This window comes from Leptopilina heterotoma, unplaced genomic scaffold (genome assembly GCF_015476425.1).
Source record: "Leptopilina heterotoma isolate Lh14 unplaced genomic scaffold, ASM1547642v1 Lhet_91, whole genome shotgun sequence".
Taxonomy (NCBI): domain Eukaryota; kingdom Metazoa; phylum Arthropoda; class Insecta; order Hymenoptera; family Figitidae; genus Leptopilina; species Leptopilina heterotoma.
Genome location: NW_025111197.1, coordinates 484,597 through 543,578, shown reverse-complemented (window position 1 = coordinate 543,578; position 58,982 = coordinate 484,597). Strand labels below are relative to the sequence as shown.

At 28.4% G+C, this 58,982-nt stretch overlaps 1 protein-coding gene and 1 long non-coding RNA gene across 2 annotated transcripts; one reads left to right on the top strand and one right to left on the bottom strand.

Annotated features, from left to right (window-relative positions):
- The first annotated feature begins 4,223 nt into the window (after positions 1-4,223).
- LOC122511937 lies at positions 4,224-5,559 on the top strand. The gene is made up of 3 exons (XR_006302568.1): positions 4,224-4,842; positions 5,152-5,237; positions 5,341-5,559. It is a non-coding gene; the product is annotated as an uncharacterized LOC122511937 (long non-coding RNA).
- A 142-nt stretch (positions 5,560-5,701) lies between these two features.
- LOC122511936 (MFS-type transporter SLC18B1-like) lies at positions 5,702-14,994 on the bottom strand. Its single transcript, XM_043627508.1, has 8 exons — positions 14,667-14,994; positions 13,589-13,684; positions 11,826-12,116; positions 11,425-11,545; positions 10,729-10,952; positions 9,984-10,159; positions 9,343-9,511; positions 5,702-6,152 (listed from the first exon to the last, which is right to left on the bottom strand). Exons 1-8 carry the CDS (start codon positions 14,775-14,777, stop codon positions 5,844-5,846), a joined length of 1,497 nt encoding a protein of 498 aa, XP_043483443.1. The 5' UTR covers positions 14,778-14,994; the 3' UTR covers positions 5,702-5,843.
- Between the last annotated feature and the right edge of the window lie 43,988 nt (positions 14,995-58,982).

Below are 58,982 nucleotides of genomic sequence, written 5' to 3'. Positions count from 1 at the left end.
AGACACAGGAATATATATATATATATATATATATATATATATATATATATATATATATATATATATATATATATATATATATATATATATATATATATATAATAATGTATATAAATACATTTTTTTAAAATAAAAAATATGAGTTTTACTGCATAAAAATTGAAAAACATTTGTTGAAAAGTGGTAAAAATTGAGTATTTCAACGTTCGAAGAAACATTGAAAATCTCAAAAACTGAAACTTTTATTGTGATAATCTGGGCCTCGGCGCGTGGAACGCCATTTGGAAAGCCCTGCCAGTGAAGTGGTTAATTTTGCTGTAAATCGAGCATTTTATGTTATAGCTGCGCGCATTGCCCTAAAATATTAATAAATTAGGTCTAATCCACGGTGAAAAAATTATATTTCTAAATAGTTTCCAATACCTAATAAAATATAAAACGAGTTTCAATTGTAAAAACAATTAACATTTTATTTTAACTTTGTTAATTTTGCTGTAAATCGAGCATTTTATGTTATAGCTGCGCGCATTGCCCTATAATAATAATTAATTCGGTCTAGTCCACGGTGAAAAATTATTTTTTCTAAATAGTTTTTAATGCTTAATAACATATAAAACGAGTTTAAATTGTAAAAACAATTAACATTTTATTTTAACTTTGTTAATTTTGAAATAAATTGAGCATTTTATGTTATAGCAGCGCGCGTTGCTCTAAAATATTAATAAATTAGGTCTAATCCACGGTGAAAAATTTATTTTTCTTAATAGTTTCTAATACCTAATAATATATGAACCAAGATCCAATTGTAAAAAGAATTAACATTTTATTTTAACTTTGTTAATTTTGCCATAAATTGAGCATTTTATGTTATAGCAGCGCGCTTTGCTCTAAAATATTAATAAATTAGGTCTAATTCACGGTAAAAACTTATTTTTCTTAATAGTTCCCAATACCTAATAACATGTGGGTCCCAACTGAAAAAGTCCGTCTGGATTTTCCACATGGAAATTTACGCAGAAATCCATGCGGAGATTTGAAATAATTCACATGGAAATCCACATGGAAATTTTCTATTTCTTCTATTTTTAAATATTTTCAAAAATAAACATCAAATTCGAATTCTGAGACCCCGAAGGGGTCTCACTCACTACTTTCTGCATTTTTAGAGAGGTTTTCGTTCATATTTTGAGTTTATTAAGAATATAAAAAAATCCATGCGGAAATCCACATGGCAATCCATGCGGATTTCATGTGTATAGTTTCAAATCTCCATATGTATTTCTACCTGAAAAGTCCATGGGAAAATCCAGACGATTTTTTTCAGCTGGGGTGATTTTCACGTAACTGTGCAATTTCAAGATCAGTTTTAAAAGAAAAAAAATTTTGTTTTTTTAATGATAAATATGACTTTTCCTCATCATTAGGGCATAATATAGTTGTAATTTGAACGATTTTACTACAGCTATAATTATAAAAAAATTATAACAAATTTTCGAAAATTGGCTGCCACGGAGCTGACCACCCTATATATATATGCATTGAATAATACTGCCGTCAACTGGGGCTACTTTATGTAAGCGAGGTATTTAATATATAAAATTATTAAAAAGAACTTCTTTGTCAAAAAACCAAAAATATGTTAATTAAAATCCTTAAAACGATTAAAACTTCAACCGGTAAGCAACATAACGACAAAAAATTAACTTTAATTAATATTTATAAGTTTTTGAAATTAGTTTTAAAACTATTTCTCTCGTTTCTCTAATAACTTGAAAAGTGTATTAGATATTAAATTGTTATTCATTTAACCTTAAAATATTAATTTCAAGTTTTTGAAAAATATCATATTCAAAACGTTTAAAAAAGCTCCTATTGAAATGATGAGATTCAAAGTTATTTACATGTGTTTAAATGATAGTATTATAATGATTATAATGTATTATTGTAAAATGTATATTTAAAAAGAAAAAGTGTTATTTATTTTCTGAGTAATATAAAAGAGAAAAGGTTGTTAATTTTTAATAAATCATAATTTTAGCAAAATCTTAATGTTTTATTTTACATTTTGTTGTATAATATTTACAAAATTTTTGTTTAATATCTTATTCTTTTTTAATTTACTCTGAAATATCTACACAAAAGATTTAATGAATAAGAAAGGATCAAAAAAATGTTTACGTAACATTATAAAAACAGAAAGATCAATGCACAAAGTAGCCCCATCCTGGGGTCTATCAGAGGATTTTATTTTCATAACATTATGAAATTAGCGCATAAAACTAATTTCAGAAAAGTATTCACAAATAAAAGCGTTACGATCTTCATGGTTGACATAAAGACATTTTAAATTAAGCACAAAAAGTAAAGGCGTGTTTTTTCGAATAATAAGGTGTTTTTTAATAAGTCAACGGTTGCCGAAGCACTGAAATATAAAAGGACACAACTATGTTTGTCCTCTTCTATAATATGTGTTATTGTAGCAAATGTTGATCCATGAATTTGCACCTTCACACTGTACGCCACAGGCGCCACGGAGCTGATATTTTATGTGACACCACGGAGCTGAAACTTGACATTTAAACTAACCTAACTCCGACAATTCTGCAAAATAATTCTATTCTTTGGGCAGATAATTTGTTTTTATTGTAATCTTCAAAAAAATCGTAATAATTACAACAGAGAGTGTTTAGATTAAAAGAATAGTAATACCACGGTACTGATCACTTTTTTTGTGACCTTCACATTTTTACAAAAAAAATTGTTTATGAGTGTAGAACTTCCAATTTTTGAACCTTTTTTTTACTGATATTTGTTGCTAATGGATCTTATTTTAGATTGTAATTCTTAGATAACATTAAAATGTGCCATAAACAGTTAAATTATAGGGGAAAAAATCTTATTACAAAATTGAAAAAATTTGTGGACAAAACTATTTTACATTTTATAATTTTATAAGAATAGTATTAGAAGATGCATTATATGTACAAATTGTTCACCTATATACACAATTCATATTACAAAAATTTTCGTTTCCAGTTTCGGCGTTTTCAATAAAATTTCTGAATTTTAACTTAAAATTTTTAAAAAACGGACACGCCACGGAGCTGAAATTTTGGAGGGAATTCCGCAATTTATCAAAAATTATAATATCTATTTGTACATATTTGTGGTTGCGAATAGGTTTTATATATACCTGTGAAATGTATCCATACCCAAACAAAAATTTTTTATTTTGAATGTGTTTTCTGTGACGCCGCCAAATATTAGTTACGTGCAAATCACCTATATAAAACGAATTTCAAATATAAAAACAATTATTATTTTCTTACTTCCTCATAGAGGAAGTATTGTAATACCGAAATTTTTCGAGTTCGATTTTTTGACATATCTTTATGTTATTTGACCTCAGGAGTTCAAAAATGACATTTTTAAAAAATGTCATTCCGTGTGTGTGTGTGTGTGTGTAAACATCACATTTTCATAAATATCTCGAAATCATCAAGAGCTTTTGGGTTGAATTTTTTTTAAGTTGTAGATCTCACCTGCGGACATAAAATGAGAGTACTTTCTGATAGATTAATAAAGTTTAAATAAATTTTTTTTTTAATTTTAATTTTGCAAAAAAACGTTTTTTGCCCATAACTTTAAAAAAATGTTAGGACACCTATAAATGTTTTTCCATAATTTTGTAGAGTTTTTTTAGACGCATCTTTTGAGCCCTAATTGAACATTTTTCGTCCATATTAACCGGAGTTATTAAACTTTAAAAAATCAAAAATTTTGGAAAATGAGACTTTTTTGAAAATTTTGTTAAAAAACGTAGAAGTAACTTTAATATTATCGTTATCAACTTGTAGAGCATTAAAAAACGCTTCGATTGACCTATTTTTGAACCTAATTTGATAATAAATTTTTAAATTATTGGTATTTTAAAAACCAAAAATTGTGAAAATAGTTATTTTCTTAACTTTTTTGTTTAAAAATTTTTGTTTAACTATTAAATTATTGTAATTATCTTGTAGGGTATTTAAAAGTAAATTGATTGACCCAAAATTCAATCACTTTTACCATATTTATGAAAAGTTATTCATATATTTCTATTATTTTTATCTCTATGAAGAAGTAAAGTGTTCATGAAATGAGCACCAAAATTATACAAAAAAATATACAACTTGGCAGCGGTTTTTTAACTTTGTGAAATGTGATGTAGAGTGTGCATTAAACGCTACATCTGCGCGAGTTGACCGAAATTGTTAAGATAAATTTTGTAATCGATAGTTGAAATTAATTTTTTTAAATAGTTTTTATTTGTCTACGTCGTTTTGTACAAATTTTTGTTCAATTAAACTATATTTTTTTGTTTTTTGCATATTTGTTTGGTCTACCCTATATCTGTGGCGGCACCTATGCACAACCGCTACAGGTATGATTGTGTGTATAGCCTTCTGTCTCGCGAGACGTCTCGTACTTCAACTACATAGGTCGAGTTTAATAAAAAGAATGGTAAACTGTTTGCTAAATTTTTACCACCACCATACACAGCTGATGCAAGTACAGTTCTGGAGCATTGTTAAAGCAAGTCTTCAACCAATGGATTCCTGGAATTCTTATAACAATAAATTAATAGGACAATCCCGTATGTTTCTTTTTTATGAGGCGCATAAATAGGCCCTAAAAGTCATTTGTTAAAATTTTCAGTTGTTACAATTTTATTAGGAATAATCACCTTTTAGCCGAATCTCAATTAGACAGAGGTTATATTTAATAAAATTAAAATTTAATTTCTATTTAATCGAATTGGGATCGTTCACAAATGATGCCACGCAATTACCCTTAAAAAAGGTAAGGACATTGTCGAGAGAAAAAGGATTGCCTACTGTTAACTCTATCACGTCTGATCTAGGATTAAATTTGCCATTCAATGATATTGTTAAATTTACTGAATTTAATACCAAATTGAAAGATAAAAAACTTCGATAACATTTTGTAATCTTAAACAGAAAAATGAACTATTATCTAAAGTTATAAATGTTTAATTAACTTTTTATAAATGTAATTCAATTTTCAGATAACTTTATTACATTTCCTACTAGATACAGGAGGCAATATAAGCAAAAGTGTAATAAATATATTGAAAAAATTCTTTTCCAGGGACTTCGCCTGCAAATTTACCAACATTAAGCAGATGTCGAAAAAGTACACGCTTAATAAATTCAAGATACACCAATGTATTAAAGGTAAAACAAGTAATCTTTATTTTTAAATAACTTTCTTTTTTCCTAAAAATAAATTCTATAAAGTGTATTATAAACTCAAAATTAATATTTCGATTTTTTGTAGATGCTATAATGAGAACTCAAAATGTGAATGGATCTGCAATTGCCAATTAAAAAAATATTGTTGACGCAATTGGAAATGTTCTTGCAGGAATGCGAGATTGGGCCCAATTAGATTTTCCAAATTGGGAATAAGTTGGTTTTATAGTTTCAAGCCAAGTCATATCCCAAACTGGGATAAGATGGGCTTCCCAATTGGGCCCAACCTTGAACTTTTCCACACGGGCCTTAATAATATAAATTTTTTTTATTTTTCTGGGCAAGCTTCTTTGCGGGCATAAAAGCATGTTTTTATTTTATTATTTGTCAAGCATATACTATTGACAAAGCAATTAAGAAATAATCTTAAAGAAAACGTCACTGTATCCACAAAGTTAATTTTATTTACGAAATACAATAAAAAGAATTTTATTCAGTAGTTTACATTTTTTAAACAAAACACTTAAGCAAACATAACATTTTTATTTTCGAATGGATTTAAATTAGTTATTCCATATTCGTTCAAAGTCAAGTAGTTCGATCTAAGTAACGTATCGATTCAACGGAGCCGTAATTAAATGAATTTCGTCCGTTATATGATGCTCGAGACCAAGCTTCTGCTCTATTGGAGTAACTGTTACATGCAAATAGTGAATTCATTCCACTCGGTCTATCCAGTAGTATAGTTTTTCCTCCTCTTGCACCCAAAGGAAGACTCATGCTGTGTGATCTTCCGCTATCTGTTATTGAGGCTCTTAAATCATCTGCAGTAGTAATCTCTGTATATGGTTTGGTTTCAGACACACAGCAAGTTAAGAAAATGGCAGCAGCTATACCCTACAATACAATTCAAACATAAATATTCATTTAATATATACGTTTATTGGATGCTCATGTTATAGCATGGAAATACAACCAATAACCCACTATAGACCTATTATACTCAGTAAAAACCCAAATTGCCTTTGTATTTAATGTCAAGACACATTTTAAATAGTTCTTTAAATATTTGTAAAATCTTCCTCCATGCATACAATTTTTCATATATATAGGTATCTTGGTTACAAAACTCACTCTAACTTCCAAAAAAATTGACCGTCGTAAACATTCTCAAAATCGGGATGGTGTATGACCCCCTTACATTGTTCAGTCAACACATCAATTATTAATTAATCAAAAATGAGCAAAATTTGATTTCTATTCTCCCATACCTGACCCATGTTTTTGCCAAATATCAAAAAAGACTGATGCATGAAACGTTCAAGATCCTCGATAATTAAATAGATTTGGACTCGAATTAAAGGTTAAATTTGTAACGAGAAACCTTTACGAGCAGAAAAATGGAGAGGAACTTAGTAACGTTGCATCTTCTTGAGACGATACACTGGCTATTTATTTATTCCTGCGTATACTACCTTTCTCTTCTACTTTAACACTTAAACAACCACCTATTCTGTCGCCTTTTGTTTATTCACGACTTTTGACTGGTAAATATACTTTTCGAGTTCGGATAATTAGATTATATTACATACTAGCTGTCGTACCCGTCTTCGACGGGTTGTAGTTTCTGATAATGCACTTAACAGTGTATCTACCAACCTAGAAAACCAGAAAATAGCCGGGAATTTGATTTGACAGGGAAAAAATAATAATTAGTTACTATTGTCTATTTCATTAGGAAAATAATACCATTTGAAACAGTGACCGACTTTTTATTATCAAATTAATTATTTTTAACTAATTCAAATGCAGAAAACAATATTTCTCAATTTGTAGTACTTCAATCAATATAATGTATTAAAATCAATCTAAAATTTCCTTCAGTTTTTTGAGTTATAGTACAGTCTAATTCGAACTAATTGTATAGCAAGTAGATCCAGTTTTTCTCGGTTACATTAAATTCCCTGATATTTTACGTCTTTTCTGGTTGGTAGACACCCTGTTAAATGTATTATTAAAAAAAACCCGTCGAATAAACCAGGAAAAATTTGGACATAGCCGGAAATTGTTTTAAACCAAAATAAACACCGTGTTTAACTTTTGTCTTTACATTGATCAAGATATCTCTAAAAGTTAAATCAGAGAGCCCACAAATACTACTGAATTAAGCTTCATAACAATTGGTATCAATTATAATTTTTTCGGTTTTTTCATATTCAAAACATTTTTATACTTACATCTTCTTTATAAGATAGTATTTTTGAAAAATTATGCTAAAATGTGACTAAATAACATGTAATATTCAATTATATAAAGTTTAAAAGCTATCCATTAAAAAATGTAAAATTTAGAAATTTTCGATTTTTTAAAAATATTTTTATATTTCCATTTTAGCTATAAAGTATTATTTTTTGCAAAATTATGCTAAAATGTTAATAAATAACATGTAATACTCAACTATAGAAAGTTTAGAAGCAATCCATGAAAAAATATAAAATTTAGAAATTATTTGTGTTAAATAAATTCATTTATTAGAGTCAAGTATTTATTTAATTAATCCAATTAAGATTTATTTGATTCAACTAAATAAAATTATTTAAACGAAATAAATTCTTATTAGATCGAAATAAAAACTTTTTAAATAAGATATTATTTTTCAAATAATTATAATTACTTGAATCATATAACTTTTTTTAGTGTAGCTATAGTAAATCAGTATGTAAAGTAAGAAATTTGCTACATTAAACAATAATAATTAAGCTAAATGCCATAAAAAAGAAGGAAAAATGTTGAATTTTAAGAAATTCGGTTTTTTGAATTTTTGCTAATTTTCCATAATTTTAGATTTTTTACCGAAGGGTGGAGACTATTAAATATAAGTAAAGTATTTTTGAAGAGTACAAAAATAATGAAGCTTAATGATATAAAAGAGAAGAAAAAAATGTTAAATTTTAAGAAATTCGGTTTCTCGAATTTTTGATAATTTTTTATTTTTTTGCTAAAGGGTGGAGACTATTCAAATAGTATAATTATACTACCGAAATAGCTAATGGTAACTAATTATTAATTTTCCGATGAAATTAAATTCCCGGGTATTTTTGATTTTCCAGATTGGTAGAAACATTGTTAAATGTATTGGTAGAAACTAAAACCCGTCGAAGACGAGTACGACAGCTAGTGCTATATATTTTCAAAATTTTTAAAATTCAAAATTAATCTTTTGAAATAATTATTGTCATCAATTTTACTTAAATTTGATACAGGGTTAATTTTAGTATTTTTTATTACAATTTAGTCATCAGAATGAAATATGAGTTTTTCATTTTTTGATCATTAATTAATATAATAGAATAGCAATTTTGAATTCTGTGCAATATACTGACAAAAGTCTCATATTAATTATATAGATATTGTTAATATTCTGACCTAATAGAATTCTTTTAAGAAAGTAAACTTATGATTTCAACAACAAATTTTTATTGTTGACCTAAGAAATAAAACCGTATAAAAATTAATTACAAAAAAATTTCAATTTTTAAACTTTTAATTTTTTAATTTTTCAATATTTAAATCTAACACTTTTTATTTGTTATTCAAAATTTTATTATTCTGACGATTAAATCTTAATAAGAAACACTAAAATTAACCCTGTACCAAGTTTAAGTACAATTCACTAAAGTATATGAAAAAACTAAAAATTTCGAATTTTCGAATTTTTGAAAAAATGGCATAACTTTCGTCCATATTAATATTTTTTAATCTACTATCGCTAGGATTTTAAGTTAGGCTAATGCCTAAAAGACTGCCAAGTTTCACTTCAAACGATCGAACCGTTTTTCCGTGATACGCGGTCGAAAATTTGCTGACATACATACACACATACACACATACACACATAATTTTCTTAATAGTATTTTCGCATTCGTTAGAGTGTAAAAAGAAGGAATATAATAGAAATTTTGAATTTTATGCAATGTACAGACAAAAGTCTGATTTTATTAATAAGGATTGACTTGTTAGTTAACTGTAAATTTAGATCAATCTTTAAACTAATCTTAACTAAAAGTTATCGGTATAAATTACTCACTACTATCAGATGCAGGACCACAATAAACATTGACGCATTTTGAAAACCTATATAGTCTAATAAAATTCCAGCTACACTAGGTCCAATGAACGCTCCAAGAGCAAAAGAACTTGTCCAAAGGCCACTTATTAAACCATAAGTTTCTAAGCTGTTTGGAAATCCATGTGATCTGCAAATGAACATAAAATTAAATAGTGTCTATAAGAAGCTTATACGATAGGAGCCAATATATAATGGGGAAATTACATTTTCAAAGCTTAAAATAAAAAAAGTCTTTTAGATATCTTAAAGAAATCTAATGGCCAAGCCATAGAAACATTTTAGTACGTCTACTGTCAAAGTCCAAAAGACATCCGCAAAAATGTATCCTTAGGACTTTGTTTGAACAAGTGTACCCACTGGGGACTGATCGTTAATATCAAAATTTTATTCATAACAAACTAAATATTGTGGATCAGTGCTATTTGTAAGAATGTAACGCTAATTTGCAGTATTAATTATAGATAAAAATTGAACCTAATTATTTAATACTAAAGTTTTATTAATTATTAGAAAAGTATGAAAACTTCATTGATGTGAAAATTCTCACGTCTAATGAGTTTCAGACTGCCTCCAACCTTACCTTTCTCAATTGAACTTACATTGATGTTCTTAATGCATCTGTAAAGCTAGCAACTAACTGAGCAGCCAGTCCTAATCCATGACATACTAAACCGACGGCAGTCATCCAAAATGTTTTTGGAAATGGTATTAATGGTGATGGTCCAATTAAACAAAATCCAACCATAACTAAAGCACATCCAACTATTGTAGCAATCTAGAATTGATTATTGAAATTTTGTTAATTTAGTATTTGCACATTCATATATTTATGGTTTAAGTTTCGTCAATAGCAATATAAAATATTATTACACTACCGTCCAAAAGTATCAGGACGATTACATTCGACTCGTCACAGTTGAATTTCAATGCACCAATCGGTCGAAACACGGCTTCACATTTTTAATGATATATCGAAGACGGATTAACCCTTTCTAATTTTCAAAGGCTTATTTTAAAGCTGAAATTCTAACGAAGAATTCTGTGTTTTTAAAAAAATTTTATCTAAATTTTTCTATATTTTGGAAAAAGTTGAAGTCAAGAGACAAAAATGAGAAAATTTGATAATTTTTTTTATTTCTTTCTCACTCTACAACTTAAAAAATAATTAACGAAATGACTTCAAAGACGGCTTATTTTATGCAGAATTTAATCAGCTTTCTAACCGTATTTAAGTTTTTTTTGTACCCCCTTTTATTTCCGAGATATTATTGAAAAAGTGATGGCATGTTTTTTCATAGAGTCAAATGTAATCGTCCTGATACTTTTGGACGGTAGTGTACATACCTTAGGATCAAGATGTTTGTCACAGAACCAACCCCAAGCTGGTGCAGTAATAGCGTATGTACCGCCATTAACAACAAACATTAGTCCTACAACAACAGGCCCTAAATTAAACTCTCTCAAATGTGGTTCAAGAGTGGCCTGTAAAAATCCAATGCTCATACTTGTAGCGACGATAGAAGCTGTAGACACTATTACGCCTGGAATCTTCAGAACTGCAGAAAATCCTGCAAAAATGTCTTTGCTTAGTTTTTATTATTTTATTATTATCTATTATTTCAGAATAGAAAGTACGAATCCTGTATTCATTCTATTTATACGAAATTATGTTTAAAATTTTTATTATTCTGATTAATAGGATGATGCACTTAGTCTATCTTACAAAATGGTTCGAAGACTAACATTTCCTATGAATATAAGTGGACAGTACAATCTGTACTTAAAGGAACACGTAAAAGAAGGCAAAAATTCAGATCCTTAACATTTTATAGTTAAAAAGATTTAAATCTTTTTAACTATAAAATATAATGATCTGAATTTTTGCGTCAATTTGGAAATATTTATTATAATAATTTTTGATAACAGTAGATTTAAGTGTTCACTAAATTAAGGACAATAGTGTATGTAAGTTAAATTATAAGTTTAAATAAATTCTTATTGTACAGTAGTTACACATGTTAAAATATAATTTTAATTTACCCCCACTGTTATGAGTAATATCTTCACTGTTTTCATGAACAGGTAATACAAATGCAGTCATTACTGCAGCCAGGAACAGTGCTGATCCTAAAACTGCAAAAGGCGTTACAAAACCACCGATCTAAAAATAATCAGGTAGTTACGAAGTGAAATTTTAATTTTACCTCAAAGTAGCCAAAATTAATACTTGCAGATAGAAAAAAAAATATTTTTGCTATTAAAATACATAAAATCTTTATAGGAAGCGCTTATACATAAAAAACATGAAAATAGCTGGTGTAATAGTATTTATCTGAACATTTGGCCACGGGATTAAAAATTTATTTTTTAATGTTTTTAAATTTAAATTTTAAATTGATAAAAAATACTCCAACACTTCTACATAAATGTTTACACTATACCTGAAATAGAGCTCCTCCAACAGTAGGTCCTACAATAAGTCCCAAACCAAAAAATGTTTCTAAACTCGCAAATGTAGTAGCTACATTTTCTGGAAATTCCTTAGCAATTATTGCAAAACTGGCAGTAAGAAAGGCAGCATTTCCTAAGGCTTCAATTATTCTAATTACAAATGATAAGATAATAAATGGATAATGTCCATCTACTTTATCCAATAATCCAAAAATAATTGCAGAAGTACCAGTTGTTAAAATTCCACCATTAAAGAGAAGTTTTGGTCCAATTCGATGTAGCTATTAATAAATTTTCCATTTAGTCGTTTCTAAAGGTTTTTCAATGATTATACATATATTACATTTAACAATCACTTGAGTAAACTAATAATTACTAATAACAATTAGTAAACTAACAATGAATCAAAGCTTATATCAATAATACTTATACCAATAGTAGGTAAACTAAATACTGGAATAAATTCGAGATTTGACTTGATATTTGAAAAATATAAAACTTTAAGAGAAGTTAAACTTCTATAATGACCCAACATATTTTTCAGTTAAGGATTTCAACCTTATTACCCAGGTACCATACCCTAAATTGCATTATCAGGTATATAAAAGTAAATTATAGCTGGTGATGGTTTAAGTTTGAAAATTAACAGCATTCAGATGAAATTGAATAATGCTAAATTGGAAATGGAAACCGCAGTTCTACACATTTATGGAGTATAGCTTTGCTTTTGTATTTAAAAATATTTAAACTATTTAGAAATTTCTCAAAATGATTAGGATTTAGTGTCTCGTATGGTGCTGGACTGTTCTTGAAGTTTCGTGACAACATTTATTTTACATAGGGGAGAGTGGGGCAAACCGGACCCCCTAACGGTTTTTTGACTCTTGTGACTAAACGAATCAGCCGATTTCATTTTTTGATGGCTTGTTTGAAAGATCATTTAATTGCGCAACTTTTTCCCAGAAACACCTATACTTTATCTTTTATTGTTTAGTTGCTGTGTTAACTTTAAAAAAATTTGCAAACGGTCCGGTTTGCCCCACCCCCTGGGGTAAACCGGACCGTTTGATTTTTTATTTATAATATTGCATTTACATAATCTACAATAATAAAAAACATTGCATTATATAAGGGTGTTATCACCCTAAATAAATGTCCGGAGTTATGTGACATTCTGTTCATTTTTGTGGTGTCCATATTTAAATTTTTTTTTCCCTCTACTTTTGAAAATTTTTTCGTAAAAGAAAATATCAACTTTTAAGTACATTTTTTGCATTTATTCTCACCGCGATTTTTTTACTTCATTATTTAGGTCCCCTGAAGAGATACCTGAAGGTATTTGCTAAATATCTTTACTCAGATTTTTTATATTTGTTGTTAAAGCCAAAAACGCATCCTGGGGCGAAAAGTTAAATGTATTTTTACATGTTATTTACTCGATTTCCTCAGAATTTCCTTAAGGAAAAATTCGTATAAGTGTAGAAAAAAACTAAAAAAAAACTTTTGCTTCCTTCGTCGCACAAACGCAAGCTAAAACTGTCAGATTGTAAAAATAAGGTATACTAAACATGGTTGTTTTAAATTTGTCAACAACACTTTTTCCAATTTCGCCATTTCGGAAATATTGAGAGGGGTCCGGTTTACCCACCGGTCCGGTTTGCCCCACTCTCCCCTAATTCAGAGAAAATTTGAAATATATTTAAATATTTTTATAAGTCAGAAATTGTTTTCGAATAGGTAAATAAAGTCTTACCTTTTGACCATAAATTGGACTGATAATAAACACGACCAATTCAAAAACTCCAAATACTAAACCATATTCTGTTGCTGAAGCTCCTTTTTTCTCAGCCTACAAAGAATATAATTTTTAATGAAGTACAAAACAATTATTTACATATTATAAAAACAAATATATTCGGTCAACAACACGCAAAGTTAAGCATGCTCAGTAATATCTTTTTAGATTTACTAAATAACAAATATTTAGTTTAGGTTAATTATTTCATTTATGAAATAAACAAAATAAATGAGTCGTTTTGTTTTATTTATAGTCAGCAATATTTTTTAACAAGAACAAAAGAAAAAGCAAAGTTTTGTAGTCGTAAACGTGAAGTGAACATATTTTTAAAAACATAATAAGCATTCAAGTTTAAAAAAGTCTGATTGAGATGAAAATGTTGACCTGCAAAGTATTTTGAACATCAGTTTACAAACATTTTTTACTGCAAGTACTAATGATAACCCTACTAGATATAAGTAACTGCAAAGTACATTTTAGTATTTTTAATATTTCTAATTAACTAAATAGAATTTGAATATCTGTAAATCAATTATAATGTGAAAATGATATAGTTTTCTATACTAAAAAATATGATTAAAATTAAATCGCTGTGACCGCAAAACAAAATCATCACATCTCAAATAATACCAAAACATGCATATCCTAAATATGATAAAAAAAAGTATTCTAATTGTTTTGACACAACTTTTTAAATATTGTCCAGTATATTGACATTAAATTTATTTATCTTTGTTAATTATATTTTAATTAAATGAGTTGCTGAATCAATTACATTTTTTAATTATTATTTTTTCCACTTCTGCATTAGTTACTTTTATTTTTCTCTACTTATTTTAAGCAATGTTTTATATATTTGATACATTTTAAAGAATGAGGAAAGCAATTAAAATATAAAATATTACAAAATTACTGCTTTTGTTTTTAAAACATTTTTAACTTCAAGGTTTGTTTTCTACGAAACAATACGTATGTAAGTTTATTAATTATATAATTCTATTTTATTTAATAATTTTATAATAGCACTTTTTACCTCTTGAGGATAAAAAGGAGCTTGTAATGAGACACAGACAGCATTAGCAAAATCGGCAATGCTGATAACAATCAAGGTTAACCATTGTCTTTTAGTAAATTGACCCACCATTATAATAAACAAACTTTTTTCTGATCACTTAATTGTTATTATCACTCACTTAACGAAACTAATTGCATTCAGAGAATACAAATATTTTTTTAATTACATGAATCTAAATAAAATACAAAATTTGTCATTTCATGTTACTAAATCCGTAATTAGATATAAAAATATATTAACTTTATATTAATAATGAAGCTTGTTTAATTTTACGTGTATAAATGATTCATTTTGGTTTATATGTGAATTGTTTTCATTAGACTGATTATTTTCCGTGTCAAAGGTTAGTTGATATGCAACGGTTCCAATTTGTTATCTGCAAAAAAACGTTCTAATTCATTAATAACAAAAATTTAAAATTGTTGATTAAGGGACATTTTGATAAAATATTACGCACAATACTATTAATCTACAATAGAATATAGTAAAAGTATAATTAAATTGCCTCTTGTTATTCGTACGCGAGACTTCAAATGAGATGGTTTACTTTTTTAAATATTTAATTTGCTTTGTTTATTTATGTTTTAGAAAGAATCAATAAATATGCAATTTTTTCATTTATTGATAGCGGGGAAACATTTATTGATTTATGTCTGGTACATTAAATCGCTTTACACATTTTTAAGATATAACATCTAACTCAAACATTAAAGAGGTTCATACAATAATAAAGAATCTTATATTTTTTTAAACTCGCTTAAGTAAGTTTTCAAGAAAATTTTCAATAATATTTAATATTTTTCTATTTGACAAGCCAATTAAAAAGTAGTACATAAAAAGTCACAAAAAATATTGCATTGTAATATTATTGTTGTCTAACTTTACAATATTAAATTTTTATTTATATAAGATAAGACGCAAAAGTGATAATTCATCAAATTGACAATTCGCTAAAGTGACAATTTGCAACAATGACGATAAGTAAGACTAACAAATTCAATAAAATGGTAATTTGGTTAAATGTCATTTCGTTAACATGACAGTTCAGTCAAATGCAGTTTGGTAAAATGTTATTTCTGTCAAATGACATTGCGGGGAATATAATCATGCGCCTGTAAAGTTTTGTCTCTAAAAGTTTCTGTAAAAATAAGAAAATTTTATTTTCTATTTGTTAAAAAGTAAAATTAATAAAAATTTATTGAAAATCAAAAATTTATAACTTTTCGTCATTTATAAGGGTTTTTGTTATAATGTTTAACAAGTCATAAAGAGAAATATAAAAAATTTAAAATTCTATATTTTTAAAATAATTTCTGTAAAAATTATAAACAAAAAAATCATAAACCGAAAAGTTCTCTAGAAAAAATTATATTGCAAATCTTGCAAATACTTCCATGCATGCGTCAAAGTTTATAGTTTGATAAATCGTGTATTTAAAAAAAATTTACGATATTTAATTCTGTAAAATAATTTATAAATTAATTAAATTTTAATTTAATATAAATATAAAATATTTTAAAAAGAAATTATATAAAATTAAAATTAAATTTGTTTCACTTATAATAAAATCATTATAAATGTATATATTGATTATTAATTCCGTGATTCGATAATAATAAAATAAAAACAAAATTTTAACTAGTGGGTCGGTTTCTCAACTTATTCCGCATTCCGTATTTAAAATTTCATATTCCACATTCAACATTCAACATTAAGGATTCTATAGTACTCATCCAGGATTCCATATTCCGGCTTCCACATTCCGAATTTCACATTTAAAATTTCACAATTCCGGATTCAACATTTCAAATTCCACATTATTGCACGTGTTATGTGCAATTTTGCATGTAGAATCCACAATGTGGAATGAAGAATGTGATATACGGAAAGTGGATCAGAATATGGAATTAGAAATGTGTAATATAAGGTAAAAAATCCGGAATATGGATTTCGAATGTGGAATCTGGCATTCAGCAAGCGAAATATATAATGTGAAACAGAAATGTGGAATGTTGTATCAGGAATATGGAATGTAGAATCCGGAATGTGAAATTTGAAGTGTGGAATGTTATATCAGGAATATGGAATGTAGAATCCGAAATGTGGAATTTGAAATGTGGTATCCAGAATGTGGAATCTAGAAGCCGGAATGTGAAATCCGGAATGTGGAATTCTAAATGTACAATTTGTAATATGATATATGTAGAATTTATCACTTGGTCACATAAAATTTTCAAATTTCCATTGAATCTCAGAAATCATATGATATGTACATTTTTCTTAATATCTTATTTATTAAAATTCATAATAATTAAAATATAAAATAATTTATATACTTATATAGGCTAGTCAGTTTCCAGTACATATTTTATTCATAATAAAAAAGAGAGAGAAGAATTAAAAATTAAAGCATCTAAATTTAATTTTAAAAAATGTTGAATTTTCAGTTAAAAAAACAATTAAAATTATAATTTTTAATTAAAATGAAAGTAATCATTATCTGTAAATAATTAACCTTTGTAATGCGGAATAAAAAGAATATTTTGTATTTCTTCTTTCGTTGGTACCACAATTTTATCACAATTAGTTGTATTATTAAGATGATGTTTAAATTAAACTCCAGCACTTTTTATTTTAATTTTTTTATTATTCTTTTATCCGGATGAATAAGAAATCTGGAACATGTTTTGCTAAATTGTACTGCATTTATAATTTTTGTGTTCTGTTCCAATTTTGTTCTTGTACCCATAAATATAAACAAATACCTTAAAAAATTTTAATATTTTAAAAATGTGTAAGCATCACGGAAACTCTTCATACTTTTAAGCAAACAATTTATTGAACAAGCTGCAAGCTCTCAAGGTAGACCTTTGCAGGATAATACGAATATTCAGATGTTGATCATATTCAATAGAATGATATTTTTACCTTACTAATAATTTTCTACAAAAGCAGTCGATACTTTTCAAGTCTATGGTAACATCAATAATAATTCATGTATCCAACGAAAAAGCAGCTCTGTTGCACACATTTAAATGATACTTGTAAAGGTGAAGATTTAGGATGAACGCTAACACGATTTGCATATTCTGCCAATTTCAGAATCTCCCGCATCCATCTTTCAAACTTCTCTTACTTCTTTTTACCATCTCAAATGCAAATTACAATATTCCTGAACCGTTCTTTCGTATACGAAAATTTATGCAACTTTCGATCAAAATAAAAGTTCCTTTCATATTTTTCTCTTCAACAAGAGTAATAACAAGACAAATACTTTGAACAGAAATAAATCAATAATTCAAAGTAATCTTTTTATTAAAATTGATAAAACCTCTTTTGAAAGTTCATAATAGATGCGTTTAATATTGAATAAATAATCAAATTTACTACCTTTAAGAAAAAAAAACTTCCAATAAAAATGTATTGAAATATTACAGTAAAATATTTCGTACAAAAATATGAAAATAAGATATTAAAAAAAATTTATATATTAAATATAAATTTTAAAAATACCTACAAAATTACAAGACGCGAATTGAAAATTGTTTATTTGTGAAAAAGTAGTTAAAGTAATATGTATTGTATACAAGAAAAAAAACTTCTCGAAGATTTTATTAATTATTTTAATTAATATTAATTATTTTTTATTAGAATCGTCCACTTTTCTTCAGAAAAGTTCAAAGACTGGTTCTGATTATATAGGATCAGCTTGCATATGTCCCAGTCCTAAATTAAACATTTATTTTAAAAAATCTTTTCATTGTAATGCTTCCATTTTTACGGTTGAATGTATTGCTCTCAATGATGCTTTCGATATTATATTGAGTCATGAGAATTGTAATTTCCTGATTTTTACGTATCCCTAAGTGCCCTACAAAGTTTGCATTCTAACGACCTTAATATTAAGACATATCCATATGTTTTCAAAAATAAAAAAAGTATTTAAAAATTACTCAAAAAAATCTAAATAATTATAAATTCATAGTCAATTTATCAATTAATTATTTTTAATGAAATATTTTTTCAATGCGAACTGACGAACAGATATTTTGACGGCTGATCTAGTTATCGTATCGGATAATTGATTCATGATAAGAAGGCATTAATTAGCAGACGTTTAACTGTTTTGAAAAATAATTATTATATACAAATCTCATTTTTCTTGAAGCATCATTAATAATAATTGTAAATAATCTAAGAATACAAGTTTTTAATACTTTAGGAACAAAAATATCAGAAAATCAACGATATTTTAGACATTTCGTAGGTTTTATGTTTATTTTATTGGAAATGTGATTTTTTTCTCTGTTGCTTTGATTATGAAGGCAAATATGCTGTCTACTTTACCACGGACTTGTTGCAACATTGGTTTGGAGAAAGAACGACAGATTACGCGACGATTAACTTTGTCACATTGTATGTAGTCGTGTTGAATGGTATTCTTCTCGGACAAGCGCATCACACAAATATATTCCACAGCTGTATGTAAATGTTTCGTATTTGACTAAGAATGACATTGTTGCACACAAGTTAGCAGAATATCCACGTAAAAATTTAATTTACATAAATCTGTAGGTGAAACTTTACATTAGTTGTTTAAATAAATTGAAACCATTAATGATTTATTTTTAGAAGGTTTATCAAAAATGTACAGAATCGTTCCTAATTGAATGGAAACTTTCATTGACTGTTATAAAAAACCTAATTTAACCCTTTAACGCCCAATTGTACAACATTTTGGCACGAAGTTTGAGAACTTACTTCGGTACTTAAAAAATCAATAGAAAAATTCATTAATCATAATTTCCTATGTTTTCATATGCGTTCTATCGAATGGCGTTATAAAAAAAATTTATTAATGTTTTTTATAAAAAAGTCCGATTTTTTTCAAACTTCTGTATAATTTTCAATTTTTACTACTTCGAAGTAGCAGAAAAATAATTCCAAATGTTACAAATAACGTGACAAAAATATATACATAAGCTACAAAATAGGAAAATTTAAAATTAAAATGGCGGCTCAAAAATGGAGTCTAAAGTTCAAATTTTTTTGAAAAATTTCAATAGAAAGAACTAAATGGTTTAAAGTGTTTAAATTAGCTTGAAATTTGCTACTCGGAGATTTTAGGGGTCGCCGATTACGAATCTGATGTTAGTTTTCCAAAATTCAAAATGGTGGATCCAATATGGCGGTCAAATTTTCAAATAAAAACTCATCGGTCAGTTGAAATTCGTTAGCCACGTTCTTTAGTCATTAAAATGTTTAAAATATTTGTATGTTTTTTCATCTTTTACAACGTTTTTTTCTTTACCTATGAAAAACACATTATTTATGCTTTACGTGAAAATGTTTTGCAGATTATATTATACGAATTAGATATATTTGTAACCAGAATAATACTTTCATTATTTAATACACGTAAATCTGAAAGAGATTACTGGTCAAATGATCCTCTGTTGGAATATGCTGTTGTAAAATCAGCTATATGTAGAATTCGTTTCTTAGAAATGAAAACAGATATAAAGTATTGAAAAAAAGAAGCCGATATCCAAACAGATTTTTCCAAAAAGCGTTTTGGTTTTTTTTAAACTGCTATCTCAGGGGATAAAATGATGGTAAAATCTTATGGTAGATTAAGATTTAAACAATACATTTGTGCTAAACCTGTTCAATTTGGGACAAAGATGTGGGCATTATACGGTTCTGATGGATTCTTATTTGAATGCGACATATACTGTGGGAAGAATGCAAAGACCGATGATGCACTAATCAAGTACGATTTGGGAAGTCGTGTAATTTTAAAACTAACTGAGCAATTACTTATATCAACTTCCAGAAAAAGGCTAGAAGATTATCATTTTTATTTTGATAATTATTTTTTAAGTCCAGACCTACTCATTCACCATAAGAAAGTAGGATATATGAAATGCAACTGGTGTTGTCCAAACAAACCGGAAGAAAGAAAAAAATAGTATAGAAAAAAATCCAAAAGATGGATTATTTAATGTAATGCATGAGAAAAAGTATCCTAAACTACATCACACTGATGGACTCAAAAGAAGTTTGTCTACTTTCCACTTGTGTTGGAATTACTCCATTTCAAGATAGAAAACGTTACACGAAAGAGTAAAATGTAGAGATGTAATTTCCATGCCCAGTGCGTTAGGAAACATTAAAAATATTTTAAACATTTTAATGGATAACGAACGTGACTAACGAATTTCAACTGACCGATGAGTTTTTATTTGAAAATTCGTCCGTCATATTGGATCCGACATTTTTAATTTAGAAAATTTGATATTATATTTGTAATCAGCGATCCCTAAAACCCCTGAGTAACAAGTTTCAAGTGAATCTAATGAGTTTTTAGAAAAAATTGTTCGCCATATTGGATCCGCCATTTTAAATTTAGAAAATTGAACTTCAGATTTGTGATCAGCAACTTCTAATACCCTCGAGTAATAAGTTTCAAGCTAATCTAAACACTTTTAACAATTTCGTAATTTCTGTTGAAATTTTGCAAAAAATTTGAACTTCAGACTCCATTTTTGAGCCGCTATTTTAATTTTAAATTTTTTCTATAGTCCTATCTTGTAGCATATATATTTTTGGCACGTTATTTGTAACATTTATAATTATATTTCTACTATTTCATAGTAGAAAAAATTAAAAATTAAACAAAAATCTAAAAAATCGGACTTTTTTAATATAAAACATTATTAACTTTTTTGTTTATAAATTATTTAATTTTTTTCATAACGCCATTCGATAGAATGCATATGAAAACATAAGAAATTATGATTGATGAATTTTTCTATTGATTTTTAAGTACCGAAATAAAGGGTTAATGCAAGTTAGTGGCTTCAGAATAATTGTTGATTTTTGTATTCGCTAATTATAATTATATTGCTTAATTTTAATTCAGAAAGCTACATTCGATAATATAAGGTATTCATTTACAAACAAATTGCAGGTTGAACTTATCAGCATCAAAATTGATATTGCTTCGCGACTTAATAGATCATTTTTGGAAGTGAATGTTCAGTATATCCGTGATAGGATCCTGCATCTCAAAACATTGTCTGTGAAAGAACTCCCAAGTTACTCACACAGCTAATTTGTGCTTGATTATTACTAAAATTTTAGAAAAATATAATATTAAATTAGACAAGCTTTACTGCTTAACTTCTAACAATAGAAGTAATAAGGCTAAATTGTCATCGCTTTTACGAGAACACTAAAAAGCTGCTTTCAACACTCAATCTTCAAGCACAGAAGAAGAAGAGACGAATAATGAAATAGAATCGGAGGAAAACTCAGATATTGATTGAGAAACTTTGTCCAAAAGTAGCAAAAGTGACAGCGAGAATAGAGATAAAAAAGAAGATGACGAAGATGATCTATTTGATTTAGATGAATATAATAATGATGTACTGATAGTGACTTCAGTTAGTTGTGGTGCTCACACTTTGCAGCATTTTTTTTTAAACTTAATAAACGTAATACAAAAATTAAATGACGAAAACTAGACATAAAATAATAATTAAATTAATTAATAATTTGACCCCTTGACTGCCGATGGCAAAGATCTTTGCCATTTCGGACTTTGCTCTGACTGCCGGAAAACTGACAATCTTTGCCATGATAAAAATTGATGTAAAAAAGTCAAAAATGGCTAAAAATTCAAAATAAAATGATTTCTTAAAAGTCAACGCTATGCAGAATGCGACGCACGTTTCTGTTTTTAAATTCAATAAATTATAAAAATGTTATAAATTTTTAAAAACAACACTTTTAGCAAATTTTTTAAAATCTTTGCCATGGACAATACAATGCATTTTTATTTTAAAAATGTCTAAAATCGCCTAAAATCTATTACTCGGGGGTTTTCGAAGTCGCTGATTACGAATATGATGTCGAATATGAACTTATTGGAAAGGTGAAATGCGTTAGGAAATTTCAATGAAATTTCAATTTTTGCACTTCCTTTATAGCTGTTCTATGAAACCGGCATTTGTAAAATTAGTTCTGCTTTTATGATAAAAACAAAATTTAAAAAAAAAATGTCCGCCATATTGGATCCGACATTTAAAATTTTTAAAAACAGACATCTGATTCGTCATCAGCGACCCCGAAAACCTCCGAGTGATAATTTTCAAGAAAATCCAAAATTAATAAAAAATATGCGCCATATTGGATCCGCCATTTTGAATTTTGAAAAACCATCATCATATTCGTAGTCAGGGACCCCAAAACTCCCCGAGTAAGAAATTTCAGGTAATTTTGATCTATTTTTAAAAAGCCGTCCGCCATATTGGATCCGCCATTTTGAATTTTAAAATACCGACATCAGATTCGTAATCAGCGACCCCGAAAACCCCGGAGTAACATGTTTCAGACAAATTAGACGATTTTTTATTTTTGGCATTCTGGGCACATTTAGTGTTTTTCAGCCGGAAGTTAGGGGTTAATGTTAATAAATAGATAATAGATATCATTGTTAAATATCTAATTGGGCTATGGAACCAATTATCGAGGAAAAACTGATGTTCTAAATATATATGGGCAATCCCACGTGAGATTTAAGTCGACCTCTTAAAATCGGCCAAAAATATTTTTTTTCTATTCTGTATCGAAAAAAACAGATACGTATTTTTTTATTTTTGTTTAATTGTCCAAATTTTCGAGTTATGAATTTTCGAAATTTTGGATTTTGATTTGTAGACCTATATTCAGTAGCTTATAAGTCCGAAAATATTGAGTTTATGAAAAAGTTGTCAAAGAATGAAAGTTTTAGTTTTTTTTCGACTTTTAAGAAATGTAAATAAAATTTTTTTTTTATAACCAAATTAATTTTTTTTAACTTAGGGCCGGATTTTTAAAAAAAAAATTTTTAATTTATTTTTTATACCTTAAAATATAGAGAAGATTTTCCAATATGTCCCGAAAAGGGCCTGATGTGTTAAATGAGTTTTAAAACATTTTCAAAAATCACTTGCAAGCATCATAGTGGGATTTTTTTTATAATTAACTTTTTAAAACTGTCTACAGCGTAGATCCTTCGATTTAAAACAAAAAACACTCAAATAGATTAAAAATTATACGCTGTAGACAGTTTTAAAAAGTTAATTGTAAAAAAATCCCACTGTGATGCTTGCAAGTGATTTTTGAAAATGTTTTAAAACTCATTTAACACATCAGGCCCATTTCGGGACTTTTTGGGAAATCTTCTCTATATTATAAAGTACAAATAAATAAAAAAAAAATTAAAAAAATCCGGCCCAAAGTTAAAAAAAATTTTTTGTTTACATTTTCTTAAAGTCGAAAGAAAACTAAAACTTTCATTCTTTGACAACTTTTTCTTAAACTCAATATTTTCGGACTTATAAGCTACTGAATATAGGTCTACAAATAAAAGTCCAAAATTTCGAAAATTCAAAACTTGAAAATTTGGACAATTAAACAAAAATAAAAATACGTATCTGTTTTCTTCGATACAGAACAGAAAAACAAAATTTTTGGCAGATTTTAAGAGGTCGGCTTAAATCTCACGTGGAATTGCCCATATATACATTTTTTAATCTTAAACAAAGCCATCCATGTTAATTAAAAAAACATAATTTGAGGAAAAGGAGTATTTATGCTTCTATACTTGTTATAATTTAAAAAAAAATTATTTATTAAAGAATTATTATAAAAAAAATTGTATGCAAAAAACCATTTGTTGAGTCTCAGATACAAATTGCTCGCGATTTCTTGACCCAGTTGTCGTTTTGTTATATCATGTATTAGTAATTAATCTATCAATTTTATTTCATAACAAATGTTTCTAAAAAACCAATTTTAAATCGAAAATAATTCCTATAAAAAATTTAATTTAAAGAAAATTTCTTACGTTAGTAGATGATGTAAACATCATAAACCTAACAAAGAAATACTTATATTATTAACCTACGAAAATGACAGATAATATTTATGCGTATGTTTTCAATTGACAATCGAAAACTGGTGTCAAATAATAAAATATGACAAACACATTTCTCGTGTCAACATCTCGACAGTTGGGGTGCTATCAAAATTCAGTACCAATTACAAAGTATTAATTTTATTTAAACTAACAAATAGTCATAATATAAAGTAATTATCAACAGTTTTATAATATTTGTTTTCTTCTGCATTTGATGGTATTAATTAAGTTTTTTAAATATTAAAAAATATACTGCTTTAGAAGTGAAATAATACTAGTCACATGACGAATGAAAATAGCAAATGGTGTCATACTTCTGATTTCGTGAGTAATGCACATAAAATTATTGATTTTGTAGAAAAATAATTTAAAATCTGTGTAAGAAAGGCATAACAGCATAACTGACATTTTTATCAAATTTGAGATAACATCAGATTTGTATATATTTAATATTGCTCTTCAAAGTTCAATAGCTGAAAAATCATTAAAATGGTTATTAATGTAGAAAATAATGGAAAACATAATCGCATAATTGCGTTTTTGACAAAGGGGGATCAGCATAATAACATAACTACATTCAGCTTAAAAAACAATTGACATAATTAAAAATGAAAATAACCTTTATGAATAAAAACAATAAGAATTTTGTAATAAAATGTTTTTAGTAAAATACATTTTTCGTACTTTAAATTAAATATATTTATTTTAATAAAACTGGAACAAATTTTTTATAGCATAAATTGTGCATTTAATTATGTACTTATTTTTAAGGGTATTTCTATTCTAAAAAATTTTGGAAAGTATTTCAAAAAATAAATTGAAAAATTTTTCAAGTTGAACAGTAAAGTAAATTTTTTTCTCGTTTCAATAAATTAAAAACATTTTATAAAAAATTAAATTTTATAACTAAATAAACTCTTATAATTTTTTCTAACCAATTAATAGTTTAATTTGTCTTTGTATGAAAAATTTTTTTATTATGACAAATCAAACCAAAATAAATTGTGACATTAAAAGTGTCTGAAGTTGGACTCATATACAATCTGAAATTATTTCAGCTCCCGATTTAGACTCATCATTTTCTAACAACTCGAGTAATCTCTCATATTTCGAAGAAGATCTACTTGAATTTCGCCACAACATCATTCACTCACATTTTCCTTACAAGAAACTCAAGGCAGCAAGTGTCAAAACCAACGCAATTCTGTTCAGGTGTAGCAATTTTGAGTGTAACCACTAGTGTAGCTGATATCGCACTATCACAAAGTGTCAGCAATATAAAATTAAGGTTAATTATCTTTGTTTATTGCCTATTGTTTGATTATTAATTTCCTAAAAAAATAGCTTTACATTTAAATTTTCCTCCCTTTAAAATTGTCTAGCTCCTGTATTTACTAAGAAGATTCCTGTGCTCGAAATAACTCGGATTACCTGATGATCGTTTAAATTAGAAAAATTATGTTTGGAACATCGCCACTAAGCTACCTTTCCTGACTTTACAAAATGATGACATCAACTTTGAAAATATCACCAACAATTTTTTTCTGAACGATTCATCTTTTGGCACGCACTGTACAGTGATTTCGAATGTCCGGCTACAGATTGCTGCTAAAATATAATATGAATCGAGAAACGGATATTGTTGGTCACTTCTACTAATTTCCTTGCAGATGATGAATAGAGAACAAAAAGAAGTTTGTTAAATCAAAACCAACGCAATTCTGTTCAGCTGTAGTAATTTTGAGTGTAACTACTAGTGTAGCTGATATCGTATTATCACAAAGTGTCAGCAATAACAAATTAAGGTAAATTATTTTTTTTATTGCCTATTGCTTGATTATTAATTTTCTGAAAAAATAGTTCTGCATTTAAATTTTCTTCCCATTTAAATTGTCTAGCTCCTGTATCTAATAAGAAGTTTCCTGTGATAAAAATAACTCGCCTCACCTGATGATCTTATAAATAAGAAAAATTATTTTTGGAACATCGCCACACAGCTACATTTCCTAACTCTACTCTAGTTGTGATGACAGCAACTTTGAAAATATCACCAACAATTCTTTTTTGAACGATTCATCTTTTGGCACGCACTGTACAGTGATTACGAATGTCCGGCTACAGATTGCTGCTGGAATATAATATGAATCGAGAAATAGATATTGTTGGTCTCTTCTACTAATTTCCTTGCAGATGATGAATAGAGAACAAAAAGAAGTTTGTTAAATGAAATTAAATCCAAATTTCGTTTAGAAATTAGCCAGCAACCACTTTACGTTGACAAAATTATACAAATGGATAGTCCGTAACAAAGGCAATTTGAGAGCCAATCTGATGTTTCTTCAATTTTATGATTCTACTTATTATATTTATTTCAGGTAGGTGTATATTTAAATGAAAGTAATTTTATTTTTTTTAGTTTACAAAAATTTAAACATTAATTTAAAAACTTATTTCAGCTCATGATTTAGACTCATCATTTTCCAACAACTCGAGTAATCCCTCATATTTCGAAGAAGATCTACGAAAAGACTTTTGAATTTCGCCACAACATCAATCACTCACATTTTCCTTACAAGAAACTCAAGGCAGCAAGTGTCAAAACCAACGCAATTCTGTTCAGGTGTAGCAATTTTGAGTGTAACCACTAGTGTAGCTGATATCGTATTATCACAAAGTGTCAGCAATATCCAATTAAGGTAAATTATCTTTGTTTATTGCCTATTGTTTGATTATTAATTTCCTAAAAAAATAACTTTGCATTTAAATTTTCCTCTCTTTAAAATTGTCTAGCTTCTGTATTTACTAAGAATATTCCTGTGCTGGAAAAAACTCGAATTACCTGATGATAGTTTGAAATAGAAAATTAATATTGGAACATCGCCACTAAGCTACCTTTCCTGACTTTACAAAATGATGACATCAACTTTGAAAATATCACCAACAATTCTTTTCTGAAGGATTCATCTTTTGGCACGCACTGTACAGTGATTTCGAATGTCCGGCTACAGCTTGCTGCTAAAATATAATGTGAATCGAGAAACGGATATTGTTGGTTACTTCTACTAATTTCCTTAAAGGTGATGAATGGAGGACAATAAGAAGTTTGTTAATTGAAATTAAATCAAAACTACAACGAGAAATTATCCTTCTACTACTGGACAAAAATATACAGATGGATGGTCAGTAACATAGGAAATTTGAAAGCCTAACTGATGTCGATTAGATGTCGGTCATTATATTTATTTTAGGTAAGTGGATCTTTTTTATAAAAGTCGTTTTACATTTTTTTTATTTTACAAAAGGTTACAATTTTTACAATTACAAACATTCATTTAACAACTTCTTTCAGCTCGCTATTTAGACTCATCGTTTTTCAACAACTCGAGTAACCCCTCATATTTCGAAGAAGATCTACGAAAAGACTTTTGAATTTCGCCACATCATTCACTTACATTCACCTTACAAGAAACTCAAGGCAGCAAGTGTCAAAACCAACGCAATTCTGTTCAGCTGTAGCAATTTTGAGTGTAACCACTAGTGTAGTTGATATCTTATTATCACAAAGTGTCAGCAATATCAAATTAAGGTAAATTATCTTTGTTTATTGCCTATTGCTTGATTATTAATTTGCTGAAAAAATAGTTTTGCATTTAAATTTTCTTTCCACTTAAATTGTCTACTAGCTCCTGTATCTACTAAGAAGTTTCCTGCGATCGATATATCTCGCCTCACCTGATGATCTTATAGATAAGAAAATTAATATTGGAACATCGCCACACAGCTACATTTCCTGACTCTACAAAATGATGACATCAACTTTGAAAATGTCACCAACAATTCTTTTCTGAACGTTTCATCTTTTGGCACGCACTGTACTGTGATTACGAATGTCCGGCTACAGATTGCTGCTGGAATATAATATGAATCGAAAAATAGATATTGTTGGTTTCTTCCATTAATTTCCTTGAAATGGATGAATGGATCAAGATAAAGTTTGTTAACTACCATTAAATCCAAATTACACCCAGAATTTGAAAGCATAGCTGAAGTTTCTTCTATTTTATGGTATCGCTCATATTTTTTATTTCAGGTAAGTAAATCTTTTAATAAAAGTCATTTTATTATTTTTTTAGTTTACAAAAAGTCACAATTTTTATAATTATAAATATTAATTAAAAAAATTATTTCAGTTTATGATTTATTTCTACGTGCCATTCCTCCAGAACTATTGTTTCTACTCAGTTTTATGAAGATCTGTGAAAAAAAAAATGATTTTTGCAAGATCATCACTTACTCATATTGTCTTGTACATAAAAGTCAAGAACTCAAGAGAGGAAAAATCAAATCTAACAGTCTTTTCTAAATGATTCGTCGTTTTGGACGCACTGTAGTCTGTCCAACAGTCTACAGTGAAAACGTTGGGACCTTTTAATCGAAAATAGTTCAATTATCATTTAGAGCGTGGACGGAATTTAGCCAATAGTCACCAAACAACCATCACATGTACACTGGGAGTTTCTATACTTTTTCGTATCATGTATTAACTTTTTTACAGGTAACCGTTTGTGTTTATTAATATTTTTTGCTATATTAGAAAATATTATAATATAGAATATAGAATATATAGAAAATATTATATATTAGAAAAATTCTTTTTGTTGCTTACTTTTTATTAAAAAACACTTTTTAAAATTTACATTCATTTATGATTATAACTGTTTCAGACTGATAATTATACTTACCATTGAAGTATCCCCTGAATACTGGCCGCTGGCGTTCCCAATTAGATGTCAATTCTAACGTGAAATTAGAAATACGTCTTCACACACTTTTCATCTGTTGTACAACCAATTTATCATATCAAGACTAAATAAAGTTAGAAACAATTCGATTCTATTAAATTCGTCTTTTTGTGAGCAATGTGCCGTGACCATATAAGTCCGGATGCAGATTGCTGCAAAATAATAGTACGAATTGAGAATCAGAAATTGTTAGCACCTCTACAAAATACATTTTAGTTCGTGAAATGAAGAGTAAAACTTGACCGGCTGCAATAACGATCAAGAGCAATATACGTTGAGGATGTGAAAAGTCACCTGGTGCAAATATGTTTCAAATCAGGATGGCGTCTCTACATCATAACCGTTTGTCGCAATATAATCTTTACTTGTAATGCAAGAACTCAAGTTTCCGTTGTCGAACAAACTTTGGTAGCTATATTTTACACTACAGAATGTCGTCACGACACGACAATTTTACTTCTAAGGCAACATTTTTCATTGCAAGTGTGAAAAATTACCTTGTACAAATATTTTCCAAGTCTAGATGGTGCCTTAACATAAAGAACGTTTTTTCTTATGTAATTTTTACTTCCAGCGCAAAAATACTTATTACGGATATCAAAAATCAATCGATGCCTATGTTGCTCAGTTCAAAATGCAATCTCGAGTTGAAATTCGTTTTTTTACAAGGTATTTTTCACTTTCAGTGTAAAATTTCTCGTATCGGATATCAAAAATCACTTGGTGCATATGGTTTTCAGTTCAGAGTGACGTCTCTGCATGGAAACTTTTTGTCGTCAAGTAATTTTCACTTTCAGCGCAAGAATTCTCCTTGCGGTTGTCAAAAGTCACCTGGTGCAAATATTTTCTAAGTAGAGATGCCGCCTCGACTTGAAAATCTTTTTGCACGAGATGAAATGCAAGAATTCTTGTTGCGTATGTGAAAAATTACTTAAGGCATACTTTTCTCAATTTAGAATGCAATCTCGACATGAAATGCATTTTTCACGAGACAATTTTCACTTTCAGTGCGAAAATTCTCGTAGCCGATGTCAAAAGACACCTGGTGCAAATATTTCCTTTGCAGAGATATCGCCCCGACTTGAAAATCGTTTTGCACGAGGTAATTTTCACTTTCAGTGCAAAAATTCTCGTAGCCGATGTCAAATGACACCTGGTGCAAATATTTTTTATGACAGGGTAGGAGGAGTGCTTAATTTTTATGTTCATAACAGTATATTCTTGTAGCGGTGTTGAAAAGGTTACTTTTTGTATGTTAGAAAATTAGTACGAAAACTAAGACAACGTTTTGATTATTTGTACAAATTAAAATACATGTTTTGATAAAAATCAATTAATCTTTAAAAAATTTAATCTTTTTAACTTTATGTACAAAACAAAATTTTAGTACTTTTTGTACAATACAAAATTGGATGAATGTCCTATACTCAACTTGCATAACCGCATAAGTGCAATAAAACTCATGATTCCGATGAAAAATTATCAAAATTTATATCAAATCGTGTGTTTTATTAAATGTTATAAAAGAATTTTGAAAATATATTAAATAATAATACTAAATGCAAAAGATCGAACAAATCTGTTGATTTTCTGAATTGACAGAAGTGAGAGAACATTAAAATTAATTTATCTCGAAATCATGACAAATGCAGTTATGCTGTTATGCCTTTCTTCCACAGAAATTACGTTATAAAACATTTTGTTATGAATAACTATATTATTTGGGACTATTGTTATATTATTTTATTTTACGTAGTTAATACAACTTACTATTTATAGACATAAATAGTCACTAAGACTCGACAACTGGTGTCGAGTCTGTAACCTGTGTAGAAATTGCCGTAATTTCTATTTGTGGTTTGGCCCTGATCAGGATTGACCTATCACGGCCATACTCTTCAGGCCCTGATCAGGTTTCAGTTTACTTCAAAAAAGGGGTTATATAATATATTATCAACACATTAAGCCACATTCAATTATTTAAAATTCATTTTACGTCAGTTTAAGCAAAAAAGAAAAGGTTCCAGTGAAAATAATGAATAATTAATTATAATGTATACGAAGAAAGGTCAAAAAGAGTAAAGAGCTTTTTTTAAATATTTTATAAACAACATAATTTGTATAAGCAAATAAAAATTGTTGAAGCGGATTCTAATAAATAGGTTTTTTCTGAATCTGAATTTTGTTTTTTATTAAAAATAAATAAAAAATTTGCATCATTCACATTTGTCAATTACATTTTTTGTTAGCTTCAATTTTATTAAATTTATAAGGCCCTGATCGCAACCTTATTTAGCCTTTTTTTAAAACACCACTTCAGGGCCTGATCAGAAAAAGTGTTTCATTTCCAATTCAGGGCTCTATTTAACCTGATTAGGGCCAGAAGACTACCACGTTTCAATTTCTACAGGGGAATTAGTTCCTTTACCCTACATTAATAAAAATAATTAAATAATAAATTATTAAATGACTTATAAATAACAAATATAAAAATAAATTAATAATATATTAATAAATAAAAGCTTTATAAAAACATTGTTACTATCTCGAATTATAGATCATGAAGAGTAAGAGACTCTCATTTAATTATTTAAAAATAAAAATATAATAATAATAAATTAATAAATAAAAACTTTTTAAAAACATTGTTATTATCTCGAATTATGTAGGTATAAAAAAATGAAGGATAATTTATTTGATTGATCTTAATATGTGAATTTAAATTATCTGTCTCAAAATGACGTTGAAATTATGAAATTATTAAATTGATAAAAGCCAAGTTATTTTGTAACGGTTTCGAGAAAACAAAACCAGTGTTTTTTTTGTATGAAATTTAGTGGAAAAGGTTGCGCCTCTGATTGGACGCATACACAGTTTCTTATTCACACATGGCGGGAGCTAATCAGAAAGTAAGTTACCTCCACCCCACAGCGGTTGTATAATGCGGCAAAGTGGTCGAGAAGAGTCAAGCTAAACATTTAAGAAATGTTGGTGGAATTTTGACCACACCTGAATTAAAGAAAGGTAAAATATTACATGAAAAAACAATTAATAACCCTATTAAAAATATATAAATAATGAATTTATCATCATCACTATAAGAATCGATATCAGATGATAAATCTAACAATTTAATAAAATATGTTAAAGGTGTTGATCATCAATTCATAATAATTAATGAAAAGATGTTAAAAACTTTTTAATTCTTCTGATCATATAATATTTTTTTACGAGATTTTTGTTTGTAGATCTTATTTATTTTTTTAGATAATTAATGGGTTGGTTGATTGTCCTTTTATTTTGAGTTTATTTAAATTTTATGTTCCACGGAAAACTACTCGTCGATCACAATTACTAAAACTACCAACTGCCAGAACATGTTATCTTGATAATTCTATTATTAATAGACTTAGTGTGGAGGCAAACAAATATAATGATCTTATAGATTTTTTTGGAGTTACTCTTAGTGCATTTGTAAGAAATTTGCGTATCATAACTACGGATGTGAATAATAATGCGGCCAGTTAGCTTTTAGTTATTAATTTAAGTACAGTCTTTAGTTATTTTAGTACTCTGTACGAAAGGGTTTTACCCGTCAACTTCTTGAATAAATATAAATAAATAAATATTTTTATTTATAAACTGAGTTTTCGCTCCACGACGCAGTGCCTTTTCAGAACATTACAATCTGTGAAAAATTTTAAATTTGAAAAAATTCTTTCACACACGCGCCATAAAAAGATAACCTCGAAACTCACCAATCATGTATTAAAATTCATTCAAATATATAAATAATTACAAATTATAAATAACATAAATTGTTAGCAAACATAAAAAAATATAAAATTAATTATAATTAAAAAAGAGTGTTTTTTCAAGAAAAACCTTCCCCAAATTTTGTGATCACATGTTCAACACTACAATCACATGGGATGAATCATTTGAAATCTATTATAATACAATTCAATTTTGTTTGTACTTAAAATTAAAGTTTTGTAAATATTTGGAATTAATATAATAGAAATAAATTTTATAATATAAAAATAAAAAATAAAAATTTTTATTTTATAATAAATAAATAGTAGAAATAAAACTTGTCAATCCTAAGATAACTGTCCGCAATTGGATAATTAATTTTTTGGAGTTTCGATCTGGATACTGTCTGCAGATTATGATATTAACCCCTTGACTGCCGATGGCAAAGATCTTTGTTATTTCGGACTTTGCTCTGACTGCCGGAAAACTGACAATCTTTGCCATGATAAAAATTGATGTAAAAAAGTCAAAAATGGCTGAAAGTACAAAATAAAATGATTTCTTAAAAGTCAACGCTATGCAGAATGCGACGCACGTTTCTGTTTTTAAATTCAATGAATTATAAAAATGTTATAAATTTTTCAAAACAACACTTTTAGCAAATTTTTCAAAATCTTTGCCATGGACAATACAATGCATTTTTATTTTAAAAATGTCTAAAATCGACTGAAATCTGTTACTCGGAGGTTTTTGAGGTCGCTGATTACGAATATGATGTCGGTTTTTCAAAATTCAAAATGGCGGATCCAATATGGCGGATGACTTTTCTAAAAATTGATCCAAATTACCTGAAATTTGTTACTCGGGGGTTGTCGGGGTCTCGGATTACGAATATGATGATGGTTTTTCAAAATTCAAAATGGCGGATCCAATATGGCGGATGACCTTTTTAAATATTGATACAATTTACCTGAAATTTGTTACTCGGGGGTTTTCGAGGTCGTTGATTACGAATATGATGTCGATTTTTCAAAATTCAAAATGGCGGATCCAATATGGCGAATGACTTTTTTAAAAATTGATCCAATTGACCTGAAATTTGTTACTTGGGAAATTTCAATGGAATTTTAATTTTTGCACTTTCTTTATAGCTGTTCTATGAAACCGGCATTTGTAAAATTTGTTCTGCTTTTATGATAAAAACAAAATTTAAAAAAAAAAATGTCTGCCATATTGGATCCGACATTTTGAATATTTAAAAACAGACATCCGATTCGTCATCAGCGACCCTGAAAACCTCCGAGTGATAATTTTCAAGAAAATCCAAAATTAAAAAAAAATATCCGCCATATTGGATCCGCTATTTTGAATTTTGAAAAACCATCATCATATTCGTAGTCAAGGACCATTTTGAATTTTAAAATACCGACATCAGATTCGTAATCAGCGACCCCGAAAACCCCTGAGTAACAAGTTTCAGACAAATTAGACGATTTTTTTTTGGCATTCTGGGCACATTTAGTGTTTTTCAGCCGGCAGTTAAGGTGTTAAATAAAAATTAGAAACCAACCATTATTTTTATTTTCCAAATATGTACTAATGATAGACAAAAAAGTTTTTTACATATATTTATAATAAAAGACCTAAGAAATTTTTTTTTTAAATTTGGTCTTTTTTAAGAGCTTTCTAAAGTGTAGTAGTTTAACTGAATATGATTAAATAGTATATTAAGCAACAAGGGTATAAAGGTAGCCAATTGTTTACGGTGATTTTTGTGATACGAGTGGCGGTCTCGGGGCGCCACTCAGCAGTTATGTTTGCACATGGGACAAAATGGACGCCATTTTCATATGGTCGAACAAATGAGTGACTTTACTCCCTGTCGTCAGCTATCTAAAAGCGCCATTTTTGTGCATGTGGGATAAAAAATTATTTGTCACATTAATATTATTATTCAAAATAAATTACACAAGTTTTCATCCTTGCTACATTACTTATTAAATAGGGTAAGTGTGTCAATTGTGGCGGGTGCTCCAATTATGGCGACTTTGTAAAAAATAGAATTATTTACTATTTTAGAATAATATAGTTATTTGAAAATGATAGAAAAAGTTATTTTCGACCTTACTCGATATAATTGTACGAAAAAAAACACATTTGAACTATTATTGGTTTAATTATTTAAGTACAAAAATTGTGCCCCGCCATAATTGGCACATTTTCATTGAATGTGCGTGCTCCAGTTATGGGGCGCAACACAACCTCTAAATACACGTTATTTTCCCCGCCGTAATTGGCGCGCCGAAATTGACTCAACCGCGCCATAATTGACGTTTTTAATCCTAATTCTTATTGCTTTAATTTTGTTTAAATAATTAATTTTTATAAAGTTTTTATAAAAGTTTGATTATCTATATGACACGGGCTTTTAGTTTAATAAGCCATAAATTTACTTCTTTCATTATAATTTTTGAATTTTCTATTTCAAAGACGGCTAAACCAGAACCGCGCCATAATTGGCACACTTACCCTAAGAAGATATAATAATTAGTTTCTCTTTTATATAAATTTTAATTTTTGTATTATTAATAACAAATTAAAAATTTTTTTAATTATTTTTTAACAATCACCAAGGTATTGTTTATAAGTGCACTTTGTAAAGAGATAATAAATACCAACCATTTAAATTTAAACAAAATATTTTAAAAATTGTCTTTATTACTTAACCCACAAAGTGTAAATTCTGTTAACCTTCGAAGAACACACCTCTTGTTTAGGTCATTTTTCAATGCTTAACCAATTTTTTGAATTGTTTATCTGATCAACATAAGGAATTTTTTAAAATATAGTTTAAACTCTGTAAAATAAGTTTGTATATTTTAAAATCCTAATAAAAAATATTGAACAATAGGTAAAAAGCTTTTCGTAAAAAAAGTGGGGTCATTAGGACCCCATGTGTTCTCTGAGGGTTAAACATTAATTATTAATTTTAACTCACATGGTGGTGGGATTATTTGTTTGTATTAAAACTCATCTGAAAAAATAGACTTTTCTCTTTAAAAATTTAAATAAAATGTTAGTATACAATTTTTGTACATCTGTATAAAAGGAAATTATTTTGTCGGTTTTATATTTAATCGCATTTTTCTAATAGTGGTTGATACATTTATGATTTTTTGTTGTTAAAAATTTATGATTTTTTGTTGTTAAAAATTTATGATTTTTTGTTGTTAAAAATCAATCTTCTAAGTGTCTTATTTTAAAATATGCGCTTACTATTCCTTTTGTAATTAAAATCAATAATATTTTACATTTAACTTTTAAATACCATCTCACCATTCAGTATATTCTGGCATATCTAGTGCTGTGAGGATTTTCTCTAAATAAGGTTTTTAACATTTCAAACTTAAATTGATAATGAGCTTTTTTCATCGACCTTACGTAATTAAGGCACTTTTCCTATGTGACGGCCGGAATTTCAGGCTTTTTTCAGGAATTTTTTTTTCACAGAAAATAAAATATAATTCTATAATTTATTTTACATGTTGTAATTGGTGTCTAAAAATATACAAAAAAAATTGTTTAGTGATTTTTTAAATCATTTAATAATTATTTTTATGAGTCAAAGGTGACTCCTTAGAAAATGCATGGGTGAACGGTCGCAACGATAACTTTTTTCAGTATTGTCTGAAATAAAAAAATCAAACGTAGTTTTACTCAGTAGGCCTAGTGTTATCGTGTGAAATTTAATAAACAATTTATCTTTATAAATAACAAAATGGCGGACTGTTAAAAAAAAATTTCAAAAATCGCTTGTTTTTTCGTAAGTAATTGTTTACAAAAATAGGAAAATGTTTGTGTAAAATCATGATAGAGGTTCACACGATAGCCACTCATGTGTAGAATAATGCCTCCAAATTGCAGACCGATCGGTAAAATAGATTTTGAGTAATCCTTGTCACTAGTTAGAAAAATGTGGTTTTGAGAAAAACGCGTTTAAAGTTTTGGTAGCTGTAGCTCGCCCCCGTGCATTGTTTAATTCTACGCGTTGTAAGTTTGTTAGTTTTTCAAATATCTGTCTAAAACTTTAACACGATATTTCTACGATATTGTACTTTCGAAACATGCAAAAAAATCGATTTTTTCAAACCGTCACATAGGAAAAGTGCCTTAATTTTCTATTGACTGCATAATAATTACATAATTATTTTAAAAATTTTTTAGACAACACTCGAGATTACAAGTACTTAAGCAGCTTTGCAAAATAGATTAGAAATAATGCAACAGAAAAATAACTTGGTAAGTTACTGTAAACAAATATAAAAACGAAAAGATAATTTTTATTTGATGTATTATAAGAATATATCAGAAGCTGAATATTATTATGCTTTATGTAAAATAAAAAAATATCTTTAAAATTTTTAGGACAAAGATGACCCTACGAAAATAAAAATCGAGCATTTGAAAAGAAAAGAAGATTCATTAGAAGGTGTCGAACCTCATAGTAAAAAATTTAAAGAAAACACGCTAAAGGTACTAACTAAATTATAATAAAAATTTAAATTTCTTTTAAAGCATATCTATATATTTAGAATTAAACAAATTTTTATAACATAACTTATAATATTTTATTTTCAGGATTCTAATGGTTTTGGAGAAAACTGCAGCACTGCAAGAATCATAAAAATGAATATTTTTTTGATAAGATTGTAATTATTCCTTTAAAAAACATCACACCTTCAGCAGGACCAGTTTCATCAAAGAAAGAAAAATTATCTACTGTCATTTCTAATAGGATGATTGCTTCTAAACAAAGTACTTCCAAAAATAATGAAGGGGTAAGTTCGCGTAAAGTAATAAATAATATAAGTTAGAAAATTATAGACTTGCTAAAAAATATATTATACAAAATAAAATAATAAGTCAATGATTAAACTATATATTTACTTCAAATGCATATTTTACTGTTTTTCAGGATTTTTAAGAAATATTGAAAGAAGCAGAATTAAAAAAATTAAAACAATCACTACAAAGCACGCTTAACTTGTTAAAAGAAGAAAAAGGAAAAATCAACTATTGAGTGCAGAAAAGACAAGTTAATGTATGAAGAAACGACGACCCTTAATTTTGAATTACAAAGAAATATTTTAGATATTTTTAAGCAGAGCAATGGTAAAATTGTATTAAAATTAATGTTTTTAAAAAGATTAATTGTATTTCATATGACATATTAAGAAAGATGTTTTACAGACATTGATATGAACATCGCAAAAATTCATGACAACGTAAATAATAAGCAGCCAAGCGTGGGTTTCGTTAGAGCATCATCTGATAATCATGTATGCTTATGTTCTTGTCAAATGTATTAGAAATGACAATAAACTTTTAAAATATATTGAAGTAATAAAATGTTTTAAAATTACAGATACATTTAGGAAGTGGAATATTTATTCCATTGCAGAGTTATAATGCTGAAAAATTTAATTCACGGAAGAAATTTACCATTTTCATAAGAAATTTAGCCACTTCAGTGTTTACTCCTGAAATATTAATGAACAGCAGTGTCGAAGGTATGATGTGTAATAGAACAAAAACTCAACGTCCATAATGTAATCTTAATCTTAAATTGTTACTAATAGAAGAATAATTTTCAGATATATCAAGGCTATATTTAACAGATCAAAGAGTTAACGAAGTGACTATTGGACTACACATTGATAAAATAGGCTTAATAATATGTTTAAAAATACAAGATCTAAGGCGACCACCAAAAAATCATTCCAAAATGCTTGTAAACAGCATAGAAAGTAAGTATATGTTTTATTTCATAATATAAATTTTTGTCCTTACCATCAGAATGTATTTATGATTATATTAAGCACGGTATTAACTATGTAAAGTAATAATAGTTGTTGAAATAATAAAAAATTAATATTTTTCTTTTTATTTCTAAATGAATCTGAAAATGATTCCTTACATCACGGAATGCACTATGATAAAGAAAATTCAAGAAAAGAGATTGAAGAAGGTGAAGAAGTAATAAAAGATGATGTAAATGAAGAAAATATAAAATTAAACGAAGAGTCTGCTTTTGAATGGGAGGATGATGGCGAAGGAGAAATAATAAGTGATAAAGAAAAGATGCTGCAAGAGGAAGAGAAAAAATACAATATGATAAATGATAAAAATACAGAAGAAGAGATCAACAATGACCAAGAAGAAATAAATTTAATCAATTTCAGGGACTTTTGACAAATTTGAAATAAATATAGATATTTTTTAAAGAACTTTTCTTGTGTTTTTCTGCATTTAAACCATTAAAATAATATTATATTCATCAAAATTTAAAATATAAAAGTATATTCTATATTGTGAAGTTTGCAAAATTTCCATTATTATTAAAATAAAATTTCAAGTTAAATTTTTTTATATTTAAGTTAAAAATGTTGTTAACTCCCGATTCTGCCCAGTTCTACTGGTTCTTTAATATAGGGTGGCGTAGAAGCAATTATAAAGAGGGAAAAATCACGTGCCAGTTTACAATGTATACCTGAAGACGCTTTTATGAATGCCAAAACTCTTTTTGATTGGGCAAAACATCATACTAAATTCATTCTATTTTTTATTTATTTAAAACAACAGCACCAGAAAATTAAAGGTTTGCTAAACAAAAGATTTTCCGTAGCACCTTCTGTAACGAAAATTCAATCGTTGCACTACATCATAGTTATACCATAGAGCAAATTAAAATCTAAAGACACTCGAATAACTTTAAACCGCTTGTCATTGTCCAATATTAGATAAATGGTTATAATCAAAACCATAATAATAAACGATCATAAATTATGTATCAGCGACACTAAAAACTTCCAAGTAACAACATATTTCAGTTAAATTTTTTTAATTCTACCCACCATATTTGATCGGACATTTTGAATTTATAAAAGCAAACGTTAGACTTGTAAGCAGCAAAATAAAAAACCTTGCCATTTTAAAATTTTTAATTTTGACTTCAGATTCTTGATCAGCTACCATAAAGTTATTAATATACCAATTAACCGATTTTAAATCCATCAAAAATGTTTTAATTGCGGTTAGCAACTCTAAGATCTCTTGAGGGACGTCTTATGTCAATAATGAGTTTTAAAATATCAATGAGTACTCAAATTTAACATAATTGGCTAAATCATAATAAATTTAAAAAAGAGATAATTAATGTATTTGTTTTTATTCTCTATAATGCAATGTAAGTTCGTCTTCTTTGGCATAGTAATTGTTCAGCGATATCTAGTTGAATCTCCAAGGAATTAAATTTAGACAGACTAAGATGCTACTATGAGAGCGTTATCTTTGTGCACACAGCGACTGCACGTGTTCTTCCTTATGTGTTACGTGAATACCCTACCCAAACGCCAGAAGAGGAACGTTCCTCCCTTCATACGTCTTTAATGTTAGATAGAGCTAGAGTGTACCTGGAAATTAATGCGACTTTAACAGCGAAGCTATCAACTGCTGCTATCGCAAGTCATTTACATTTGTCTCGCGGCAAGCGTAATGTGCGAAGACTAACAATTTATTTGAAGCATTAAATAAAATTATTTTTATTTAAAAACTTTTATTAAAATCTATAATTATATTAAAAGTCTAAAATTAAAATGATCAAGTAATTTCTTAGATAATACTTCAAAATGCTGGCATAATTTAAAAATAACAAGTCATACTTACTTTGCTGTCGAACTGTTGTTGGATTTTAAATCCACTCATTATTAAAATAATTATGTGATATTGATAACTGATAACATATTAAATCAAAATCAGGTACACTTGGTTAAGGAAAATGTAGTTGTCGTGTTTATTTAAATATTTTTTGTTTATTGATGGTGATATTACCAAGAATTGTACAGTAACATTGCAGTAGTATTACGCAGATATTTTAAAATAACTTGAAGTGTAACTACACTGTTAAAAATTATAATAATATTTTTATGTTAGTGAATGAAAGATTTTGAGAAAAAACTTCAATATTTGGAAAATACCATTTACTCATTAAAAATGGATGTTATGAATGTTATTTAACGACAATCTATATTTGATCGCGATCAATGCCCTTGCTGTAAGGGTAGTAACTCCTGAACCTAAAACAACATCACCTACTTTGTCTTCAAAAGTATTGCAAGTCCGATTATTCACATAAAAAATTATTTTAAATGCTAATCCTATTGATGTGTCCGTTAACACATAATGATTCAAGCGTTCTGCAATATTTGCAATGAGCTTCCTTGTATCAAGTGGATTGAAAAATATAGAAAGTAGATTTTATAAATACACTATAAATAAATTTAAACCATTTACAGTTTATTAATTTCTGTTTCAAAATAGTGTTATAAATTTTATTAATAATCCCATTTTTACTTATTTAAATATACTTAAAAAATTCTCTTTTTGCGATAATTTTTTTAGGTGAAACTATTTCAATATATGATATGAATTATATAAAAGGGAGTAAATCCATTCATTTAAATGACAATATCACAAGAAATTTTGTTCAAATTTCTGAAGATTTTAAGACGAATTTCTGCTCGAAATTCGGACAATTCATTTTCACCTGGGAAAAGAACTCATTTCGTGTAATTCATCTTAATATTTTATTATAGAGTACCAGAAAGAAATACATAACCATTTGAATTTGAAAATCACGTTTCAGAATTCTTACTCAATTTATAATTCTTTGTGATGTATAGCGTACAGTAAATTCCCAGAAATATAGCATTCCGGTTATTAAATCGTTTTAAAATCGGCTTAGCCTTAGTCGAGGTACTTTAAGCTGCTTGGTAAAATGATTATCATGGCTTACCATACTGAGGATACACTGATTTCACACTAGCTGTTATCACCCGTTGATTAATTGTTATGCAATATGACGTCGCACAGTTCTGGATTAGACTCCTATGAGGTGGTTTATACCTAGAAATGAAGGGGGAGAGAGAGCTTTCTATATTCGCTAGGTTATGACAGGGATCAGTGTGGAGTTTCAATCTAGTCCTGAAATTTAAGCCATTTGAACATACGAGACTAATGAATATTGATATGTAAATACATTGATGTTCATTTCAATTTGTGATATAGTCAGATTGAGTAATGCAGCTGTTGCATTTCCATTTTTGATCAAATATCATTCTATGTAGGTTATAATAACAGGAGTTAAAACTATTTAATTAATAACATAAACATAAAGTTTTACATAAAAAATTATGTTCAATTATACTATTATTATTCAGTAAAGATATTTAAACTGTTGTTTTAATCGAATATTACAAGGACCCTGCATAAAATGTATTTTTAAATTATTTGTTGATGAATGAATTACATGACCACCTGTTTAATTTAGACGTACCTAACATCATTCGTAATAAACAAAATTGCAGACGAACGAAATTTAGTCAAATGTTACATATTCTTAGGTCTCAAAATGTACCTATTATTAAAAGGTTATATAAATTAATTATAAAAAAATAAAATTTAGACATTCGGAAAAAGTTACTAACTGTTATTATTGATAAAATATGTTAAACACAAATAATAATAATTTCCAATCTACTATAAATAAATCTAAAATAAATGTATTGAATGTTGTTATTAGGTTATAGACTGTAGTACCGGCTATACATTAAATTTGATTTATACTTTTAAACTCAAGTACTTTCCGTACAACATGGCAAACAGGAGAGTAAGTTTATTACAATTAACCGACAGATTGGCTCAGTCGGATAAATGCCTGGCTCGGTGGGCTGACCAAGGGTACTTGGTTTGCGCCCATTAGCCTGGGATTTTTCCGGAACGTGAGATAATCTGAGCGGAAGGTTTGACGTCGAAGAATGTGCACCGTCCATTATTGTCCGGTACACACCATTAGAATTCGACTGTCGATAAACCGGTTGTACTCGGAGAGGTTTTCTACAGTTTCCCTCTCCACTGGCGAGAAAACCCATTAGACGGGTGGTCCAGGCAAATGCGAGTACTCCTAATTCTTAAGTCGCTCTGTAGGCGCAAAAATTTAGTATTAAGAAATGTTTGTAAGGAATGTTCTACGGTTGTAAAAACACTTGTATAGCCAAGATTGTAGGCTTAAGACGGGTGTATAAACAAATAAATAAACAAAGCTCATTACAATTAAGTAATTAAGTAAGTATTTATTGCAATAAAATGATTATATTGTTTGCAAATATAATAGGGTACATAAATAAAAATAACAAATATTGTAAACACAACCCACACATTTTCGTGGATTTTGCACATGGGGCATTCCAGGCCAAGTTGGAAATTATTTTGCTTTTGCATCTCAAATTTTTTTAAACCTTTTTTTAGTACTCTTTGAAATGAGCTACCTTGATTTTTTTCCGATTTTTTCATAAAACGGTTTAAGAGATACAGATTTTTGAAAAATGACGTTTTTTACGCAAATTTTTTTAAATGCTTATAACTCGGTCAAAAATTGATTAAATTAGACGTTTTTATAATGAAATAGTATATTAAGCAACAAGAGGATAAAGGCAGCCATTTCTTTACGGTGATTTTTGTGACATGAGTGGAGGTCGAGGACACCGTAGGTGACCCTCGACCTCCACTCATGTCACAAAAATCATCGTAAAGAAATTGGCTGCCTTTAGTCTCGTGTTACTTACGATTATATACTAATGCACAAAAGTGTCGATTTCAGATAGCAGACGACAGGGAGTAAAAGTCATTCACTTGCTCGATTTGTATGAAAATGGCCCCCGTTCTCTCGCAAGGGCAAGAAAAATGCATGTAAACAGCTAATTTTCTTGCCCATAGGAGAACACGGCTGCCATTTTCATACGGTCGAAGAAATGAATAATTTTCCTCCCTGTCGTCTGCTATCAGAAAGCGGCATTTTTGTGCATGTGGGATAAAAAGGTTTTTTTTCACTCGTAGTTTTTAATAAAAATAATTTACGATAAGATTTTAAAATTTTTTAAATAAAATTTCATTTTTAATAATGTATGTATCGATCAATTTTTTTCAAAATTTTTTGTAAGAAACTAGCACTAAATTATCAATTTTTAAGCCTTGTCCGTTTGTAGGTAAACGATGGGATCTATTTATTTTAGAATTTTTAATTTTTATATACACAGTGAAAACGGTTTTCCCACGATCGGACAAGGCTTAAAAATTGTTAATTTAGTGCTAGTTTCTTAAAAAAAGTTTTGAAAAAAATTGATCGGTACATACATTGTTAAAAATGAAATTTCATTTTAAGAATTGTAAAATCTTATCGTAAATTATTTAAAAAATTTTTTTAAATATTTTTATTAAAAACTACGTGTGAAAACAAAACTTTTCATTATAAAAACGTCCAATTTAATTAATTTTTGACCGAGTTATAAGCATTTAAAAAAAATTTACGTAAAAAACGCCATTTTTCAAAAATCTGTATTTTCTGAACCACTTTGTGACAAAATTTGATAAAAATAAAGATAGCTCATTTCAAAGGATACTAAAAGAAAAAAAAAGGTTTAAAAAAAATTTGTGATGCAAAAGCAAAATGATTTCTGACTTGGCCTGGAATGCCCCATATACAAACTTCATAAGGAATGTGTTTAAATCCTTCAACAAAAGATAGTTTTAATCTATAAAACTTAAAAAACCAATTCGACTTTTAGAATGAGCTTTAAGAAATTCAGCATAAGCCTCGCGATAACACATAGACATATCTTTGGTTGGGTGCAGAAAGGTACCAATTCAGACTAGACGTAAAAAACGTGCCGTTTCAAAAAACACGTGAGAAACGTGCCACTTCAGCTGCGATTTGGAAAACATGCCAACTCAGAATTGACGTTCATTTTTTTAATTTTAGGTACAAGAGAAAAGTTGTCCTTCAAATAATAAATAATCAACATATTAATTGAATAAATTAGTGAAAATATTCCTTTTCCAAAGAAAAATAACAATTATGCAAAATGCAACTAAAAAAATAATTTTTGTACAACTTTATAATCTTTGCTTTAAATTTTTCTGTACTGCCAAATGTCAACCTTAAATAAAAAAGATGAACGTCAATTCTGAGTTGGCATGTTTTCTGAATAGCAGCAAAAGTGGCAGGTTTCTCACGTGTTTTTTGAAACGGCACGTTTTTCACGACTAGTCTGAATTGGCACCTTTCTGCACCCAACCAACGATATATCGTTTCTGAACATAAGTTGTTTCAATTCTAAAATCTTCCCCTTTTGTTCGAATATCTTTTCTGTCTTTAACAATTGGTAAATGCCAAGTAATTTCTGAAAAAACAAAGATCCGGAACATACTTCTTCATGAAAAGCGTTTTCTTTTCTGCGTTGCCTATATGCAGCTGACCTTTGAGTCCCAAAAAGAGGCGAAGACTGCTTAGGTGTCATTTTTTTGTATAAAAATAAAAAAACAAAAAACACATAAATTAAAAAGACAACTAGTCTTTATTTTTACGACGTTTTGTCAATTTTTTATTGACCTCTTCAGGCTGTAAAACAAAGTTGGTTCTGTATAAATAATAATTAGTTTTAACACGAACAACTATTTAAACAAATAATTATCACAAGAGATATTCTTCTTAAATACATTAATTTACCTCCAAAGGAGATGATTTAAACATTTATAAATATGAATAAATTAATTTTGTCACTTTAAGTGACAACGTCAATAACGTGTTGCTACGATCGAGGTACGATGCAAACTGTCGAAATATAATATGAGGAGATAAGAGTTTTTTAAAAACACATCAATTTTTAACTTTATGTCCGTGTTTTCATGAAACTGCCCATAAGTATTAGTAAAATATGTATTTTGCGAATTTTGATTGTTTAATAAATTAAAGTTTCTAAAAAGGATAGCCGTGCTGTCGAAACGTCTAAAAACCCGTCTTTTGTTTTTATTATCAACAATTTGATTCAAAATTATCATTAACCTCAAAGATTTGTTTCTTACATAAAATTTTAAAGTTAAAAATAACGTGAAATTAAAAATGTTTAAAATGCGCAATAAAATATTAAAAATTATCCCTTTATACTGTATGTTTTATCCTGTTGAAAATGATATAATATTTTGACGGGTAAAGAAAAGTTGTTTAATTTTATAAAATATTAGTGGCAATAAATCTTTTATCTTACCAAAATCCAGAGAAGAAAATTCGTTATACATTACCAAGAACAGTGCCTTGTCTTCTATATCAATTTTGTGTGCAAGATAGGCAGAAACAACCCTTTTATCTTAAGACCATTAGTGAAGAGTAATACGCAGAAATTAGGGGTTAATTCTTTGACTTCATAAAGCATTTTATCTGTTGTAGAAGTTAGTTTTAAAAGCATTGTATATACTGTAATGTGCCCAGTGAATACAGAAGAACAATTATTTACAAAATGATTCTAAAATATTTTGAAAACAGATAGTAGAACTTGTGAATGTATTTTCTTCTATAAAATACTGTAAGGATTTAATTTTTATTAGAAATAGCTGCAAATAAACTTTAAAACATTTATTACCTATGTTACGCCTAAAGAATGAAATCCTTTTAAATTATTTCTTCTTTCCTTGTTTTATATCAGTTTCAATACAGAACCTGATTTGGGATGTGTCTGTCAATGAGCAAAATAATTTATGAGAGCAAATAATTATGTTTATTTATTCAGTATTGTTACTGAATTCAATGTATCATTTTTTATTAAAATAGATTGTTTTTTTAAGTAGAATGTTAGAGTATTAGTGTTAGTGCGAGACGATCATTTTTTGTTTTACTGAATCAGATACTTAGAACTAAGAAAGTCATTAGAGCGTTAGTGTTAATGCATGTCGATCGTCATTTTATTTATTTATTCTGATTGTTAGTTGTTGGCAGAAACATTAGCATTCAAATGTATAGTTATTGTTTTATCTTGTAGATGTAATTTTTTAAATAAAATTACTCTACCTTTAAACAAAACGGTAATAAAAAATTGTTAGCTGAAGGAAAGTTGAATTCATAATTTACATTTTAATTGTTCTGATACTGACAATGGAAGAAAATATCGTAGATATCACAAGTGATTCTAATTCTGTTAATTATCTTTTCAATTCTGATGATGATGTATTCTCAGAAGATTATGAAACATCCAATGGCGTTGCTGAAAATTTAGTTCCCAGTGATGACGACTTGTATAAAAATGAAACTTTGAGTAATCGTTTGCAAAATTTAGACAAGACAAGACTCAGTCACCTCACCATTAGATATATTTTACTGTTTATTTACACTTGAAATTATTGATATTTTAGGTGAACAAACTAATTTACATGAGTCAGAAGAAGGGCATATTATGTTCAGTAACTAAAAGTGAAATGCTAATTTTTTTGGGGTATAAATATATTGATGGGTGTCAAAAGACTTCCATCATATAAAGATTACTGAAACATGAATACTCAGCTACTTGACGTATACATAAGTAAACTTATGAATGTCAATCGTTTTAGTTTCTTACTTAATCATTTTTACAGTGTGTGGGATTCCGTGGAAGAGAACTTTGGAAAATCTGGCTGCAAGATTGATGTCAGGAAGTAAGAAATAAGGATCAAGACAAAGTCAAGAAATGTTCGTGGCTCCTATGATGAAAGATAAGAAGGTAAAAACAATTTTTCGTGGCAAGGGCATCAACAAAAGTGGGCTTAACCGAACAGTGAAAAAGGAAGTAGAGACCGTGGGTGTACCGACGGAACCCAATAAATTTTATTAGTTGGTTTAGAGTGGCTGTAGTACAAGAAACCATTAATATGTAACAACAGTTAAGACTTGGATACAATGCATTCTGACATAATTACTAAAATGTATCAAATTACAAAACTGGACTTTTGATATGCGATATTTAGTCTAATAAACAATACGAAGTTAATGCTGTCAGTTAATGATATGTTCAACAATAATTAAAAAAACAATGTCGTTTATCACATGAAACACGAAAAATCCATATTTGGTAAAATTATTCCTTTGAAGAATTTGTTTTGGAAATTTTTTTGGGAAAACGGGTTATTGGTAAAAAAAGTTTTGAAAAACCGGACTGGGAAAAATATTTTGGGAAAAGTGACCCAAAATATACTTGTAGTTCAAGAAGACACGTGAGCAGAAAGTGTTCTAATAAGACGAAAATAGGAATACAAGTTCATTGGGGAAGTTGGCTCTAGTTGGGCAACCAATGTGTATAAAGATAGAAAAATTGTGACGTTTACAATTTTTCTGTATCCTCAGCCGAAAGTTCGTTAAATAATTATTGTTTTAATAATAAAATAGTGCAATAAGTTGCCCGCCCGACTTTTGCAAAGTCGAGGCGAAGCTGAGACGGGGCGGGCATAAGCAAGGATTGGTAGATATTCATTTGCTAGTTTAAAGAAATTTTGATACTGATATCTCATAGAAATCCATTCTTCATAGGGATTCACATTTCTTTAACAAACTGGGCGATTCAAATACTGACGAAGTTCGACTGCTATTCCTCCAGCACTATCCTGATCTGCATTCGTCAATTGAGGCTCCGGATCTTAAAAGGGCACTTTTACCATTTAAAATCAATGCTGAAAGTTTCCTTTTAAGATGCGGAGCCTCAATTGTTATGATCGCAACAAATCAAGATGAGCCCAAATATCTCCTGCATTGTCATCAATCAACAATCTTGCAGTTTGATTCACCTGCTCTACATTATAATTATTTTGAACCCTTTTTTTAATTCAGCACCTAAAATAGGTATTCATAAATAGAATATATATTGAATTATACATATATACTAAAAGTTCGTAAATATATTAGAGAAATAAATCAAACATAGTTAAATAAAACTTACTGATAAGAGTTACTGCATTCACTGCTGCTAAAGCATTTTGACAATGTAATTTCTTGAATCTTGGGTCCAAAATAGTCGCAACAGAAGACAGTTTTCGTTTTTCGTTGTTCTAAAATCTTTTCTCAATAGTTGTTAATAAAATCTTTGCCATATCTATTTATTTATTTATTCGTTTATACACCCGTCTTAAGCCTACAATCTTGGCTATACAAGTGTTTTTACAACCGTAGAACATTCCTTACAAACATTTCTTAATACTAAATTTTTGCGCCTACAGAGCGACTTAAAAATTAGGAGTACTCGCATTTGCCTGGACCACCCGTCTAATGGGTTTTCTCGCCAGTGGAGAGGGAAACTGTAAAAAACCTCTCCGAGTACAACCGGTTTATCGACAGTCGAATTCTAATGGTGTGTACCGGACAATAATCGACGGTGCACATCATTATACTTCGACGTCAAACCTCCCGCTCAGATTATCTCACGTGCCGGAAAAATCCCAGGCTAATGGGCGCGAACCAAGTACCCTTGGTCCGCCCACCGAGCCAGGCAATTATCCGACCGAGCTAATCTGTCGGTTAATAGTTGTTAATAATTTATTGTTTAAGTTAAAAGTTGTCGGATGTGATGCCTGGTACGAGTTTATAGTCTGAAAGAAAAAACAATTCAATAGAAAATGGAAAAATGATATTAAATCTTGGTGGTATATTAAATTCTTGTTTTTGCACATATGAATATAATTTTTTTTGATTAAAAATATTTTAACAAATTGAAGAAAAAGAATTTTAATATACGAATATAATTTACTTTGCTTAGAAGTTACAGCAAAGGAATGCGTTTGCTAAGGGTAACTGATTTTTCAGATTAAAACTCCTTAGTAACTTGAGACAAGGGTTTTAATAAATTTCAAACATCTCGGATTATTTCCTCTTCTTCTGATTTAATCATTAATGGAGGTTTTGCTTTAGAAGATTTTTTTCTCGATACTTTTGATAATACTCTTCCAAAGAAATCGCATAAAAGAAGAAAATTTGTCTAACATATCGTATAGTGAGATCCACCGTGTTCTCATTTCTTGAATGAGTTTAAGGCATTGTGATTCCTTTTTTCCCAATTCTCTTTGCTGTAACTCATTTAGCTAAATGTTTTTCCACACCAAAAACGTTCTTACAAGCTCCCATAATATTTGCTCCATTATCTTTGAGTACAGCTTTTACGGGAATTTATACCCCATTCTAAACAAATTTTTTCAAAGACTTCAGACAAATTTTGAATTGTTTTTCGCTGAGGTTTTGCTCTAATGGTCACTAATTTCATTTCGATACCTAAAATTTGTAAATAAATTTAAGTTTAATTATTTGTATTTTTGTTACTTTATTTTGAAAATAATTAAGGGCCTGGAACGGATAACTGCCTGCCACGCGTGGTTCAAAGGGACTATACCAGTCAGACAACAGTGAGCGCCTCTAGGGCTCTCACTGCTGTCTGACTGGTATAGTACTTTTCAACCATGCGTATCAGGAAATTATCCGTTCCAGACCCTCAATTATTAGCACGTTTTATTATTTATTACTGTGAATAAAATATATCTACCGTCAAGATAATGACACTTTAAACCAATGTAACTTTTTTTGGCTGGACTGTTTTTATAAATTGTTTAAAACCCGTCCATAAGTTTCAGCAATTAAAAATAAATTGAAGAACAAAAATTAAAGAAATATTAACATAATCTTTCAATGTAGTTTGTGGAACGCCATGGGCAGCAGCAGCCGGAGTATCACATAGCCAGTCAAAACGCTGAGAACTGCAAATTGCATGGCCTCGTCCGATCATGTTTGTTAAGAAACCTTTTTTATGTACACTACCGTCGGGAATTATCGGTAGGGCTGCACGCGCACGGCCCAAAAACATACCAATCTTTAAATCACGATTTTTTTGTAAATACAAATGTCAGAAAATTAACAAATATACCATTCGAAAGATTATTAAATTCTACGATTAATGGTACATAACTGAAAATTTTAATAATTTATACAAAGATTGCAGCAATTGACAAATTTGACAAAAAAATTTTTAAAATACAATTTTTTTGGAAATTTTTTCAACCCCTGCACATTTTTTAAAAATTGCAGAAAAATTTGAAACTTATATAGGTGTGATCATTCAAGTCTCATCCTTAATTTAAGACCAAAAGAATTCAAAAATCTTAATCGGTTAGCGAGATATCATTATAAACGGACGAGCATTTTCAGCCAAAAACCGTTCAAAATCGACTAATTCAATGCATTTGTCAAAAAACATGCTCGGAGGTATATAATGATATCTCACGAACCGAATAAGATTTTTAAACTCTTTTGGTCTTAAATTAAAAATGTAATTTAAATGATCACACTTATGTAAGTTTCAAATTTTTTCTACAATTTTTAAAAAATGTGCAGGGGTTGAAAAATTTCCAAAAAAATTGTATTTTTAAAATTTTTTTGTCAAATTTGTCGATTGCTGCAATCTTTGTATAAATTATTAAAATTTTCAGTTATGTACTATTAATCGTAGAATTTAATAATCTTTCGAATGGTATATTTGTTAATTTTCTGACATTTGTATTTACAAAAAAATCGTGATTTATAGATTGGTATGTTTTTGGGCCGTGCGTGTGCAGCCGTACCGATAATTCCCGACGGTAGTGTAATTTCGGACCATGGTGAAACATACATCTACATGATTAATAAATTTGACAAAGAAAAGAGAATCCTTTTAAATCTCCCTACTTTGCCCCAAATGAAAGTTTTCACTAAAGAATTCATTATTTAATCAAATATTAATACAACAATAACGTTATATTATACATTCATTCTACAAGGAATCCCCTTCAACACCTTATAAATAGTTCGGATGCAAAAAAATTATACGATTATTTACTTGTGTCGTAGCACAAGACAAAATATGTTTAATAATAACAAAAAACTAGGTGCGTTTTTGACAGTCCGATTATACGTCATCAGGTTAGACTGCACAGTCTAAAATAACATAAAGGCACTTTTTTAACAAAGTTCATAGTGTCTATAAAATATCGCGCTGTGTTATACGCGAGTCATCCTCAACTCACCGCTTTGCCCTACATTCCCCTATAAGTTTTCAAAAGATATAAACGTTGATCGATGAATATCATTCAACTTATCTTCATCGTTTGCTATAATTTTTGTAAAATCTACCCTTGAAATTACTTTTGTGTACTATATTTCAGTTTTGTATTTCGAAACGGCGATGATGGGGGACATATGACTTCCGATTTATTGTGCAGGAAAATGATACTTCGAGTTTTTCAATATCAAAATTTTTTAAAGTAAGACACATCAATATTGTTTTCGTATTTATCAGAGTATTTTATTCATCGTGGGTGTAAAATTTCTGTGCATAGTTCAAGATGCCCATATTTCAGAATATTTCGATATCAGGTCATGTTATTCGTTTATGGTAAAGGATTAAGTACAGAAGTTAGAAGTTGAATAAGAACAAAATTAAAAAATCTCTAACGGACTAAATAAATTTTTATTTACTCGTAATCTGTACATTGTTGCACGTAACAGTGTTACGTCACATAATCTGCGTTTGATCAGATTAAACGTTATACACAGAATGTTGAGGGTCCCAGTCGTTATACCACGGATCTGTTTGAAAGAGGCTCAAGTGCGCTGTGCCGTAAAATAACATTGTTCCGCGGACTACGAAGGTGCTGGAGCGGACATTTGAAATTATAGTAGGGATGAGGTACTGTTCTTTATGTTCAACCAAACTCGATTTACTTACTCTCAGCGGAAAACCGAACAAAATATTAACGAAATAAAAAGTAACAGCGAAATTTCCTTTTTAACAAGTCTACATACTCTTAAATGTTGTAATTAAAAAGGATGAATTTAGTATTAAGCATTTCATAAAGCAATCTTACAATAGAAAAGTAGATAATGGTCATATCCGAAGAAATAAGCAGCTTATTGTCACAAACCCTTAAACCAAAAAAATTAAAACTATTTTATCTGGTCGAAAATATTTTTCCTCAACTTACAGAAATATCTTCTACTAAGCATATTTAAACAAGAATTATTAAGTCTAATTATATGATTTCATGTTTATGACTACTTTAATCAGTTGCTTGCCTATTTCTTTTGAAGAATGTTCCAAAAACTTTAAATGTTATATTCGAAATTGTATTTAATTTCAAAATCGAAAAAAATGACGTATAAACTTAAGCGGTCTGATAGTAGACATGGTTTATATTAACAATGGGAGCAAAAGTGGAATAAGTGACTTTGAAGCAAAAACGGGTTAAAATGATTGTGTAATTTATTGATAAATTAATTGTATTAATGATTCAAAAATATTAACAATAGTAAAAAAAGACTTATATTACTATAATTAATATTCTGTAATCATTAGTAAAAAAAACTTATCTATAAATCCTTCAATAATTTTACCCGTTTTTGCTTCCAATCTTGATAAAAACAATTTTTACTATTAGACTCTCATTTATCAGTTAGAAATAAATAAAAAACAATCCATCAGTAGTAATCCTTCTTTTATCTTTCGTATATAAATAATGATTGACATATAAACGAAAATACAGATATAGACTGATGAGAGTTTAAATGCAGAAAATAATGAAAGATTAATTAAGTATATTCCAAAAATCTTTTGTACTAGAGATTCAATGGAAAATGCGTAATTTGTAATAGAGACTCACGACTGCACGGGTATCAGTGTACTTTCCGGAACGGCAATGGTTTTACTAATATCCGCTACTCCAAGCGAACCGTGGAATATTATAATTGATTTATTGCGTCCCAATCGGATTTATCAATTGTATACGAGGCGTTTTGCAAGAGTGCTTTTGATTGGTTTCATCATCTCATAAATTTTTAAAAGAGCTGTATAATTTTAAAACTTAGATTTTGATCAACATCTAGAGTTTTTCTTTAATAGTTTGAATCAAAAATTATTTTTTATGTGTGAACACTATGATGTGATTGAAAACTATAAGAATATATTCTTTTAACTTATTTGTCCTTATTAGTAATATTTAATATTACGAATCATTTGTATGTGTTGATAATTATTTCTTTAATTTAATTTAAGTTCGTTTTATTCGAAATGTATCGCCCGCAGTTAGAAATAAAATGTCTCGTGAAATGTAATATTATTTCGTTTACAATAGATAGAGTCTCGCATTTTGTAATTATTGCTTTCGCGAATAATAATATAAATAGAAAGTAGTTTCTATTTGTTAACAATTGAGTCTCTAAATGTATGACAATCAGGCTGACTAATATAAACTTCGATAATATTGATTAGTTTGCAATTGATTGCCTTTAGTTAAAGAGTCAAATTATTCTCGAAAAATGGAAAGTTTTGATAGTAAAAATCGTTTCGAGACTCATTTGAAAGAATTGATTTAAAAAAAACGGGCAGATAATAATGCTTTTTTATCTTCTGAGAAATACAAAAAGTGCATTGAAAAAGTGGAACTATTAAAATCAAGTGCAAAAAAGAGTTCAAGTGATTATAAATTTTTACAGAGATGTGATATAATTTCTGTGAATGGGCAACAAAAATTAATAAAACCTGTAACTAAGGACAATGAAAAAATGTATTGCGTGACAAATGAAGAGATATTTAAAGTTATGACAAATGTATATTCGTCTATCGGTCATAGAGGAAAGAATCGTATGGAGTACGAATGTAAAAAAATATACTGCAACGTTACCAGAGAAACAATTATGAAAATTTTAAAATTAGGCGTTGTACCAAAAAATAAGTACAAATAAGAAAAGAGGTTTAGTTTCTAAACACACTGGACATTGTTCCATTTCACAAAAATCGCGCATTTTATTCAGGTAAGTAATTCATCTTTTTTTTAATGACAATCAATTTTCATAACTATTTTATATTTCTCGCTGTGACATTTTCAAATTTAAATAATAATTGTTTGAATGTGTGTGAGCGAATCTATTATCTCATTTTACAATTCACAAAATCTGTTAGTTTTATAACTGAAACGTACGTTAAATAGGAAGCTTAGGATAAAGTGTATAAGTTATAAAAATGAAAATTAAAGAATATAAAATAGCAAGAAAGTTTTTCTCTTTTTGTATTCAAAAAGTAAGTGTTATAGGCAAACATATGTATACGCAATTAGAGTTTATGACGGTCAACCTAAGGATCCTTTACCTTGGGTACCTGACTGTCCTTACCAAAATTGAGACTACTTGACGCTCCTTCTTGTTATTTTCGAAACGCCCTCAATATAGCAATCAACCAATAACATCTATATATTTGTAAAACCCAACTACGTTAATTTTTTGTAATATCAAAAATGTACTTTCTCAAGGAAAAAAATCATAATAAAAACTGATGTCAAACTGAAAACATCTCTGAGATTTAATAATTGTTAAAATGTAATTGCAATCCGTGTGTCTTTTATTTGTTGGCGTGTCTTATTAATATAACACACGTGCAAGGTGTTCATAATAAATGATAAATTCTTGCCTAAACATCAACTAAAAACAATAATAATAACCTATTCTTTTTAGGAATTGGAGAATCACTATTCGAGTCAATGTTTGGTTCCCCAGCGCAAGTAGGAATACTTTCGATTTAAATTTCGAGAAGTGAAATAAATATTATAAAAGGAAGACATGGATAAGCAAGCAAAAGAAATGATGGAATTTTCTGCCCAAAGTTTGACACCAGTAGAAGTTGGTCCTACTGTAAAAATTGCAATCCCTGACGTTGACAGATGTTTCGACGAAATTAATTTCTCCTAGAGAAGCTGCTGCATCAAATAGTGTTTTTGGTGCACAAGGTTACGATAGGTGTAACTGCAAAACAGGTTGTGCTCAAAACAAATGTAAGTGCTTCAAAAATAATAGGAAGTGCAAGTCTAAATAACACAGTAGTCTCACTTGTAAAAATAAATAGATTACAGAGATTCTGAATAAAATTTTTTAGTCCATATAGACATTAATTTTTTAATATTTATTTTAATCGTATAATTTAATATTTAATGTAAACAACATTGCCCAAAAATGAATGGGTAGTGTCGACAATGTCCGGGCATTAAAGGGTTACACTACTTTGAAATTTTCAAAAATTCGAAAATAAAATATTTTTCCTTAAGGGGGTTTAAACAGTGAAAAAAGCATGTTTTTAAGAATATTTGTTATGCCGATACGCAAAAAGTTAATTTATTTTATCGCTTTGCATATAATATTGCAACATTTGAACAATATTTCTCTAAATTTTAATTAAAAAATATTAAGAATTGAGTGAGATAATGAGATTTTCCTCAGGCGACTAAAAAAAATTGATTTGCGGTGTACGCTCTAACTCGCAACATAATCATCAAAAAAAAAAAATAAAAGTGCATTTGTTAAAGAAGATGCTTCTTGAGGTAACGATGGGAGCTTTTTTTAAAAATTACCAATTTTACTATAACAAATTAATCGATTTTTTATAGCGAAAATCTACTTTTTGGCCTTTTAGTGATACAAAAAACAGAAAAATAAAAAAAAAAATTTCTCATTATATTACTCAGTATTCTTCTCAAATCTGTATTTTAAAAATCGGTGGACACTCTAGCTGCTCACTGCTACCTGACTTGTATTATCCCTTGAAACTACGGACGCGGACAATTATATGTCTCCTATCGTAGCGCTAAAGCTTCTCTTATAGGCCACTACGCCCCCCTTAGAGTCATCACCGATTAAAGAATTCATGTCCCGCGTTGCGCTGAAAAAGTCGACGGTGGGACTTGGAAATTTTTTGGCTTCGCCAAAAATATCTAGTTAAATAGTATATTAAGCAACAAGGGGACAAAGGCAGTCATTTGTTTCCGTGTTACTTACGATATTCTTTATTCCCAATACCAAAAAGTGTAGATTTCAGATAGCAGACGACAGGGAGTAAAAGTCATTTACTTTTTCAACTTGTACACTGAGAAAATGTTTTGTACAAACTTTAGTCAAAAGTTGAGTAAAATGGCTACACATGCGCTTTTGAATAAAGTTTAACCAACTGTAGTTCAAAATAAATTTTTAGTAGGTGAAAATAAAATTGGTCAGTTTTTAAATTTAATTTCATTTAATTTCAAAAAAATTTGTAAAGAAAAGAAAAGTGTTAGAATAAAACATAGTATACGTTTAAACACAATATAAACAAAAAAATGGGAGAACGTATTCAACACATTTCAGAGAGTGACCTATGGAAACTTAAATTTCAGTCAAGAGTTGAGTAAAATGTGAACAAGCTATTGGTAAAATGTGGGGAGAGAAATCCTAGGACTAATTCCTGTATTACCTACATTTTTAAAACGGTTAAAAAAATTAATTATTGATGGTTGCTTGGTGGCCAAAAGGCTAAATTGACATTTTGCTAAACCACGCACAGCAAAACTGTTTTACCGACTGAGTGTTTCGAACCTAACCTCTTACTGTGTAAAATTTTAATTTAGCGAAATGGCAATTTAGTCTTTTGACAACTAAGCGGTTGATTTTTGTATGTTGTACGAATTTCTGCATTACCTACACATTTAGAATTAAACAATACCTTTATTTCACTCATACACCTCATAATACTCACACACGAATACAACACTTTTAACATATAACATAACCTAATACACAGATAAAACGTAAGACTAATTTCGCACACATTTACATATAAATGAATGATTTCAACTGTCCTTATATAGTAAGTGGTAGAGTTGATTCACAACTTGTGAGAAACGTATTTAAAATAAATAACTAATTAATTACTTGATATTTTAGTTTAATTGTTTTATTATTGGTTTTAAATTAAATAAAACAATTCGTGATCAATTAATGAAGTGTTATTATTTATAAATTAAAAATTTCTTTGAATTTTTCAACTTATCTTTAAAAATATAAATAAAACATTAATCTATTTAAAAAGTTAGAATAAAAATAAATTAAAATAAATATTTATCCGCATAAATCTTATTTTATTTTAAAATAAATAACTAAATAAAAGATAAAATAATTTTAAATTTATATATTAACAGATTTTTTCACGTATATATATATACTAGCTGCGATACCCGTCTTCGACGGGTTATTAGTTACTGTTATTCATACTTATATATTAATAGCTGCGATACCCGTCTTCGACGTGTTTCTTAGTATTTTTATAGTTTTCCATATTGAGTATTGATTGGTATTTAGCCAACTACATTTAAACTAATTTTCTTGATGATTATTAATAATAATTAATGAAGAAGAAAACGAAATTTTAAGGAAAGTAAAAAGATAATGTTTAGAATTTTTAAAATCGCCCTAAATGTGAAAACCATCATGGCTTAATAACGGCCCAGTACTGGCAAAGTTCTCACCTAGTCTTGGCTGATATTATTGGGACGACTCTTGTGGTGTTAATTACGGTTGGACGTCTGCAGACGTTAATGGCCCAATATTGACTGCCATTACTTACCCAGTATTGGCAACATACAAATACTAATATAAATTATTACATTTTTTATTAATTAACTACGTCCCAATATTGGCAATTGTATTTTGCCATCATAGCAGATACAAAATTTTTGCTAATAATGTGCCATTACTGAGCCGAGCAACGTCCCAATATTCTGAAACTGAAATTACCAACGTTTATTCGACAAAAATTTTTACTTTAGCTAATTGCTTATTTTAATATTAACAGCCTTTGAAAAAATTACGAAAGGATCACGGATTTCCCAAAATTCCTGGAAATTCAACTAAATTATTGTTTCCTTAGTCAAATTATTGACTGCCATTACTTACCCAGTATTGGCAAAATACAAAAACTAATATAAATTATTACATTTTTTATTAATTAACTAATTAATTTATCATAT

Coding starts and splice junctions, on each gene's coding strand:
- LOC122511936 (XM_043627508.1), bottom strand. CDS start 14,777: ATGGTGGGTCAATTTACTAAAAGACAATGGTTAACCTTGATTGTTATC. Junction 12,117..13,588: donor GTCCAATTTATGGTCAAAAG/GTAAGACTTTAT, acceptor ATTTATTAATAG/CTACATCGAATTGGACCAAA. Junction 6,153..9,342: donor TGGTCCTGCATCTGATAGTA/GTGAGTAATTTA, acceptor ATTGTATTGTAG/GGTATAGCTGCTGCCATTTT.